Below are 70,280 nucleotides of genomic sequence, written 5' to 3'. Positions count from 1 at the left end.
GATCGATCCAATCCTTACCATCCCATCCTAGCTCTCTAAGATCCATTTTAATATTGTCCACCCACCTACGCCTTGGTCTTCCCAGTGGTCTCTTTCCTTCTAGCTTTCCCGCAAATATCCTATACGCATTCTTCTTCTCCTCCGCCATTCGTGCTACATGCCATGTCCACCTCATCATCCTTGACTTCATCATTCTAATTATACTTGGAAAAGAGTACAAGTTATGATGCTCCTCATTAAATTAAATTAAATTTCAAATTGCTTTTAATTGATAAAGTGGATATATTTGCACTATAAACGTGTATTATAAAGGGATATTTATTCTGGCAAAATATAATTTCTCCCTTTAGCTAAAATTGAATAAAATCCTTTGTATAATATTTGATGCAAGGATTTTATTTATACAACTTCTTTATTAAAATCGTCACAACACAACTATATCAACGCCAGTGCCTAGCTTTGGCTCTGCTACATGTTTCGGCTATTGTAGCAGAGCCAAAGCTAGGCACTGACATTGATATAGTTGTGTTGTGACGGTTTTAGTAAAGAAGTTGTATATTATAACACAATAGGATACATAAAATGAAAAGAAGGTTTTATTTATTCTTAGCTACCCGGTCCAGAAAACCGAAATTAACGGCCGTGGGGATTCGTTGCACTGACCATGCGACACCCTCTATACGCTAAAGTTGGCACTAAGATCGCCGACAAGCGGCGGTCGCTCGGTTGGTATAGTTCGCTTGCGGACTAAAGCAACAGAGTTTTTTGTATAATATTTGACACTCTGAACCTATAGTTATCAGTCTAGCCTTTTTCTACCGTCTAAATTGTTTGCAGAGGAAGTCCATACTTCATGTAAAGTGTAACTACTACAACTATATTCATCACATGTTTGAAAACAACACGAGATTATCGAAAGTTGTTACGTATCAAATTTGACACTGAAGTTTACCCGAAGAAAATTTTTCGAGGATTTTTTTTATCATCGCTGATCCTGGGCTTCCGAGAGAACTACGGACAGTTTAAACAGAATTAGAAACCTGACAGAAGTAAAAGAGAAAAAGGGCAAGGAATGAGACATCAGGAGAATGGATGAATGAATGATCTCATGGATTTCGGGACAGGCAGACAAAGACATGAACAAACACATATGTAAGTCTCATAATGTTTTATTCCAAGTAGATTATGATGATGATGAGGAGGAGGAGGAGGAGGAGGATGATAAGAGCTTAAATGTGGCCGTTTTCAATACCATATGATCCCAACTCAACTTTATTCTTTCGGACAGTGTAGACGTGAGATTCGGTTTCTCACGGCGGTGACCATGAAGGTCGAAGATGTAACACCTTGCATTCGGGTATGTTTGCCGACGTTTTAGAGGAATGTCCTTGTTTAAATTTTCTTCGCCCGAAACGTCAACAAACATTGCCAGTACACATGGCTTCACATCCCAAAAGACAGCATATTTAATAAAGAGAACACTAAAATGAAAATGCCTATATATCTTATGTGTTAAATCAGTGTTCTTCAGTTTAAATTGTAGCTGAATGTCTCAGGACACGCTAAATCATACAAAGGTTGTGTTGATATGTATGTATATACGAGTATGTTTGTTTTATTCCTCGTGTTTCATTTTGCTTTTCATTAATAAACCAGTAAATGTTTATAGTATGTCTTATAGTTTATAGACAAGAAGAGGCAAGGTAAGAACACTTCAGGAGTAAGCAATAAGAGCAGTAAGCGTGACAGACAAAATACTAAAATTTTAAATGATTATCCTTAAAATCTAAATAGCTATTTAATAAACAGAATGANGTTATGCCCAGTTTACACTTAGAAATACAGGAGTACCTTCTTACCGGTTTCTTGGCCGGTGTGCAGGAACATTCTGAAGTGAATTGCTCTTAGTTACTATAGGATTCTGACGATGGTGCATAACACACTGATATATTGGGTTTTTGGACTTTATCCATCGTCCTGGTTTTAAAGATAACTAATAAAAACACGACGTTTCAGAAACTGGATCTCTTTCCGTCCTCAGGTGAAGGAGAACACCTATTCTGTTGGGTCCGTTAGAAAGAGCTAGCCTCAATCACTGGTCCAGTTTTTATTAGTTATCTTTAAAACCAGGACGATGGATAAAGTCCAAAAACCCAATATATCACTGTGTTATGCACCATCGTCAGAATCCTATAGTAACTAAGAGCAATTCACTTCAGAATGTTCCTGCACACCGGCCAAGAAACCGGTAAGAAGGTACTCCTGTATTTCTAAGTGTAAACTGGGCATAACATCTGTGGGAAGGCCGATTCTTGTGCCTTTACTGGCAGTACGCTCCTTCTGATATTCCTTTATCACACAGATGTTGTAACATCTTGCTTTATTTAAATCTATTTCATATGCTGACTGCTACATTAAATCTTATTCTTCTTCTTAAATCAATACCGACGGTTCGCAATTTCTCAGAAGAGATAATTTGTTTTCTTTGCAATGATAAGCAAACGAGAAGAAAACATAATGACCTCTAACTGTTTCTACGCTGGTTTGTACTCTGTATATTTTTTGGTAAACACAATTTCTCTTGATGAATAGCCACATATATTTGTGTTATAATGTTCAGGAATGGAGACGTATATCTAAGGAAAGTTACGTTGTGCGTAATTTGAAAAGATTAAATGCACACATACTTTCTCTTGTGAATTTGGCCCAGACTATAAAATTATAAAATTACTAGAACTTGAACTATAGCGCAAGAGGGCCACATACTGTGAGAACCAGCATTACTCCCCAACCAAAGCAATCTGTTTGATTAATTCAGATATTTAATCGACGTTTTTAATGTGAATTTTTAAAATCTAGTTCTCTAGTAGATCTTAATTATACCTATAGGCCTATTTCATGTCATGCACAATGACTTTATGACAATAAAATAAAGAAGAAAGACAAAGAACTACAATAAATTGTTGCATTTACGACGGTATTTATATTATACATATAGAAACAAAAAATAAACTTATTAGGCCTATGTTAAATTGAGGTTAGGCCTATATTGAGAAAATTATTTTTTAACATAATGTTAAATTTAATTCAAAGAAGGGCTTCTCTGACGACTACAGAAAGCCTTCAGGTTCAACAGCGAAAAATTTATTAACTATTTCAATAACTCTTGGCTGTTTAGAAAATAATTTATTTAACTGAGCTATGTGTGAACAGATCTATAAAACATGTATTTATACATAATACAGTGGACCCCTGTTTTACGCCGGCGTATATCGAATCGGCGTAAATGAAAGACGAATTATAATACATATATTTCAATGCGATGCATTCCATGTATACAAAAATTGAGAACCTCTTTCATAAAATAATACAAAATATTTATATATTTTAAACATAAATGTTATATGAGTGGATTGATATCACATTTAGTCTGTAAGAAAATATAAATATGTTGACCTTACTGACGAGAGGAATATCCTGACTGTAGATCGCCAGGATCGATTGGATACTTTCTGCCGTCTCTGGATCAATTGGACGCTTTTCAGGCTTATTTTTACAATAATGATAATTGGTTGTTTGCCTATCTTTACACCTCCTCTCGTGCAGATCATTGTAGTAAGGCTAAAGCACTGCTCAGCTCCGTTCCGTCAGGATCAATGTCGCCTAACCTCTGCCAGGATTTCTTAAAGGTCGTGGGTTTATATGGGGTCTTCTTGTTCTTCCTGCTGCTCTTTCTGAGTCAGTTGCGCAGCAAAATCTTCCATTTCTTTATATGTAAGACGCCGAGAGTGGTTGTCCAAGAATTCTGTTGGAGAAAAAGGAAGAAAATTACTAGAAATTGTTCAGGGCATTTAGAAATCCCTTGTAAACCAACGTATAATTGACAACTCCTGTTTCTCCGTTTATCCAAATTTGTCATCTCCCAAACTAATCGAATTTAAGTTAAATCTGTATCTAATATCAACACCGAAAGTTACAAATCGACTTCCCTTCTGGCTATATTTTCTCAATATAGGTCGAACCTCCATTTAACATAGGCCTAATAAGTTTATTTTTTTTTTGTTTCTATATGTATAATATAAATACTGTCTTAAATGCAACAATTTATTGTAGTTCTTTGTCTTTCTTCTTTATTTTCTTGTCATAAAGTCATTGTGCATAACATGAAATAGGCCTATAGGTATAATTAAGATCTACAACTTTTATCAGATACATTTTATATGTGGATTATTAGAAAGATACACGGAAATATAATTTATGGCTCATTCCAGTGCGATAACTGTAGCATGATTAGCGTTGTAACAATAGAGTTGTATCTTCAGTAAAAAAACATCAAGGCTAATGAGACGTACCAGTTCGCAAAGAGGGCATCTGGAAAACATAGAACACTTATACAAATATGTACGATGCATGTAACCCCCCCCCCTTCAATTTAAACACACTTGTTTGTATATGGATTCCCTTTAAGGGCGTTGCATTAATCTGTCTACCTTTCACCCAGAAGAGACATGAGTTTGCACCATCAGGTGTATTTCGCCGCTCTGTGCAGTAATGGTCATCACACTGCGACATATTTGTTAATGATTTTCCTGACAAGCAAATAGATCACATCTCTCAGAATACCTGTTCAGAATTGATCGTGTCTATGAAGTTGCATATTTACACGTCATTTGCCAGTAAATTGAACGCTGAAAAGTGAACTGTAACTTCAACCATGTGACGAGTCAGAGGTAAAGCCCGAAGCAAAGATCTAGGCAGTTCAGTATATCACGCTGTAATCGTTTAAACCTAGGGATATATCAAGTTTATATTGTAATCGCTTCATTAATGTGGGCCGAGGCAGCGCAGTCGGTATAGCTACTGCCTACGGGCTGGACAACCGAGGGGTCGGAGTTCGAGTCACGGTAAGGTAAGAATTTTCTCTTCTCCATATCGTGCAGACCGGCTCTGGGGTCCACTCAGCATCCTATCCAATGGGTACCGGGGGCTCTTTCCTCGAGGTAAAGCGGAAGGGGCGTGAAGCTGACCACTCACCTCCAGCTAATGCCGAGGTCAAGAAAATGTGGATGTATACATCAACTTCCCCATACGCCTTCATGATGTAGTGCCAAATTACGTAGTTAAGCACAAGGACAGCTTTTAATCGCTTCGTTAATAATAGTTTAATTTATTTTTAAGAATTATTAATATTCTTTGTTAATTATTAGCGCCGCTCATTACAAATTGTATATTTCACACAGTATAAATTATAATTTAAAATAGAAATATAATTAATATTTGTTGAATATTGTCATATTTGGGGGAGTACGCTTGACGAATGACGTGTTCTAGATCGTATGATTGAATTTATTGGCACTTCGGTTACAGCCTCTCTTAATCACAATTAATACAGCGCTATCGCTGATTTACACACTTTACAGTTCGCCGCTGAACACGCACTAGGATTCTCAGTTTCCACAAGTCGCCTCCTGGCATCAGATCTCAACACAGAAACTAGCATTTCAAATCAGTACGAAGTCTCCACATGTCGACTTCTAATTCTTCAACTACGTACTTCCCGTGGCTATCTCCTACAGAAAATTGAACTGAATATAGAGTCAGAGTCAGAGTCACTTTACGACTGGCGGTTTACCACCAATCGGTTCGTCTTGGCGCCCAGCCCCTTGAGACTCACGGCCAGAATTTCTTTTTCTCAATTGAGCATTTGCGGTCGTAGTCCTTATGTAACATCCTCTCTGACGTGAGGATGGGTCTGTCGTTTACAATTGCTGCTGGCCCTCGCCAGCGCATTTATTCCCAGGCCCGAGTCCAGCAGGGCTCATGGCCACATTTTACTGTCTCAGATTCGAGACCCCCCCCAACCTGGAGGCCAGGTCCCCCATATCTATATCCCCCTGGAACAGGGTTCACTTTCCGTCGCTTTTTATGACTTGCAGGGCTACGGTAGAGGTAATTCGAACCCTCCTCCACACCCTGGAGGGTGAGTCTGCTATGCGTTGAACCATAAATGCGAGACGGACCTAATATAAAACACCGCCCCGAACAGTGCCTCCAATTTTTGCGTTCGTATTCGTTGCCGCGCAGGCTTGAACTGGTCGAGCCTAGTCGAGTCTTATAGCACGACCGATGGTCAGTTAGCCAGTCTGTCTTGGAATAAAGCACCAATCTGAGGCTTCCGACCAGATTTCTATTGCTGTCAGAGAGTTGCTGGTCTGTGGACGTGGGGCCCTGTCTCTGACCAGATGACGGGTTGTCGTTTAAACTGCTGCTGGCCCTGGTCAGCACAATCATTCTTGGGTCCGAGTCCCGTGGGACTCGCCACCATATTTTACTGTCTCAGATTCGAGACTTCCCTTTTTGTCGCCTCCTACGACTCGCAGGGCTACGGTGGAGGTATTCGAACCCACCTCCTCATAGGATTAATAATATCCATTACTGTTTTTAAGTTATAGGCCCTGCGTGTGATATATTACTTGCGTCTCAATTTTCTTGTTTGATCACAATGAACATAGCAGACTTTTGAAGAAGTTGTTATGTGTGTACTTCACTCAAGTAAACCGCTTTACCAAATGTACATTTTTGTTTCCCTCAAAACATTATCCTTGATATTAATTTACCGAAGATAATCCTAACAAGTATTTTTAACTGAATTCAAAGTGAAAGTTATATTACGACCGACGGCCTGTCGGGCAGTCTCTCATGGAATAAAGCATATATTTGGGGGTTAAGATCATTTTTTTAATGCCAGACTGTGGCAGACTTGTTAATGTGGGGCGCTCTCTCTGACGAGAAGACGGGTCTGTCTTTTAGCAGAGTCAAAGTCAGCAGTAATAAATCTGTTATCAGTATGTGCAATTTACAATTTACATGTTATTAAATGTATGTATATACAACGTATGCCGGTCACAGTAGCCGCTCGGTCTAAGATTAGAACTGTCTTCACCCGTTGGGACGCTGGGATCGTGAGTTCCAGTCCCACTAAAGGCATGGATGTTTGGTGTGTGTATGCGTTTATTCTCTGTCTATGTTGTCCTGCGTTTAGGTAGTGGCCTTGAGACGAGCTTATCACTCGTCCAGGGAGTCCTGCCGTCTATGAAAACTGATTACGAAATTGAATAAGAGGCCAGGGCCCTGAATGGGCTGAAGAGCCACTGGAAAAAATATACAACACATACAAGGCCTCTGTCAGTACAACAGATCATGCCCTATCATTACTAGCTCCTGCTCTAACAGCAGTCTAGTCATTTGAATGGCCGTATGCTTGACTGCCGCCAAGTTTAAGCCACTTATATTTCTGAACTAAATTCAAAAAGTCAAAGTGACATTGCGACTGACGTCCAGTCAGTCAGTAAGTCTTGGTGTCGAGCCCAATCTGGAACTCATGACCAGATATTTATTTCTGTTTGACACTTACGGTCTTGTCTGTCTTTTGTATATGCTGCTGGCCCTTGCCAGTGCAGTCTTCCTCGGGTCCGAGTTTCTTGGGACTCGCGACCATATTTTACTGTTTCAGTTTGAGAATTACCTTTTCGTCGCCTCTTACGACTCGCAGGGTCACGGTGGAAGCATTCGACCTCGCCTCCATACGGGATACTGCTGGTGTTCAAAGTGAACTAAATTCCCATTCCCATATTCTCCTATATACTCTCGGCACGGACCTCTCACAGAAAACATAGCTTCCTCTATTGTTACTTGATGCCTCTTTTGGGTTTACCACGTAGTCGCTACTTTGCCAGTCCATTGGCGCCCTTACTGCTGCCTAGCAATAAAAAACATTCTTCCTATTGTTGCGTGCGCGTATTTCTGGCGTGGCCTAGAGATGGACGTCCTTATATTGTTGCGTGCACGTCTGTCGTGGGGTGTTTACCGAGCCGTTGCCTAATAATGGTTTGAGTAAATCCTTCAGAATATAATTAAAAATTGTTGGATATTCGTAGGAGTAATATGGCCATTTCCGCTTAGTCCAATTTACAAATATAATAAGCAAGACGAAAGGAGTATAATTAATATATGCTTGTCACCAGAAATATATTGGGTTTATAAGAATTTTTTACGTCGTGGAGCTGCTACAAAACCTTTGATATGCAGATGTTAAGAACACACGTTTCAAGCTTGGAACGCCACAACATATGTTGAATTAATGAGCTATTCATGAAGTGATGGAAATTTGATAGCCAATTGTAATAAAGCAAGTAACTGACCGGACTGTATAAACATTAAAAACCACATAAATTTTAAAATTTTAAGCCAAAAAGAGGTCAACTTTTATGAACAAAGGCAGTCTGAGTCTTCCAAGAGTCAGAACGCTTGTCTTCCAATAATCAATCTATTTCAAGAGTTATAACAGACGGACGTAATCACTTCACCTCTGTAAAATAAATCTATTTCAAGCTGTTAGAGGAGACGGACATAAGTATATCTCCGTAAATCAGCCTGTTTAAAGTTCTTAAAAGCAAGGACATAAGAACTTAAGCCCTGTAGAGCAGTCGGGTATAAGTTTTCAAGGCAGACAGAAGGGAATGCTGTCTTAAGATTTCAGAGTTTAAAAATGCAATCGCTGCTTTTAAATGAATCCTGTCTTAAGATTTCAAAGCGTAAAAATGTCAACTGTGCTTCTAAAAAATTGAAATTGTGTATGATGGTTTGTAAATATGTGCCAGCAGAAGTATACTAATAAGTAATGACTGTGTAATCATAAAAGGAGTTGAATAAGCACCATAATTTTCCCTTTTCCTGTATAAGCAAGACCCGATACATCTTGAGAAAAATGATCTGTTCGTACCACCGTAACTGGAGCTAGTGATTCAACAGGACTCCGAAGAATCAGCAAGTTTTGACGGAGTTCACAAAGCGTGGCGGACTTCACAAGAGGAAAGGGATTAGCACGCATTAGAAGTGGAATGTGGTGCATTGGTAGAATGAAGATAGGCAGTAATACGCAAGTAATAGGTAAAATTTGCTCTGGTGACAATTTCTCAATTTCTGGATTGTCATGAAGTAATGATAGATCATGATCTAAAATGTGACTTTCAAATATTAACAGCAAAGTGTCAACTACGGGCGCTGTGTAAAGTTGCGTAAGATATTTGTATGGATATAGTGTGACGTTCCCTTGTTTATATTTCGGTATTCCGGGCTGTGACTCTGTACAGTTCTGCAGGCAGATACCGTCCGGAAGAACAGTCAATCTTCATCTTCAGGGTTGAGATCTGTAAGCTAAGCGTCTAAGTTTTTCAGAGCTGCAAACCTATTTGAGATTTCAACGCGATACTGCTCTTTACTCTCTACCTCGTTTAATTTCTTGAGATTGAACCTTTCCATATGAAATCTGTGCATTACCATATTTACGCATGTATAGGCCGCACATTTTTTGCCAAAAATTCAAGAGGAAAACTGGGGTGTGGCTTATATTCGAAATATTCGAAATCACACTTCATTTAAAAAAGATTATATTCATAATTAGTAATACAGGGTGTTCTACTCCTGAAATAATATTCCAAGAAAATTATTTTTTCTATAATTTCTGTCTGAAAATTGTGCTGCGGCCTGTACACGCACGCGGCCTATACATGCGTAAATACGGTATTTGCTTACTCACTCCCAGTCTCTCACCAACTTTTGCGACCACCAGACAGTGGTCAGTATCACAATCTGTTGCTCTGAACGACTGGACATCGAGTGCACTTGAATACCTCTCTTTTCTATAAAAATGTGGTCATTCTGAATGCGAGTTTTTCCATCAGGAGATGTCCAAGTAAATTTACGATGTGGAAACATTGTCCGTTTGTAAATGATTTTTGGATGTGGCAAAATTTACTACTCTAACTTCATTATCATTACTAATTTCGTGCGAACTCTCATTCCCAATTGTTGGTTTGAAAATGTGTTCCTTCCCTACTTGGGCATTGAAATCTCCCAACAAAATTTCATGTGGTATTTGGGGAATTTATTGAATATACGTTCTAGTTCCTCATATAATCCGTCCCTCACATTATCAATTGTATCCTCTGATTGGGCATGAACATTCAGAACAATGATATTACACCAGCGGCCTCTTGGTGTTATGAATGACATCCTGTCACTAACATTCTCTACCCTCTTCACTTCTGATATGATTTCCTTACTTACTTACTTACTTACTTACTCATGGAGCTGAGCCCTTTTGGAGGAGCTGCGAATTCTGCAGCCACTCAAGAATTTCCCAGCATTTTATGGAACCCGCAGGATCATCACCGTGTTCACAAGAGCCCTCCACTGGTCCCTATCCTGAGCCAGATTTATCCAATCCATACCATCCCGTCCTATCTCTCTAAGATCCATTCTAATATTGTCCACCCACCTACACCTTGGCCTTCCCTGTGGTCTCTTTCCTTCTGGCTTTCCCACCAATATCCTATACGCATTCCTCGTCTCCCCCATTCGTGCTACATGACCTGCCCACCTCATCCTCCTTGATTTGATCATTCTAATAATACTTTGAGAAGAGTACAAGTTATGAAGCTCCTCATTATGCAGTTTTCTCCAACCTCCTGTGATTTCATCTCTCTTTGGTCCAAATATTCTCCTTAACACCATGTTTTCAAACACCCTCAGTCTATGTTCCTCCCTTAATGTCAGAGACCAAGTTTCACACCCGTACAGAACCACAGGCACAATTATAGTTTTGTATATTCTAATTTTTATGTTTTTGGACAAGAGACGAGAAGACAAGAGGTTCTGAACTGAATGGTAGCAAGCATTACCTGAGTTGAATTGCCTCTTAATTTTCTCCTGAATCAGGATTATGATTCCCTTATGTACAAAAAAAAACCATACGTAATTCATAATTATCATTCCTCTTCCCATACAAAAATGTATATTCGTCTGGTGGTCCCATATGCGCTCCTGAATTCCCTCTATATCTAACTTATAATTTGCTGTTTCTTTTGCAACTGTGATGAGCAAATTTCTATATAGAGTCTTTCTACATTTCACGTACAAAATCTCATGTCCATCTTTCTAAGCTTAGGTCGTTTATCCAAAGAATCTGTGTAGGCCCTAGGCCCTTTGTGACGTTTCGTAACAAGCTTATTTTTTTACGGCGAAAATTTGTTAGCCCCACTCCCATCCCCCAAGCTGGAGGCCCGCCCCTTTTCGGCTGTTCGTGACTGCTTATTAAATATATAGCTACTGATTAATATGCACTTTAATGACTATAGATTCAGGAAGAAAAGAGCCGCCTCTGGATCTGATCCTCTACATACCAAACACACGTATCAGGAGCCTCTGAAGAGTATGCCCAATTGCAGTTTCACTCACAGTGTCTGTTAACGCCTTTTGCTGTCTGGTACGTACACACGTACAGTTTAATTTGATTTTAACCCTGGCAGTTTTGGAGTCTTTTTAAATTGAGCTTTATTCCAGATAAATAGCCTTCAATGCTGACGTTTATACATCTACTCCCCGCACCTCAAACCTACATAGTGTTTCCGGTAGTTATTAGCATGGGTTAAGAAAATAATTCAGGAAAACGTATATACGGGTGACTGAGTATCCCAGCATCTTCGTCGCTTGTTAAATTAGAAATAATACAATATATATAGGAAAGACTGCATCTCGGCGTATAGTGTATATTCTGCATAAATGTAATTTATTATAGTAAAGTAACAAAGTGTGTATGCTGTCCATAGTGTATAACTGCCCTTATCCGGACGCTGTGTGATTGCGGGTGAACTCATGCTGAATTGTGGTGCAACAAATGTGACGCCTACTTAGAAAGACCAACCCTCCTCACGTCGAAGAGGAGACCCAATTTCCAAACGCATAAGAGGTATTCGAACAGAGACAAATTTGGTCATGAGTCCTAACGGGACTCGAAACCATGAATGACCGCTGGCGAGGGCCAGCAGCAAATTACTGCACTGCACTTCACAGCGGCATATCGCAATTTAAAATTAATTTTATTTTAGAGGATCATTTGCTGAAATACATAATATTATTCTGCCTAGCGAAGCCTCACAGTACGCTTGGTCGTAAAGCAGTCCAAATCTCTCGAGATCTTAAATGTCTGTGATAGTTTAGAAGGTTAGAATGAGGTAGCATGTTCTGGAATCTGTGGTGAGATTTTAAACCTCAGTATATTCATAGCATATATAAATGTGTCGGAATGAAATTAAAGAAATAGTAGACACACTGCACTACACTGCAATGAATCTTGTAGTGCTTGTGTTTATTGTTTACCACGACGCTTAGGTATATACACACCCGTTATATTCTCACATTCTCATAAAATTTGCCTAATTAAATGCAATATACACAGTGCCAGTCACGGTAGCCGAGCAGTCTAATGCATGCACTGTCTTCGCTCGCTCGGAAGCCGGGACCGTGGGTTCGAATCCCACTCGGGGCGTGGATGTTTGGTGTTTGTGTGTGTATATGTGCGTTTTTATATGTTTGTGTACAGGTAGAGGCCTTGCGACGAGCTGATCACCCACCCAAGGAGTCCTACCGAATGTGTAAGATCTAGAAAAACCGAAGTGAAACGGAGAGTTTCATTGAGGTAGACCAAGGCCCAAATTGGGGCTGTAGCGCCAAAGGGGGAACTATATACAGTTTGTGTGCATATCATGAAGGTACTGGTACTCAAAGAGTGAATATAGGGACGATGTATTTTACTTTGGAGGAGTAAAATCAATGTACAGTGACAACGTAAAAATCAAGTAAAAAGAGCAAATTGGTTTTTGTTTACCATCTATTACTGCCTATTTTTAGGAACAGATTGTATAAGTGTTGTTCGCTTTTTGTGTTTTATGGCAGGAAGATTACCGTACGACGTACCGTTGTGCATATTTTGGTTTGGTGACATGCGTAAGATTCATTCACAGTTTTATGTTTGCTTACCAAGACCATCAGTTCCTATAGCTGTGATGTATAAGAGGCATTTAACTCAAAATCGGTACATATAAACAGCTATACAAAATTAATTGTAGTATCATAGACTAGTATGCTTGCAGAAAGATTGCCAAATTGTTACTTCATGTTTCCCGCGTAATAATATCGGATGTAAGAAGTGAAGTTAGTTTTAGCTGTATCATCGATATCTTATTTACGTAATGGTAATTGTCTTTTTAGTAATGCGGTGATATTTGATTTTAAAAGTTTGTCGCAAAACACCCCGAGATTAGAAAAGACGCTTAGAGGCAAGTAACAATCATCACATCCACAAGAAGATTCATTCTGCGGATGAATACAAGACATATCTCTTCGAGTTGTTAAATATCGAATTCATGATTGGTTGAGGTGAGGTCGTGTCGGTCGTGTCAGTGAGACGAGAGTAATGGAAGTGTTTGATCGTCGTGCAGGCATAGATAGAAAGAACATTTTGGAAAAATGTTCAACGATTTTCATATTATAATCATGATCGTCACGTAAAAGTCTTGAGTGATAGGAAAATGTCTTCCTACCGCAGTAGTGTGTTGTTGTCGTTAACACTACTTATTTATCTGCACAGAGGAACTGTCCATGGTGAGTGAGATACATTTGGAGTGAATGTCTTCGGTAAAAGGTTACTTTAGTAGTGACAAAGCAAAGTAATGATGTTCGGCTTGTGAGATTATTTGGATTCTACCAATTAAAGTCATTTTATGTAGAAACAAGGTTATAGGATAGAGCAGTGCTGGCCATGACTGCGGTTGTTTATCCAGTTGAATAATTTATAAATTTTTATTTAAGGTGTAAAATAAATGTTGATATTATAGTGTATGCTCCACTGTGCATCATTTGCTGCATTTTCTTCTTGTAGCAGCATATGGTCAAGTTACAGCATACTGTAAGAATGAAGGAAGACCATCTGTCATTCAGCTTCTTGTAAATTCCCATAGGTTGTTTCTAGTAGTTTTTTGCCACCGTATTTTTTACTATTAACATTTTTGTTTCTTATGGGCTGCGATGCGGAATTTATACCCTATGCAATGAAGGAAAAGTGTTGTACAACATAACTGAAACAGTTCGAATTTTTATACCATGACTTCCAAGGTTTTTAATTGGTTTCACACACATGACATTTTTAGGCATGTCTGCAATGGTTGTACCATCCCATATTCTTCAGACTTTGGTAACCGTTTCTGTAGCTGTAGTCTTATGGTGATTATCGTGTTACTGCCACAAAATTCTTAGGTTAGGTTTGTCTGTGTGTAATGCAGTTGTACCATGCATTTGATATGTTAGATCTGTTATGAGCAGAAACAGGATCATGTTCCATCCTGAAATTGCACCTGATTTGTAACACTTCTGGGCTGATAGAGGAAGAATTGTGATTATGATGTCATTATTACTTTTATACTTATAAAACTAACTATGATACAGTCACAATTTTAGCTAGTGCTACATCCATTCTTGTTATAATAAGTCTTGTGTACCAGTCATGCTTTATTGGATCTAATTTTCAGTTCTTTTACATAGTGGGAATAAAATGTTATCATTATATGAATCTTCTGTTTCTTTTGTAATTTGAGTTAACTATGGTCATGGCTTCAAAATATGTTTGTCCAGTTCCTGCAGGAAGTTAATGGAAATGGTGTTGAATGTAAGAAAATTTGTATGAATCATAGCATGAGCCTATAGATAAATCTGTATTGTTAAATGGCTGTAGATTTAAGTTTAATTTCTGGAATCCTGCCAGGTAATGTTTCAAGGGTAAAAGCTGTCCCTATGCTTAACTAAGTAAGCACTATGACATGAAGGCGTATTGGGGAGTGGATGTGTAGATCCACATTTTGTTGACCTAAGTACTAGTTTGAGGTGAGTGCTCAGCTTCACTTCCTGGCCGCTTTACTTCCAGGGTAAGAACCCCCCCTGTACCCATTGGAAATGAGGCTGGGTGGGCCCCAGAGCCGGCCTTGGTGATGTAGAGAAAAGAAAATTCTTGACCCTACCGGGACTCGAACTCCAACCCCTCAGTTGTCCAGCCCATATCCAGTCCTTATACCTACTACGCTGATGTAGAGAAAAGAAAATTCTTGACCCTACCGGGACTCGAACTCCAACCCCTCAGTTGTCCAGCCCATATCCAGTCCTTATACCTACTACGCTGATGTAGAGAAAAGAAAATTCTTGACCCTACCGGGACTCGAACTCCAACCCCTCAGTTGTCCAGCCCATATCCAGTCCTTATACCTACTACGCTGATGTAGAGAAAAGAAAATTCTTGACCCTACCGGGACTCGAACTCCAACCCCTCAGTTGTCCAGCCCATATCCAGTCCTTATACCTACTACGCTGATGTAGAGAAAAGAAAATTCTTGACCCTACCGGGACTCGAACTCCAACCCCTCAGTTGTCCAGCCCATATCCAGTCCTTATACCTACTACGCTGATGTAGAGAAAAGAAAATTCTTGACCCTACCGGGACTCGAACTCCAACCCCTCAGTTGTCCAGCCCATATCCAGTCCTTATACCTACTACGCTGATGTAGAGAAAAGAAAATTCTTGACCCTACCGGGACTCGAACTCCAACCCCTCAGTTGTCCAGCCCATATCCAGTCCTTATACCTACTACGCTATCCCGGCTTGAACAATTGTTTAATTTGTATGGATAATAGATATTCTGTTTGTGAAATTGTTATGCACCTCTCTTGAAAATTTAAGAATTCGTATTCAAGACTATGCTGTCCTTTTTTATTTTACTTGGAGGAGAAAGCTCTAGATCGCATCAAGTGGAGGAACTGTTTTGGAAGAGACTGTGGACCTGTCATCTTGACAGATTACAGATGAATGAATGAATGAATGAATGGAGGTTAATAGTGAACTTGTAAATAGGCTCACTTGCTCTTCACAAGTAAAAAGAAAAATGATTTATCATCAGATGCATAAAGCTGCTGAAATATACAAATAAGACAATGACATTTATTGAGATGGATTTGTCCATTGAACATTTAAAGTTGTTCAAATACTGTAATACATTTAATTTGTAAATATTGGGTATTATCAAGTATTCATAGACTTTGTTTCATCTTAGTTTGTGATTGGTAAGCACATCTATGAAACTGACCGCATGTATGAAACAGGCAATGACTTTGAGAAAATTCCACCTCTTGATATTTCATGTAGCTTTCAGTTATTTTATGGCTCTAAATTTTACGGTAAGTCAGAAATTACATGTGAAATATTCATGTCTTCTTTTGTGACTGGCCCCACTGCTGAATGTGCCCGCTACCATAGATGTAAGAGGTTCTGAAATTCATTGAAGTGCTTCGGCATGGTATGGTGACAGTATTTTTCTGCAGCTGTACGTTTGGAATAACACTGTTATAAATGGCGAAGCGTCACTGATGTAGAACAGTTAGGCAGCCACTCACATATACTCCTGAAGGAACAAATTTCATCTCTGGAGGCACAGCAATATGTAGCTCAGTGAATGTTGACCAAAGTTTCAAAGTAACACATTTCATCAACCTATGGGTTTAAAGAGTGAGTGAAGCAAGAAACCAGTATGAAGCAATTGGGAACTTGCTTGGCTTCCTTTCCACCCCTAGAGGTAAAGTTGTTCCTGTGCTTAAGAAATTAAGCACTATGCCATGAAGGTGTATGGGGAAGTGGATGTACAGATCCACATTTTCTTGAGCTCGGCACTAGTTGGAGGTGAGTGGTCACCTTCATGCCCCGGCCGCTTTACCCCCGGGAGAAGAGCCCCTAGTACCCATTGGATAAGAGGTTGAGTAGACCCCAGAGCCAGGCTGGATGACTTGGAGAAGAGAAAATTCTTGACCCTGCTGGTACTCGAACTCTGACCTCTCGATCATCCAGCCCATAGCCAGTTGCCATACCAACTACACTATCCGAGACCCTAGAGGTAGAGGCCATATATAAAAGGTAAAAGGTAAAGCTATCCCTGTAACAGGCCACGAAGGCCCATAGGGTTGTGAGACGTTGAGGCTTCCACATATTTTGTATACCATCGGCTCACAGATGGCAGTAAGGTTGTCAGGCTTGAAGAAGCCTGCACACTAATTCACTACAGCAGGTGGGTGACTATGGATGGAGTGGCAGACTGGTTGTAGGTTATCCATGGTTTTCTCCCATCGGAATCATACGTACACCACAGACTTAATTTCCGAGAAATCTATAAAAGATGAGTGCCACAACAAACTTGCAGAACAGCATAGGTGTAACTTTTTGGACATCATAGTTTACTTCTGAAATGCTATTATGAGGATCGTGACTCCTTTTTGAGTCACATTTGCGCTGGTGATGAGACATGTTCTGCCACTGTGAGCCAGAGTGCAGACATCAGATGATGAAATGTTGACACTTGATATCCTGTCATGAAGAAGTTCAAGTCACAAATTGACAGTGGGAAGAGTTGTACCCACATATTCTGGGATCCTTGAGCATTATCAGGAAAGGGGTGTGGTGATAAACAGGTCATGTTAAAGCGAATGCTGGATGACAAGCTGAAGCTGACGATTTGTTGCATATATATGAGGCACGCGGTAGCATAGTTGGTTGAGGTACTACGCTACAAGCCGAAAGGTCGCAGGTTTGAGTCCTGATGAGGTGGATTTTTTTCCCCCCCAGTTTACCTAATCCTTCCAGTTGCACTATGGCCCTGGGGTCGTCTCAGCCTCTGACAGAAATGAGTACCAAGAATATTCCTGGTACTTATTTATGTTAGTGGCTGAGTCGACTCCAGGACCATAGTGCAGCTGGAAGGATTAGGTCAATTGAAAAAAATCCACTGACCTCATGGGGGCTTGAACCCTTGACCTTCCGGCTTGTAGCATAGTGCCCCAACCAACTACGCTACTGTGTGCCCCCAATCTGTAACATGTGGATATGGAAATTATGAACAAATTTCTTGTTTTCTCTGTACTGAGAACTTTGGTCAGTACTGAATGAGCTTTAGCTTATCCACAGAACCTTGGTTCCATTTATAGTATTTAATAGAGCATGGATGTGGAGGTGAAAATATTTGGGAAGTAATTTGCATGAAATAAAATAAGACTGCTTTTCCATGGGAGAGTCCTCTGTCAGGGTTAGGTCTCAGAGATCCATTTATCATTACTCTTTGTCTGCTGCAGTGTGTGCTTCAGTGATAGCATAGATAGACTACATTCATCAGCTGTCATTATGAGTAAAAGGCTGTTGCATGAATCGTTTGAAACTAGGCGATAATGTACAGTGCAGTCATCAGAGCCACCCTAATGTCATTTGGCCACTCAGGTGGGGAGAGAAGATGCTCCTGATGTTAACTTGAGCTAACTGGTAGCTGAATTTACAAACCATGAGTGAGGTTATGTGTTAAGTGCTTTCCAGCTACTGCTTTTGTGTGGTTTAAATATTAGAAGTTTCTGGCAGTTAGTGCTAACATTTATGAAAGCTGATCTCTTATGTAAGCATTTTTGAGACAAATATTTAATCCTAGCATTGATTTCATCCATTATCTCTTTCAGAAGTGTCGCTTTGATTTCATTCTTTTTTTGTCCATTAGTGACCCGGTCTATCTTAATTTACTTACAATCATATGAATGGCAGTGGATCTGTATTTGAAACTGCAGCTACCTGAAATTTATACTGGAATATTTTCCATCTTTCCCTTACACAACCACTTCTCATATAGCTGTCATACATGAACATACTTTATTCCACTGCATAACCCATGTGTGGCACTTCAACATAAGATGTAGTGTGATTAATTGAATGTTTAGTACAATAGCTTGGGCTCTGAATTAAGATTGGCTAGCACATAATGCTTACTTCAGAGGACCTGTTCGGTGGATTTATTTGGGGCAGTTTTGAAAAGAATTTATAATTGTGTATATAGGTTTATGGTTTGTTCATCCCATTAGCATGGAATTACAACAGTGTTTTGAAACACACTTGCCACAATTGTAAACTTGGCAGAAGTAATAATTTGATTTTTTGTTTTTCATTTGCTTAATCATTGAAGAATTTGCCAAAAAAGTAAATGCAACTTAACTGTATTGGTGTCAGGTATGAACTGAAAGGCTGGCTGAGTAATTATGCCCTATATCATGTCTGTACAGTTCACAGGTCACATACAGAAAATCATACCATCTCATCACTTTCATTTCCCAGCATGATACTTTCCAAAGCTGTATTCAAATGACCACAAAGTGTTATGGGAAAATTTGCATGAATCTGGATATATGTTATTCTTAAACTGAAGTCAGAGGTTAAGGTCAGTGTGCTAATGTATCCAAAAATATTGTAACATACCAAATGAAAGCCCCATTTGGGAGCTTTTATTTAGTACAAGAATGAGCTTTCCATCATAATGAGGACCAGAGTTTAAGCATTTCAATGAATGAAAACAAGGGAAAATTTACGGAAAACTTGAAATTTCAACATGCTGTATATTTGCAATTATTGAACACAGGAAGGTAAATATTAGGCAGATTGTTCACGTTTTGAAGCTAGTCAGTGTGTAGTTTCTCTGTTGCGTGGTAACATTATAATTCCAAGTTGTTATTATCTGGTTGAGTTTACAATTTGTCCCACAACCCTATTTGCATATTTGATTAGATAAGGACTAGTACACAGCCTTTTTTATATTTTTTCAAGTGAGCAGCTACTGAAGAGGTATTACATTCACTACAGACCTTTTGTTTGCAGTGTTCGTTCATTTTTATGCATTATAGATTTGTCAGGAATAGTGGTCTGCCTGCTAGTGACTTTTTTCCTTTTTTTGCATACTTCCCTTATTTTGTAAAAAGAAATAAGCTTATGAGATCACCTTGCTTTCTGTGTGTGTGTGTGTGTGTATCACCCCATCAGCTTTCGAATGCCTGAGCCACTCTTTATGAAACTTGGTATATATACTGGCACATGAGCCCGTCTCAACATCATACTTCATACATCCCTCCCATAAGTAATACTAACATTACAGCCTCTAAAATTGCTTAGGCAAAACCTTCATATTGCTTGAACACCTGTACCAGTCTTCATCAAACTTGGTATGTGTACTATGCCACATGAAGCCACTTCATTGCGTGCTTCTTAAATCTGCCCCCCCCCCTCCCCATTGTTAATACCAACATTACAGCTGCTGACATTGCTGATCCAAAACCTAAATATTTGCTTCAACACCTGTACCAGTTTTCATTAAATTTGATATGTATATCATGCCACTTGGAACCACCTCAATGGCATACTTCATAAATCCCTCCCATCAGTAGAACTAATATTGCAGCCTCTGAAATTGTTGAGATAAATATCTTAATATTATTTGAATACCAGAACTCATCATGAAACTTGGTATGTATATCATGCCACTTGAGGTCATCTCAGCTGTATACTCCATAAATCTGTCTCATCAGTAATACCAACATTGTAGCCTCTCTCACAAAGCCTCTCATATCCTACAGCCATCCCTGCTTTCCTGTGGTGCACCCTGTTCTCACTGATGAGGCTCTGGCAACATCTTCATTTTAAATTGTTTTATTGCTTTCAGGTTCAATAAGAATAGAGTTTATATTATTGTTTTGTCATCTTATTTACCTGTACATAATAAAGTATTTTCACCACTTATCGTATCAAGTATAAAATATGTACCAATAGGAAAGTAGCTGATTAATTCTTCTTGGAACTTCGTGTTTTAAGAGAATATATCTGCATGTGTGCAAATTTTCCCAAATTTGTTATCTTTTGTGGCATAAGATTTGATGGTAGCAGATTATTTACTTGTATTGCCTGTAACCTAAAAGATCTAGTGTCTGATGCATTTCACTTATTTGTTTTCACCAGTATGTAAGATGTCATAAGTTACAATTAACAACTTTTTTCCAAAATTGCACTTGTAATAATATTTGGGCAATTACAATATCATTTTACCAGAAAATTGTATGTGTGTCGTGTATGAGAATGGGTCACAGAGGCAGCTTATGCAAGGAAATTCAAAGTCCTAGAGCCACGCTTTATAGGTTGTTTAGAAGATAATTTGGAGTAGGAAATGTAAATAAAGAGTTGTCTGATTCACCACCATTTCAGAGTTACGATATTTCATATATTTATGACCCATATTACTTCCGATGACAAAGCACTGACAACTGCAAAATGAGATGATGGTTTTTGTGATGTGAAAATGCCATAGCTGAATGAGGTAAATACTGGCCTCAGTATCCAGGTTGTAGGCAACCCAGCAGACTTGTTGGCAGTGATACACTGCAGTCTGAGGGAAACGTGCATATGTTGGCCATGACAAATGAATTGTGCTGAATGAATATATGTTTGATGCTGTATGAGGAGCAGTATACCTTCAGCAAGGGCTACATCCAGATGATTATCTTAGCCTGCAATTTTGTCAGTGGCTTCTATGCAAAATTGTAGATGAACCTGACTTTTTGTGCTGTTTATTGTAGAGTGATGAAACAGCATTTTTAAGGGTTGGAGTAGACAGTCTCCACAGCCTATGTGAATGGGCACTGGAGGATTCTCATGCTATTTGATATTCTTCATTTCATCAAAGATTTGGCATCAGCTTTTGGGCTGGAATCATAGATGATGAACCATATGTGATAGTGAATTGTGTCATTGTAATCCAGTATGCTGATTTCCTTGAAAGAACCCTTTCCCTTTTATTGAAAGATTGGATAGCATAGTCAGTATAGCGACAGGTTATAGACTGAACAACTGAGGGGTCGGAGTTCAAATCCTGGTAGCGTCAAGAATTTTCTCTTTTCCACATCATCCACACCAGCTGTGGGGCCTACCCAACATCCTGTCCAGTGGGTACCGGGGCCTCTTTCCCTGGGGGTAAAATGGCCGGGATGTGAAATTGATCACTCACCTTGATCTAGTGGCAAGGTCAAGAATGGTGGAGCTATATCTCCACTCCCCCCTATGTCTTAATGTCATAGTGCTTAAGTAATTATGGGACACCTTTACCTGACATATGTAGAACTGTGTTCAAGCCTCCACAGCACTATCAGACACTTGTGTAAAATATAATGTAAAATTCGAGCTGAAAAGAGCTTATAATTTTATAGAATCTTTGCTCTTCAATGATTTACATTAGAAGTAAGGATGATGTTGGGTGTAAATAATTGAATGTGTACATGAACGGACAGTTATTGAATTTTTTGTAGAAAGTGATAAATGGAACTTGAGAAGGGTGATGAAATGAATAAACATTTATTCATATTTTCTGGCCCCTATTATCTCCCAGCAATCTCATAAATTTCTACCATTCCGCCTAGTTTCAGAACTTTGTTGTTTTAGGAGAATGGAATATTGCAAACACTATGTTAATGAATACATCCAAATTGCATATTTTTTTAAGATGCTATTGTAAGATTATCTGTGCCTCAACACTATAGTAATTACCTGCATAGCTGAGGATAGGAAAAAATAATCAATCATATTTTAGATTTTGGGAGACCTTTAATTTCTGTGTTTATTTCATGTTGTATGAACGGGGACCCCAAAAAAAACGGAAACGACCTGTTGCACGCGCATGCTTTGTAGTTACAAGTTGTGCTGCTAGGTGGTGTTAGCTGGGGGTCTCCCACGACTGTTAGTGAGCTGGCGTCAGTCTGAGTTAAGTGGTTTGTCTGTGGTGCTCTGTTGTGTGCGTTCCTGTTTCAACCCTTTGGTGATTAGTGAGATGGCCGACCAGAAGGAACAAAGAGTGTGCGTGAAATTTTGCTTTCTGTTAGGGAAAACTGCACTTCACTCTTCAAGTCGCGGCAAACATTCACGCGGTTTTCTCTTTGGTCATCTCCGAGCAAGCGAGGAACAAATTTTGCAGACACCCGTCTCATGTGCAAACCTTCGGTTAAAGTTTGCTGGACCGTGCTCCATGAGATGTTCGTTTCCTCAGAAAGTTGGTCAATGGTCTTTCGACGATCTTCATCAATTTCACACACACTCTTTGTTCCTTCTGGTCGGCCATCTCACTAATCACCAAAGGGTTGAAATAGGAACGCACACAACAGAGCACCACAGACAAACCACTTAACTCAGACTGACGCCAGCTCACTAACAGTTGCGGGAGACCCCCAGCTAACACCACCTAGCACCACAACTCGTAACTACAAAGCATGCACGCGCAACAGGTCGTTTCCGGTTCTTTTTGGGTCCCCCCTCATATATTTGTGTAGCATCAGTTGTTATGTAGTGTAGATTAAATCTCAGGATGGAATTTGACTGAGTAGTGTAGTGTAGCAGTAACTGCTGTGGAGGTGTACAACCTGGTCAGAATCTCAGCTGAGGTTCTGGCTGCTCTGACAGTCTTTCCAGGCAAATTCTGCCTCTCAAAATGGGCAATGACTGCCTCCTTCCAAATGCCATAGCTACTAACCGTTAATGATTATCTTCCCAGCTCATCCATTGACACATAGTCTTGGCATGTGATACAGTGTCATCAAAGAAAATAAGAACGAATCATTTAAGATGTGATAGCATTTCCAGTTACAGTTCTGAATGCCTTGTTCTTCTCTTTTCATTAGGTCTTTAGAACATGTAATGTAATGGTGTTAATTGTTTTGCTTGTTAACAGATGTTTGTGTTTATTGTTTTAGGGTTACTATGCCACTGCGATATTTGTGCCGACAGAAATTTTACTTGTGTCACAGACGGGTATTGCTTCACATCTACCTCTTTGCAAAAAGACACTGGAGTTATTACACGTGCATACAGGTGTGTGATTGTTATTTTGCATTTGTTGCATTTTATGAGAGTTGTTTTATTTTGTGAGAATATGATAAATATTGAATAGATGACACAGTGGTAATTGATTCTAGTACTAATATCAAAATCATGTACTTTTGTTTTTCTTGTGGAAATTGTTGCACATGTATATGAGTGTAGTGTAAGTTTCCATATTCATGTATAGTAAGTTTATAAGTTCCAGATGAAGCTGAGTACGTAATATGTACAGAGAGACTACTGTAAATTGTTTTATAACGATGGATCCAAGAAATATCCAATGATAAATACAGTTATATTCGTTCATTTAATGTTTAGATATTGAGTTGGGGTATTTTAGTCTTAAGATGTGTTAATAAGTTACTCATGGTTTACAGTTAGACAGTTATTTAACTGTAAACAAATGACATCTGACATGTATGGATAATTTGTCACGTGCAGCAGGAAAAGATTGTTGAGGTGAGTTATTTGAATATATTATAAGAATACAGTATGCAGTTTAAATTTTGTACTTTTCTTGTACCAGGGATGATGCTTAAAATTGCTTCTAATATGAATTTCTGCATGTACTTAAACTACAATATTACCATTTTGTTTTTATTCAGAATATAGGTACCTGTGCAGTCACATATGATCTTGGCTTACAAAAATTCCTTAGCAATTTTGTGTGTTATACTAAATGGGTGATATGACTGTCTATTCTCTTGCAGGCAAGAGAGTACTGGATGTAGCAGGAGGATGGATCCTGTACATTGTGTTATGTCCAGTTGCCAGGTTCTGGGGTTTAGCCAGTCTCAGGAGGTTAGCCATGTGTGGGGGTTCCTTATAGGTCCCACCTGGTCTTACGACCAACCAGCATCCATTTCCATTCACATTAACTCTTGTGTCATTTTTCATGTTTTCCTTATTTGAAACTATGAATCTGTTTTTAACTTATCCTTTATTACAGCATTTCCTGCTGTATTACTTTTGCCAATTTCCTGAATTAGTCCTTTGACCCTGACCTTTCCTGAATTACTTTTCAAGATTGTGTCTCTGCTTTACATCACCTGGAACTGGAGATTGTAGAAATTATTACCTAGCTTGTTTATTGTGTGTTGGTTCTTGAAAGGAAATTGCTCGATAGGAAATTGATCGACTATGTATGGTATGTATATAATAAAGACAGTGGGACTGGGATGTTATGCTATATATTGAATAATTTTCAAATTACATTTAAAATATTTTGGCATTTCACAAGTGTGTTCTCATAGAAGAAAGTTGTTTATGTTCAAATGTTTGAGATATGCAATAGTAGCTGCTACATTCCCAGAAAATATCATGCTTTCAGTACATCCGCTACTACTATTTTACTTATATTGTATACAGGAAATCTAATGTGCTAAGGATTACCAGTGACATTGAACAGCAGAACAGACAGTTTTGTAAAGCCAGGACATTGGCATTTTAGAAAGAAGTGTATTGATTGAACAAGAATATGACATATTTTGTAGTGTAGTGTTGTTTAATATTCATAATGTAAAAGTTGTGTATTTATGTATATATATATATATATATATATAGATTGGACAGTATAGTGACTAGGTTATAGGCTGTATGATCAGAGAATTGGGGTTAAATTCGTGGCAGGCTAAGTGTTTTTTCTCTTCTCCACTGCATCCAGACTGGCTCTGAGACACACCCACCCTCCTTTACTTAGGGGAAAAGCAGTCAGGGTATGAAGCTTGTCACACACCTTCCTCTGAAGGGAAGGTTAAGATAAAGAAACCAGGATGTGAAACTCATCTCTCACCTCCATCTACAACCAAGGTTAACAATACGTCAAGCTGTATCTTACTCTGCTGTGTTTATGGCATGGAGCTATATCTCTACCTCCCATACATCTTTATGACATGGTTCTTACTTAATTAATCACGGAGATGACTTGTACTTTTTCTCAGTCTTAATCAAAATGCATTAATGTGAGAAGTCACTTGTGTTAATGTTAATATACCATGCTTCTCAGGTTTGAATTCATTCCTGAAGGGGTAAACTGTTACAGCTATTTTTGCAGTGTTTCTGAATTTGTGTCATAGAAGAGATTTGACTGAACTTTTTTTTTAAAATAACAAAATTAAGGCCATGCTCTAAATTTGTTAAGGTAGTGGTCAGTCCATTTTCATTGACATCTTCATGTAAGACAATTGTGGAGTTTTCTACATGCTTTACCATTCCCCACCTTTGACAAATGTGAAGAATATTAAGTCCACAAGAAGGTTCAGAGAAAACCGTGGGCCATAAACCCTGAATACTCTAAAATAAATATTTTTTTCTGCCAAATACATATATTTGATAACTCCTGTTATTCATTTATGCTTATTTATTTTTATTGTGACTTTTGTAGCTTAATTGGCATTAAATTATATGTTTGTCACCCTTTGGAATAGTTCACTTGTTATATCATTTTTGGTATTCCAATTCATTTACAGAATGAAGAACTCTGATAAGACAAATGGTGTGGAATTTATAAAATTCTTTAAACATTTAACAGACAGTAGTTTTATGTAGTGGATTTATATATTGAAGATTTGTCAGCAAACTTGTTGGTTACTGCATGTCCCATCTTCTAGTTTAAAGTTTGATGAATTTGTTTTCAGTTTAATTTTATGTGTCATCAGTAGTGTGAGACTAGATAAATACTGCAGACCAATTGCATATATTTAGGCACTTAAAAATCATTTAAACTTACATGATTGCTTGAGGACTGCTTAAAGAAACTGTTGAAGTGTGAATAATGGTTTAACTTTCCAGAAAGTATACGCTCAAGAACATGATTTTATTTTACAGTTATTCTTGGCTTGCTTCCCTTTCTGAAGTAGAGAAAGTAGGTTTAGGAAAACACCATGTTGCATGTGAATCCCCTTTTTTTCAACTTTTGAACCTGTATTGAGTGCTGAGGCATTAAAAACCATCCTAACCTCTTTTTTTTTAATGTCCTGCTATGTGGGTGATAAATAAAATTTTGGGGTGGGAGTGACATTTTTGCCACTTGATATATTGTTATGAAATTTTATATGGTAAGAGGTCTTCAGATAATGTGCAACTTTTTCTTGTTAAGGTAGAATGTAAAACAAAATGTTAACTGAATGAAATCTTTATTTAGTTTTCAGTTTGTTGCTGATAACTAATGAACCGTTGGAGCTGGACATTTGAACTTTGATACTGAAATAGATCATAAACATTCTTGCAAATTCTGTATGAAACATTGTTTATAAACAAATGACAGCTGTGAACAGTGCAAAGGTTCAAAATTTTGAGATTATGACTGGCAAATGTAATGTTGACATAAGTAGTAAGGTATTCTCATGGTAATTTAATTTAATTTAATTTGTTGATACTTCAAGTAATCCATACAGGTGATAACAAGTCACCACAGATATATAAGTAGGCCATTATTAAAAATGTAGCAATTATAACACACAACCTTGTCAAGAAATAAAACTATGTAATCAAGGACACTTTGTATCAATCACAATATTTCATATAACACTGAAACATAGTAAAACAAAAATAATATACAATAAAAATATATTGTGAATAAAAGGGCAGTATATTTAGGGGTCTAAAAGGTCCCTGACTAGATATTTTAGGATTCACATTCGTAATATTTCTTATAATTCTTTTTCGTACTATAAAAACAGTTTTACTATTAGTTGTGTTTCCCCAAAAGGCAACACCATACGTGATAATAGAATGAATATAAGCAAAATATACAATTTTTAAGTCTTCTATAGTTAAAAACAATTTAAGAGATCTAATAACAAAACAAGCAGAATTTAATTTAGTAATCACCTTATTTATATGCTCTTGCCAAGATAATGTCGAGTCAAGAGTCACGCCTAAAAAATCTGTGTAGTGATTGGGTCCTATGGATACTGAATATAAGTAACGAAAAAACTTACCTTTATTTAAAATTGACCCTAAAGTTATATGTGAGTTGTCCAACCAATTATCCATCATAGTACTGAAATATAAATTAAAAGCATTTGCTATATATTGGTTATTGTTAACCATTTTTCCATCCTTAATTAATGGCGGAGGGTCATGAATATTATTATTTATACCAGTTATATTTATAATAGTGATAATTTGTTACATACTTAAAATTCCAGTCAGTTATAATTAAATGTGATGTGACCAGGATTTGGTCAAATGACCATCTGTACAGAGAGTAGCTAAATTACATTATTTTCTAGGATTATAAAGACCGCCTCTGTGGTCTGGTGGTCAGAGTTCCTGGCTACAGATCCAGAGGTACCGGGTTGGATTCTCGGCGCTACCTAATTTTTCTGAGAAGTAGTGGATCTGGAACGGGGTCCTCTCAGCCTTGTGAGGATAATTGAGAAGCTATTTTCAAGGAAATAGCGGCTCCAGTGTAGAAAACCGAAATTAACCACCTTGGGGATTCATTGCGCTGACCACATGACACCCTCTATCCGCTAAAATTGGCACTAGTTAGTTATTTAGAGAGGGTGGGTTTCCCCATGCACCGCGACCAGTTTGATCTATTGTGCTTCCCTCTGTGATATTCTACCAGTCTCTATACCCTACCGATAAATGGTGCTTACCATCAGTCCCACCGAGCAAGCGAGTTTGGCCACTTGCTTAGCAGTATCTATAATGCTTCCCCCATCTGTCAGAGGCCTTAGAGACTATTATTGGGCGGGAAACGTCCTGGAATTTGGCTCAGTGATCCCCTTTCGGGATATGAGGTTCTTTTACATGCCGTAAAGTTACGACACGGGTCACACAGCTTAAAGTCCCTCCTGGAGGGCTTGTTCCCTGAATTTTTCTGCCCTTAAAAATTCGACGACCTCCTCCGGGTATTTGAACCCGCATACCACGAGTCATGAGGTGGGAATGTTACCTCTAGACTACGGAGGCCGCTAAATTGACACTAACTTCGCCGACAAGCAGTGGTTGCTCGGTCGGTATAGTTCGATTGCAGACTACAGATCACAGAGTTTTTGTTTTATAGGGTTATAAATTTACATTACCTAAATAAGACATTAGCGACGCATAATGTGTAGGACTGGAATCCTCATTGGGAAAGCAGGCTATGAATTCTGCCATGAGCTGCGTATATTGAGCCATAAATAAGAACTATATATTTTTTGAATAGTTGTTTCACTCTCATTAATAGAAGTTAAAGGATGCACTGTATGATATGGTTATGATTATGCTGAACACATGTAATCATTGAGTATTTTGTAGGAATCATTCAGTTCATGCAAAATTTGTTCACGTTTATTCTTGACCACAGCTTCACAAGCAGTGGTAAACTTATTTTCTGTATTCTTATTAAAAGGCTAGAAATATGAGAAATGTATAATGTGCATCTTCTGGAAGGCCCAGTTTGAGCATAATATTGTTATGTGTCAGCCTTCTAATGTCTGTCACATTGTGCTTCCAGAAAATGTAGATATTTCTGTCAATAAAATAGTGACTCCTTGTTCTATAAAAAATGTAGGAAACAGAAAAGTAGAACCATTTGTGAAAAAAAAAATAATAATTAATTAACAGTTTATTTTGATTGTTTAACTGTGTTCAGCTAATATCAGATTACAGCAGATCCCCCATTTAATGTTCCTTCACTTTTCCTCATTTAACGTTCAGTTTCAATGATCACATGTTAATAATTTAAATGTTAAGTTAGCTCCATTTAAGATTGCCCTCATTTTATTCTTCAGGTCCAGTGCTGCTAAAATAGACCTTAAAAGGGGGTTCTCTGTATAACATAATTTTCTGTGTCTACTCTTTAAATTGTGTCTTTAAGTTCATGACATGGTTTAGTGCATTCTTATGCTCTTATTTCTTCATTCACAGAGCAAATAGAATGTTAAGGTAACTTGTCCCTTCTCAGACACTTTCCATGTACCTCATGTTATTGAAAGCAATGTTTCTCTGCACTTCAACCTTCATAGGTAGTTTAAAATTATATTGTCAGCAGGTGTTACTGTATCTTGAATGTTACAAGTGAATTATGTGCAATGCAGTTGGGATACTGAATATAATTTGACATCTCTTTTAGGCTGTATGCTTATAATCTGGAACTATTGGTGTTATTTATGTTATGTTATTTATTTTTTATTAATAGAAGTGTATGTTATGTTGTTTATTTATTATTAATAGAAGTGTATCTTAAATACACAGTGATTATGAATTGACTTCTACATAACTATGTTCTGCAAATCAGTCCATTTCTCTGACAGTTGATTTATGTATCATTTATGTAAATCACAATTAGCTATATTTCTCATGTGCTTTAAATCCAATCTTGTATTAGTATTTGAGAATAAGTAACATTTAAATTAAAAACTCTGTCTGCATGTATTTGATGACATTTTCAAAGAGAACTTATAATTTAAGTTTTTTAAAATTTGTTTATACAAGTTTTCAGCAACATCATTATTTTATTGGTGACACAAAACTGATTCACTTATGTAGCACTTTTATGTTTTTGAGAGCAGTACATGTATTTTCTGTGTGTTGGGTTTTGTGAAGGTGTCTAAACAAGAAGAACTTTTTCCCGAGGGAGTTTCCTATTGAGTGCTCAGTGTACAGCCGTCAGACGCCTGAGATGCAAGTTGAATGCTGCAACAATTCAGATTGGTGCAACTCCTCTTTGGTCCCATCTCTGGCCACCCCCATCACCACTACCACCACCACCACCACCACTACCACCATTCACACATCCCTGATGCCAGGTAAGGTGGGCTTCATCCCTTTGCGTTGCCCGCCCATCAGCTCCCTCATCATGTGACGATAGCTTGCTGCAACCTATTAATGTATTAATCTCATGCTCTCTTACAGTGTGTCGTATGGCTAGGTGTGATAAGTTTCGTATGGACATGATGCTGTGGAAGTACAACTTACTCTTTACTAACTGAGTGCAGTTTTCTTGTGATTTGTGTGAATTTGTATCCTTAACATAGTAGACATAGTGAACAGCTCAATAGCAGGTGTAGTGGTTTTGTTTTCTCACATTTCTATTTGGAGTTAGGGAATAGATGGAAATGGTAGCTTGAAAATATGTCATGAAATGTGTGATGTTCAGAGAGTTGTTGCTTCCATGTCTGTTGTAGAGCGTTTCTGGGCAGAACACAAATGACACGCAACACAACAGCCTTGATGGGCAGTAGTCTCTTTGATAAGGTAGTTTATTTAGTATTGTAGATTAACCAGAACCTGTGATTCCTTGTACAGTACTTCCCCTACCTGTTATAATATGAGACCAGAATAATTAAGCATCATTTTATGCAGAGAATTGTGTTTTGTCTAGATTTGAAACTAAATAAGATGAATGGCTGGGCTGGACTGGCTACTCCCCTAAGACCCTGGCTGACTGATGCAATTTATGTTTGTGGCATGTTCTTAATATTTTTTTTTTACATTTTTTTGGAACTCACACTTTTTTTTTCCTAATCCATGTTTGTGTCTTCTGTGTGTTGTGTTTAAAAACAGGTGCCTGGAGAAAGCATTAGTCTATCCACCTGAGAACCCCATCTTGTGTCATTACGCCAATACCCTTAATGACACTTTTGTAATAGGATGTTGCAAGGATCGCGACATGTGTAATAAAGATTTGAAACCATCTCTACATGTTAAAAATAAAACAGGTAGGTCTTAGGGCTGGCCTAGGTCTGCAATGGTCACAGCATCCAAGCTAGTCGGTGGAAGTGCATGCACTTTGCACAGTTCCATCACTCCTTATATGTGTTGCTTAACATAGATTCTCCTTTGGTCCCAACCTACATGTAATTACAAGAACACTGTTCTTACTGTCTACTTCTGGATTGTGTTTCTTTTCTTTATTTCCAGGTACATTGAAGCATGCGCTTATCCATTGCACCTTAAATTTGCTTCTGTTTCTGTTAAATTTTCTCCTCTGATGATGTTTTTTGTTTCCAGATGTGTGTGGAGCATGTAGTGAAACACACATTTTAGGACCTGATTATCCTCTTTTTTTCCAGCTATACTTCTGTTGTAATTTTTAAAAGATGGAGCATATTGCTTTATGTTTATATTTATTTTCCAGCATAACCACTGTATCTTGGGTAGGGCTGCATGCTACAAACTTACTTTCCCCTGACATAGTGTGTAACTGCGTTTTTCACAGTTCACTGAGGTTGACTGGATACAAAAACGGTCTGTAAGAGAGTATTTTTGTAACTCCGTCTTACTAAATTTTCAGCCAGAGGTTGTGTTCTTTCATATAGGACCTTTAAGTTCTCTGACTAAAAAAATGGTTCTGATGTATGCAGGAATTTTTAAATACTTCTGTGTGAAAAGAAAGTATGCTAATTTGAGAGTTAATTTTTAAATGTCTGAATTAATAATGATGTTAAATTCTATGCATTTATCCTCTCCTTACCTGACAAAAGAGCATAGAAATTTCCATACTCTGTAACCAGCTGAGTGCCAAATAAGAAATGAAGCCCAACACTTAAAGACCAAGGAAATGGTAATATGATTCCTTGTAAAGACCGAATCATATTCCAGTAACAAGAAATTATACTGAACTGAGGTAGTCAAAAGTAAACTAGATTTGTTAAAGAAAATTTATCTTTTATATCTTGTAAAACGGTAATTTTAAAAGAGGGGCCAATAAATTGATAAGGATTAGAATTTAGGTTTTAGGCATTGTTATATTTATTGCATAAGAAGTGCTCTATAGGTTTGTTACATTAGTCAGAAATATTTCTCTTTTGAAAAACTACATTACATAACTCCCACCATTCAAGTACATGTTTATGATTATTGACCACTGTGATGTGTACTAACCATGTTGCATATAGCAGACCCTCTAACATTTTTCTTTTTGGTAAGGATTTCAACACTGTAGCCAGAGGTTTGTTCATAGATTTAAAAGATTTTCATTCTGTTTCTTTTTCATTAATTTGAAAACATACATTCCCATGGTGACAGTGTACATAGCCTATTAAAGTGGTATTTGAAAACATTATTGCTTGAATAATCTAAATTTTAAAACTGGAAGGTGGAGTACTGCATTAATTGCGGACAACATTTTAGTGGTGTGGCCATTCATCAGTCAGATTTCCAGAGAAGATGTTCATTAAGTTAAATGCTACTGTTGACTGTCAGGCTGCACAGAGACTTGAGACAGTATGTTTGTAGACTGTGGTATTCTTATCAGTCTCTTGACCTAAGTGTGGGACATAACATATTTGCAGAATAAAAGTGGTTGTGAAGAAATTCTGTACAAACTCTTGAGTGTCAATACAAATTAAGTCTTATAAAATGAAATCTCCAGTAACTTATATAACTCTGATAACACAATAATGTGAGATCAGGATTGATGCATTTGCCCAGTTTGATGTTCGTGGCTCACTTGTTTGATGCAAATTGTAACTTAACTCCTGCCAGGCATGTACAAGAACAGGTCTTCATATTCTGCTGAAATAGTACTTTACAAAAGACTTTATAATGGTAACTCTTCAGTCCTTTCCAGTTCATAATTCACCATCACAGAGCATACATCAGTTTTGATCAATGTAAGGATTGGTTCATATTTTGGCACCAGAAATGAATTCTGCGTCACACCAAAAGTTGTTTGTGGAACCTAACCAGCTAGTGACCGTGACTTTCATATCTTCTTATGTGTCTGAAACATGTTAACGCTACCACCTGTATGTGTGTCACTAATTTGTATATTACAGAAATATTAGTAGAATGTCCATTGAAATGTTTATGTATGTATAATTAGAGGAGATATATTCACAATGTTCCCCCTTGTATAAGCACTGAGGTTAGATAACAATACATCATGGAAGGGATTGTTTGAAAACTTCAAGCTGAAGAATTCTGAGTATGTAGAGTACTTGGCTTCTGCTTCGGTGTGTCCTTACTGTAAAACATCAATGCAATTAAACTGTAAATAATATTGTGTGTTCTTTGAAACACTCTTTTGTTTCCCTTTCTAGTAAATCTATGAACATAGTGTTGCAAATTTGTTACTGTAACACTCAGTTTTGTAAAAACTTCCGACAGATAGAAACTGAATTCATGAGGCATACATTTGAGAAAAATTTGATTAAATTAAAATTCAGAACAGTGTTACACTACACATTTGACCACTTACCCACATTATTGCCAAGGTACACGTTTTTTATAACAGCAAATTTTCTATAGAAGCTTGATGCTTGAGAATGCTGAAAGTATAAAATACATATACGTGGGGCAATCCAAAAGTTTCCGAAATTTGAATTTGCATGCGAATGGTTATGAGTACATCGAAATACCGCTAGGTGTCTCCTCACACATCCTTCTTGAATCAGTGTGGCAAGCGGCGTCGAGTTGAGTGGTTGGGTTTATTGTTGGTGAACATATTTCCATTGTTGTGTTTCCGTGAGTTTGCGGTTTTGCGATGGCTGACCTGAGAGAGCAGCGTGTCTGTATAAAGTTTTGTTTCAAACTTGGGAAAACTGCTGCAGAAACGCACCAAATGTTGAAGCAAGCTTTTGGTGAAAACAGTTTAGGCCAGACACAAACTTACAACTGGTATAAGCGTTTTAAAAATGGCCAAACATTGACTGATGATGACAATCGTTCGGGACGGCCATTAACGGGCAAAACACCAGAAAATGTCGCAAAAGATAGGGATCTGGTTCTGCAAGATCATCAACTGATCATCGAAGACCTCTCTAACACCTTGGGACTAAGTTATGGTACATGTCAACAAATTTTGTCAGAGGAACTGAACATGAGGAGGATTGCAATGAAGTTTGTGCCCCAACTGCTGCAAAATGAACAGAAGCAGCATCGCTTGGAAATCTGCAGGGAACTACAGCAACAGCTTCAAGAGGATCCAAACTTTCGAAGGTTGCCACTGGTGACAAAAGTGGGGTTTATGGCTACGACCCTGAAAGCAAGCAGCTATCGTTGCAATGGAAGAGTCCTTCTTCACCTCGGCCAAAAAAAGCTCGACAAGTCAAGAGCAACATTAAGTCCATGTTCTGTTTTTTTATATTGACGGGATTGTTCATAAGGAGTTCGTCCCTCCTGGTCAGACAGTCAATAAAGAGTTATATCGCGATGTTCTAAGGCGTTTGAGGGAGGACATGAGGAGAAAACGTCCAGAGAAGTGGCAAACAAACGACTGGGTACTCCTCCATGACAACGCATGACCGCATATGGCTTACATTGTGCAGGAATTTTTGGCTAAAAACAAAATGGCAGTTGTTCCCCACCCACCGTACTCGCCAGACTTAGCTCCATGCGACTTCTTTCTCTTCCCCAAGATGAAAATCAAGTTGAAGGGGCGAAGATTTGATACAGTTGAGGAAATTCAAGCGGAAACGCAGACAGTACTAAACACCCTAACAAAGAAAGACTTCCAGGATGCATTTGAAAAGTGGCAGAAACGCTGGGATCGGTGTATGCGCTCCCAAGGGGACTACTTTGAAGGTGATGGTACAGAATAAGATCTAGGTAAGATGCAGTAGTTTTTATTAATATATTTCAGGAACTTTTGGATTGCACCACATATTAATAAGTTATACAAACACATGTCTCTTTTAAAAAATATGAAAAGGTAATTTATACAAAAGATCTATACCTGGTAAGTGAATTTAAGATCCCATGACCACAAAATGCTGTGAAACTCAGAACCAACTGGATGTGTGAAATTGTTACAGTGAAGCTGAAAATTAAATTTTTGTCCATCAGCATAACTGTTTTAAGTTCTCTTTGCATGTAATGATTGAACATTCACATCCCATTTGAAAAGGGCAAGCAAATATGATGATAATGATATTCGAAAGTGATATTTCAATGTAGGTTTTATGTATGGTTGAAAACATATTCAGTTAAGAGTTCGGACTTTCTGTATTGACTCTAACTCAATCATGAATACAACTGTATAGAAAAAAAGTGATTGGTTAAAGATTTGAGACAGTTGTTGATCCATTATGCTGCAGTTGTGTTGGCTGCTATCTTTTGCCTGAGGTGTAGTTAATATACACTGGGAGTTGGCTATGCTCCTGCCTTCAGGTGATGGAATGTTAGTGAACTGACATACTTTTTGTTTTGTTTTCACTACTAATTTGAATGGTTGGTTGAAACCCAGAACCTTCTGCATATAAAGTTTGTAAACATCAGTGCTGCCCCTGATGATTAGCATACAAATTTAGTATTCAGAGGGTGCTGGGTTCAATCCAAATTGTTGCCTGTAATATTGAAAGTAAGTGCAATTAAAAGCATGTGTCACTATAATGGCAGTAGCATTCCTTCACTATGTTACATTTGCAACGTTGAGTTAAGTGATGATACTTAAAATCCAACAAAAGTTGTAGGTTTAGATCTCTCAGGATTTTGGTTCAGGTCACATGCCTGTCTTTTAAAATTTCAACCCTTATATTCATATGTCAGTACTGTGCCAAGCTGCTTGCTCAGAACACGCTGTGAAATTGTACGCATGTGGTTGGATTCTCTGCCCTGGTTTGCACTAAATTACATAATTGCTAGGTGAAGTTTTGACTACCTATCTAGTTATGATTGTGGTCTTGTGACTTGTGATACCATGTAATCTTGCAATACCAGCATTTTGGAGGAACTTGCTGCCTCCATACACAGGACAGAAGAGAAGACAGTGACAGTAGTTACACTGAAATGTTGGTATCCATTCATACGATTATGAGCACATGTTGATTCTTGGGTAGGCAGCCCGGACTCTTTGGATTGTCATTGTTTCCTTATCACTTCTAGGTTAATTCTAAACATATCAGAAACAAATGTCATTTTTTATTATCGTTATTCATAAGATTCATTAATATCTGCAAAATTACTAAATATTAACTTCATTTGTAACAATAACAGAACTTGTGTTTAATCAGATATACAGACTTTCCTCTTAGAATGAAATTAGTAGAGAAAAATTAAGGTTATAATTACAAACATCAGAATAAATAGTGATGTTGCGAAAGGTATATAAACGAAATTTGTACAAAAATAGTTGTAATTTAAATCCTTATGGTACACTAATTTGACAAAGATAATTTTTTCTCTGTACAAATATTTGTATACCCTCTGGAAAATATTTGGTTCCTATGGCATTATCTTAATGTACTCTTCATTACATATCTAACAGTAGACTTTCATCTTTCATCTATATTAACATATGTACAAATAAGTGTTATAGTGTAGTATGGTGTTGTGTAACATAATACTAATTTGTTCCTGCTGAACCTACTCTCTACTGCATATCAGCACTGCCGAGAATTGACTCATCAGACAAGTTATCTTCTAAGCAAATTGGAATTGCATTTGGTAGAACCAAGTTGATTCCTCTGAAACCAGCTACCCTGAAATTATGATGTTAAGTACACAGCAACTGATTCCTTTCCATTTCTCTCATGTTCACACTTTTTGATAGTCATCCCAACATCTGTCATATTCTCCGTAAACAGAAAATTGTGGGTAAAGACAAGGGTCTGCTCATATGACACTGTTTTTGTTCAGGTGTTTTGATAAGAGCGTTGTCTTTCCGCCTGGATTCCCCTTATGGTGTCTCAACACCACCAACATAGATGTAGAGAAAGGGTATGTGGTTGGATGCTGTGATGATCGTGACTTTTGTAACCGTGACTTGCACCCAACATTTGCAGCACCAACACAACCACCACAATCTTCAGGTGAGGCAGAGGAAGCTGGTTGCTGTTGGGAGCTTGTGTGACTCGTCCATGCCGCTTTTGAGTCTTGTGTCTGACAGTGGAACGATGTTCGTCAGATGCTTGATGAGCAGTGCTTAACTTGGAGAAAATATATGGTCACAGAATAAGTGTGACCCTAAAAGTGACACTGCTTGTCAGTCCATTAGTTCCCTTTGTGGTTTCTTTAGCTACATTCTTATGCTATATGAGATGTGGGTGTACCTAGTGGTCAGATTTATTTTGCCTAAATTGCCAGTGATAGCAATATCCATTCCACCTTAGCATTCACACGCCCATATATACAATATTATTATTCCCATATGAAAGGTGGATTTAGGGTAAAATCCTACATTTATTAATAATTTTTTGGAACATTATTCGATATAAAGCATTTGAATTGATTCAAGGTTGATCATTTTATGGTATACATAACACGGTTTTAGTTTTGAGAACTGTGTAATAGAGTGAGAATATTTCATTCATCTCCTTCCAACTTTGAAGATGTATAGTAAAAGTGAATTAATTATGAACATGATAGATCTCTTATTATGAATTTTACACTTCATCATATTATCTTCTGGCTGTCACACTGTATCAAAATGCTGATGAGACCCTTAGTGCCTCTTACTTCAGTGGCTTCCCACTGTGTCAGCTCAGGTTCAATCCAATGTCAGGTCATGTGGGATTTGTGTTGACAGAGTGGCACTGGGGCAGGTTTTCTCCAAGTACTTTGGTTCCCTCTGCTAGTACTCATTCTACAAACTATTGCATATTAATCAAACACACTATCATCAGTGCTGTATAGGCTCATTACTGACAGTGTTGTTAAAGTAAAGTAAATGTTTCCCTGTAACAGGCCGTGGACGCCCATAGGGTTTTGAGATGTTGAGGTTCCCACATTTTCTAGATAATCGGCTCATAAATGGCGGTAAGGTTGTCAGCCCTACGCGCTGACCACCCTTTACCCCAAAGAATATTCCTGGTACTCATTTCTGTTAGAGGCTGAGTCAACCCCGGGGCTATAGTGCAGCTGGAAGGATTAGGTCAGTTAAAAAAAACCAATGACCCCTTCGGGACTTGAACCCGTGACCTTCTGGCTTGTAACATAGTCCCTCAACCAACTAAGCTACCGCATGCCCCTACTGACAGTGTTGTTAATTAACGTATGTCCTCCTTGGGAAAAAATCAACAAGGTAGATAGAAGATCATCATGAATGGATCCCCCATCTCATAACTTTGCAGTTGTCTTGGTAACCTACAGGTACATAAAAAGGAGCTACAAACTTGGAACAGTGTATGTAGTAGAATGTATCCATTTATTAGGTCATTTTGATGTAATCATAGTTTCAGGTAAAGATCTGACATATTTCATTACAGATGATTTCAGGATTTTACAGTTCTCCAGTGTTAATGTTGAGCCAGTTTTTTGGTAGATATTGACTGCATTGGCAGTGTTTGAGAGATCTTTATTGTCTCTATGTGCAAAACAAAGTGGCTGCTGCTAATGCTAGATAGTTTAAATCTGTTGGGTAGTCTCTTTGCCTTGGAGATGGAGAGAGTAATAATATCTTAAACATTAGAAGTACGTGGTGCCATTACAGAAAATCAGGATTGACAATAGTATTTGTGTACATGCATGCACATGCACACACACACACTCACACTCACACACACTTAGTGCAAAAATTTTCAAGAAGTTAATCAGTAGTAATAACAGGTGTGTTTCCAAAGTATTGAATCTCATTTGAGGGATTTGAGGATTGATTTTGCACTGATTGTAACTAGCAGTTTCTGATTGGTAGGTAGTGTGGCCATCAGCTGCTAGTCTGTGGTGATGATGTGAATCCATTGGGAGATAACACGGATACCATAAAGAAAAACGCAGGCAATTTAATTGACACTAGTAAGGAGGTTGGTCTAGAAGTAAACGCTGGGAGAACTAAGTATGTGTTGCTGTCTCATCACCAGAGTGCAGGGAAGTAGCTAACAGATCCTTTGAAAGTGTGGCACAGTTTAGACGTTTGGGAATGACAAAACATAGTTTGATTGAAGAGGAAATTAAGAGGACATTGAATTCGGGTAATGCTTCCTACCATTCAGTCCAGAACCTCTTGTCTTCTTGTCTGCTCTCAAAAAACATAAAGATTAGAATATAAAAAACTATGATTTTGCCTGAGGTTTTGTATGGATGTGAAACTTTGTCTCTCACATTAAGGGAGAAACATAGACTGGGGATGTTTGAGAAGAAGGTGCTGATAATAATATTCGAACCCAAGAAGGATGAAATGACAGGAGGTTTGAGAAGACTGCAAAATGAGGAGCTTCATAACTTATACTCTTCACCATGTGTAGCGCACACTGGAAAGAAGAGGAATGAATATAGGATATTGGTGGGAAAGCCAGAAAGAGAGGAACCACTAAGAGGACCAAGATGTGGCTGGGTGGATAATATTAAAATGGATCTTAGAGAGACAGGAAAGAATGATGTGGACTGGATTGCTCTGAGTCAGTATGGGAACTAATGGAAGGCTCTTGTGAACATGGTACTGAATTGTCAGGTTCCATAAAATTTTGGGAAATTCTTGAGTACCTGCGTGACTGGTGGCTTCTTAAGAAGGGCCCAGCTTCATGGAGTTATTTAGGTAGTGTGTCAGTTTTATTTGGCCTGCATTGGTTTAAGCAGATCTGAGCCTTGGAATTTAAGAATTGTTCCAATGAACGAGTCAGAGTCAGTATAGAGTTACGGTATTGCAAAGTGGAAAAGTATCCTATTGTAAATTCTTTCAGTTGTACATTATTCATAAATTATGTTATAGAAATGCTGCTGATAACTGAAATTGAGTTTGGAACTTGTTGACAATGTAACCAGTATGCTGTTCATGGTTTGATATATTTAGGACCAAAAGTCTTCACACCTCTAAATTTCTGCCTTCAACATTGCATGGTAGTTTGATGTATGTTCTGATCTTAATGTGGATGCAAATGTATAAAGATATTGAAACAAATGGTGATAAATTTCAAATTGTCTTAACAATGTTTGGGCCTAATCGCAACCTTTTGAAAAAATGTTAGATACCTGCAGACGTACATAAGTGTAATTTTTAAAGAACTAGCGTTTATTTTCTTGTTCTGCAAAAGATTCACTAGTATGTGCTTGTGGGCATAAGGAGCTGGGTAAATTAGGAGTGAGAGAAGTACTTGAGGACAGGCATGTGCCATTCTTTGTAAAAGTTGCAATGGGTGGTGGTGGTCGGTTGTTAGATGATGATTGCTTGAAGTGGGTTTAAAATTGCTTGGTAGTACTAAATAGTATAATACTGTCACACGGTTTTACATTTAATCTGGATATATTTTAGTTGATCTGCATTCAAGTACTATTTAAGGAATGCATAAAGAGTATAAATTGCATGGTCGATCATTGATGGGAAAGCAAGAGCATTTAATGTACAATATAAATCAGATTTGGAAAATATGTAACATATTTTGGCAGTTATGATTTGAGAATCCTATGTAGGAAATAGAACATGCTTCAACTTTTTTCTTATTGACATCACAGTTTTCCTCAGTATCTTTAGGTGAATGCTGTAGTAATTCTTAAACCATGACTGCATCCCCTTAGACTTTCACTACTTGCCATTCATGCATATCTTCCCATATTATTTGACACTATCTAACAACTGTGTTTGAAAGTGTGTCATCATAAATAACTGAACAAGAGAACCACTCAAGTCAGGTTGAAATCTCATCTATAATTCTGCACATTTGTAGTACCTGTGAAGTAATAACTTCGCACAAAATTTCGACTGCTGATACATGCTGCAAATATCAGAAGAATTTAATGAAACGTATATGCATAGCGTAATAATTCATATGCATTTTGTCTCTTGGTTAATTATTTTGAGAACAGGCTTAACCAAAGAAATGTATGGGGGCATCAAATATTCTGTTTCATTTTTCTCTACGTCATTTGTCTGAAACAGTTTCAGACACTCGGTTCCCAGTATTTTGTGTAATTCATGAATATGGATCATCTCATATTCATATAAAACACTCTTTAGTATCATATTCTTGTGATTGATTATTTACATAACTATGTAATATACCCTATTTTACTTGTATCTTGATAATTTTATGTATTTTGAAAAATTCCAGTACTTTGCTTGTGGCAAAGGACATGAAATTACCATTATGACTACTATTGCAATTATCTCTCTGGAGGTACGTCCTCCTTGAGAAGCCAGCTCTCCCAGAAGTACCTTTTGGTATTCTTACCTGTAGTTAACTGTGAATTCATAAGCAGAATCCATGGAGAGAATTTCCATTATTTTTTATGGTAAGCAGTCTACCAGAGCTTTTACTGACTGACCATTTTAAGCACTGCTGTCAAGGCTCTTAATACTCATAGAATGGTGGGGATTAGTAAAGAGAAGTGCATTTGGGATACTAATTAGCATGGGAGGAAATATCTTACAGAAAAGGAACTCGTGTAATTATTTCCCTGTCAGCCAACATATTTTATTGATTCACCAATAGAGTATCAGCATTCATGAGAAGTGTCAGCATTTCATGTTACACAGTTGTTCCTGAATTGTGTATGTATGTTTATTCTGTAAAGTGTAGAAGATTAATGGTGATATATTTCTAATAGATCATACCATTCAGAGACTTGTACTTGTGGAGCTACTGGGTCTCATGTCAGCAGTCAGATTTGTTCCACTGTAGAGCTGGTTTTGAGGTCTGTCATTCAATGTAATAATTGTCAAGTTTTGTTTCAAAACAACACAAAAGAATATAATGTTCCACATGTGTGTGGCCAATACTTCCTCCTGAAATAGTAATCCACAATATGGAAATTTTGTTTATTCTTTGCTTTTTCATTTTTTATTTCTGCATTTAAATGCCATATCCTGCCGCCAGATATTTCGAGGTTATGTTACCTTACCACACTTTCCATTGTTTTTGTACAATATTGTAATAATAATTGTTCTGCCTTGTATAGTACTTAACAGATTTTTGCATTTTTGGCTAAGGCATGGGTTATGGTCATTGCTATCTCTTCATGGTTTCGTTTATTGCATTGTTGGTTGGTTAATGTTGCTTGCATTAAAGTGTCCTGCATGACTGAGCATTAATATATATTTTTCAATAATTTGTCTTGTATGGTAAGGTGTTTTTACTTTACTAGTTAAATGTATTTTAATATACACTTTCTAATGCAACTTCATTTTATGTGCTCACCCGCTCTTGTACATGTTTTTTTAATCAAAGCCTTACAGAATGTTTGTTCAATCATCAGAGAGAAGGTGACTATTAAATACCCCATAAGATGGATATTCAGGTGCATGTTCAGATCTGTACCTTTCTAGAATATTCATTGTGTCTAATATACAGGTGTCCCTATCAGATCTCCATTTCAGATCATTACTATGAGAAAACTAACAATTAAAGGGATACAATTTGCATCCTCAGGAAGAGAAGCTCAAAGAATGTATCTGTGTAACAGATTGTATAGTTTAGTAAACTTTGCCATGTGACCCACTGGTAATATGAAGAATGTCAGTCTGTTCTCAGTTTCTGTGCATGTTTTATTCAGCATGCAGTGTGGCATGTGGCAATCACATGATGGTTGCAGGTTCATAATGTTGAAGGTCAGGTCCTTGGGTGGAATACATGCAGTCCTTCACACATCCCTGTAAAGAGAAATCCAGTAGAGTGACGTCCAGTGAATGTGGTGACCAGGGGATTATGTTGCATCCAGTTAAATAATCCATGAAGATATCATTCAAGGGTTCTTAAACTTGGAAATTACACTGTTGGGGGAGGGGGGACATCCTATTGATAGGCGATCAGTTGGCCTATGTGAAGAACAACCAGTAATTCTCCATTAAGCCATACCAAACCTTGGCTATCATGGACCGGCTCAGTAGCTTTGAGGATTATCAGAGCCCCATATATGTGTGTTTTACTAATTGGCTCTTACCATAAGGTGAAATGTAGCCTCTTTAGAAAATAAGATGCTTGGAAGGAAACCAGGATTCATATCGATGTGACACCATGTAACAGCAGGAGAGTTCCGTTGGCGTGACTTGTCTGACTTCATCTCCTGGACACTGCATTTTATATGCAAACAGATGCAGCCGTTTGTACTGAACTGTGTGAAACATCGTATGAGGTGCCTACAGTTCCCTGGATGCTTGGCAAATTTATTAAATTTGGCCTTCTCTGAATCAAATGATATATTTGTTTGACCTTATCAGAAACACTCACATGCTCCTGTAGGCTGTTTGTGTACCCTCACTGTTGCAAGGCACTTGTTGAACAGGACCTGGATGGTGTTCTTCTCTGCCATATAACTGCTGTACACTCACCAGTAGTGTCTTTGTACTATAATAAAATGCTTAATTTCTGCATAAGACTAAATACTGTATGCTTCTTGCTGGGGAGACAAAGTTTTCTTTATAGCCACCACAGTGTTGCACAGCAGCCAGAGTGGCAACTTCTAAGTTACATAATGAAGTTTTTTGAAATGTTCTTCCTAGGACCACAAATTTTTGTCTTCTAGCTGTTACAGTTGGCCTCCAGTGGTGGTCTGAAATGGGAGAGGTATGACAGGGACTGTGTCTTTCAGCATGTGGTGGGAAAAAGGAAATGATATAAACTCAAATCAGTTGCAATATCCATATCATTTGAAGCTGAGAAATGAGTTGTTGAGTGCACACATGTATGGATTTCTCTCTTGCTAGCATGAACGTTAAACTGACACATATGTTGGACAATTTGCATCTTGTTTTTTGTTAAAAATTCAGATACTGGCTCTGCTTCTGTTGTCAGGTAAGTGTGTGAAAGTATTCCCTTGCATTTCTAACTGAAAGTGAAATGACAGAAAATGTCCAACATATGTGTTAATTTAATAAGTACCTTTATTGTGAAACTTTGTGGTCAAGACAAAATAATAAATATGACGACAGTGACAACAAAAACAGTGGTGGCAATAACAATAACAGCAGCAGCAACAAAAGCGGTTCTTAAACAAGAAGTTCTGGAGAGAACTAATCACCTGTTTTCCTTTGATATGACATGGACTGCATAGAAAATGACACCTCCGACAATTCTTCATTGCTGCAGGAGCATGTTTACTGAGTTGTTACCTACCAGTGATAAGGGGATACACAGACAGACCAACAGACACACACATCCAACAGTTCTGTTGTTGCCTGTATTCATTGCCACAGGTATGTGTTTACTGAGCCATTGCCTAGCAATGGAAGGAGGGATACCTTTTAGCAGGCCTTTGCTGAGCAACAATAAGTGGGATGCAGGTACAGAGACTCAGACTCATGAGAGGGATTTATGAAGTACACTGTTGAGATGGGCTCAAGTGCCATGATATACAAGGTTCTGTAAGAAAGTTCCTGGAATAGTAGGTCAAAAAAGATATGCTAGCTTAACTTATTAAATTTTTGTCAAAACAATCTCCTTGGGAATGTATACAATGATCCCATCGTTTTTTCCACACCTGAGAAGCACCGTGGAAGTAATTTTCCTTCATGCTGTCGAGTACCGCTTGTGATTCCCTTTGGATGTCAGACACTGTTTCAGAACGTCCCTTTAGTTTCATTTTCAGTTTGGAAAACAAAACAAAATCACAGGATGTTAAGTCTGGCAAGTATGGAGGATGGGGAAAGTTCTGGTCTTTTTCATTGCACTTTTTCTCTCAAGTGTCTCAGAACATCACAGTAAAAGTCAAGAGTTTACAGTAGTGTTAGAAGGAACGAGTTCATGGTGAACAATCCCTTTCATATTGAAAAAAGCAATGAGCATGCTCTTTGTTGAACTCCAGACCTGCTGCGGTTTCCCCCCCCCCCTCTTGAGTGTGGGCTCTTCCACTGCGATGTTTGTTGCTTTGTTTCTGGGTCATAACCGTAAATCCAACTTCCAGCCCCATTATGATCCTTGTAAAAGTGGGGTCCTCATTAACCTTCTCTGTAGCTTGAGACACATGTTTACATGCCTCTACTTTGGTCATTTGTCAAGATTCTGGAAGTAAACTTTGCAGCAGTGCAGCACATGTTCAAATTTTCTGTTAAGATCTCCAGGGAAATTCCATAACTAAACTCAGTGGTGTCTGCGAGCTCATGGATTGTTTGGCGACGGTCTTCATGGATGAGTTCTCAGATGTTTTCAACATTTTCCATCGTTTTGCTGGTGCTGTGTCTCCCTGAATGTTTGTTGTCTTCAGCTGACACTTGACAAGCCTTGAAACATGAATGCCATTCAAAAACCACTGTCCGGCTTAAAGAATGTTATCCAAAAGCCTCACGAAGCATTTCAAGGGTTTTGGTAGTGGATTTACCGAGCTTCACGCAAAACTTGATACAGACACGTTCCTCAATTTTGCCATCCATTGCAGACAAAACAAAACAAAACAAAACAAAGTCGAAAAGCACTTTTGTAAAACAATGTGTGTTCACAGTGCAGTGTCATGTGGCAGACTGATGCAGTAGGCTTGCAGAAGTGTGACTTTGGCCTCCCCTCTCATCTTCTTTCTTCAAGGCAGTTACCACAGTATCAGTCTAGGAACTTTCCAATAGCAAGTTCCATAAAGACTAGTTCAGGCATTCAGAAGCTAATGAAGGGGGATTCACAGACAGCATGGTAAAAGTAAAAAAGTAAAGTTATCCCTGTAACAGGCCTTAAAGGCCCATAGGGTTGTAAGATGTTGAGGGTCCCACATTATCTAGGTAGTCTGCTCAAAGATGGCGGTAAGGTTGTCAGCCTTATGCGCCAGCTGCCCTTTACTCCGCAGGAAAATTATTTAACTAATTCCTGGTATTCATTTCTGCTAGAGGCTGAGTGAACCCCAGGGTCATAGTGCGGCTGGAAGGATTAGGTCAATTGAAAAAATTCAATGACCTCGTCGGGACTTGAACCCGCGACCTTCCAGCTTGTAGCATAGCCCCTCAACCAACTACGCTACTGTGGATAACATAAATCTGCTTTAATTTTTTCAAAATAAGGAAGGTAGTCTAGTAATAAAAACTGCAATTACTCTCTAACCATCTGAATGTTGGGTCAGAGATGAAGGCCTCAGTGTAAAGACTGAATATATGAGATGTGCTACCTAATCAGGGCTATCACATTTCTCATAGAGTGGTATTGAATGGGTATGGAGCAGTGATGGGAGGATTTAATAGTTGAAAAGTGAAGAAACTTCAGAAATGAAACCTTCTCCAGTGCCACTTTGTTCTACATGAATCTCACATGAAGTTGTTTCAGATTGAACCCAAGGCTTCACAGTGAGAAGCCAGAATCTAATCATCCTGTCATTTAATGTTATGTAGGCCTGGTTACTGACAGTGTTGCTAAGCAAACCAAATGTCAGGTTTGTGTTTCTGTTTGCAGATTATGTCTCGTATTTTTTTGCCTGCTGACAGTATCCCACAGGACCAGATACACACCTAATCACTTATTGTCAAGGTTCAGAAACAAGATTTCATAGATATTCTCAGGTGTTCTGATTTCAGTGGATAATGAATGTTGTTTACGCTCAGGGATATTTTTTTCAGTAGTAGCTGTGCATTAGCTCTCTATCAGTGTATCACATTTTGCAAGATGACTTGTCTGCTATTGGCTGTGCTACTGTTGCAGTTAACTTTGTATTGTTAATATCCTTCTGCTTGCAGTCAGCCAGGTGAGTGGTCTGCATGAAATAAAATATTTTAATGTTTCTGGAACTTGGACATTTTGAATATGTTAATAAGAATATATTGCATGTTATTTGTGTATGTTTGTGGGTTGTAGATACCTAAGTCTTGACTATAGAAGCAGTTAACATAATTTTAAAAAATGTTATGTTTTATGTGATATTCCATGTGCTGCTAATGTTAATTAAATAGATGTACTACTAACAAATTTTTCTAGTCCATACTAGAAGGAAATTGGTTCAGAAACAAGTTCTGTTTTGTTACCAGAACACAGGACATGATCATAATATAAGGAAAGCTAATAACTCCTTTTAATTGTGGCAAAGCTCAGATAAATGGGAATTACAGCAACAAATCAAAACTATATTCATGATAAGTTTAAGAACAAATTTTGATGCTGTACAGTCTGCCATATTGACAACATCATAAAATAAACCATACATACAGAGAAGGTTGAATTTGTGAAAATGCTTGCTGCCATTCATTTCAGGCAGCCATCTCCTGTATCCTGTTTAAAAACATGTTTATTTAGACTGTTTAAGAACAGAGTGCCAAGCAGCATATGTAAATGTAAGAAAGAGGCAGTAACAGAAGGCTGGAGAAAATGACTTAATGAAGATTTCTCATAATTTGTACTCTTCACTCGTCTCCTAATGGACTGAGTATTTAGCACACATTGGTGAACAGGAATGTATGCAGAATTTTGGTTAAAAAATCTGAGGGGGAAGAAACAGTCTGGAGACCTCAGTGTGTTCTAAAGTTAATACTAGAACTGATTATAGAGAAAGAGGTGAAGCTGGGGTAACTGATCAGTGTAATTACCTGCTAAGGGCTCACTGGCTGAAGTTTGATTCTCAGCAGGAATAGAGATATATCTCTTTCCCGCCACATCCAGGCTGTCCCTGGTGTGCACCCATCTTCCCATCCAGTGGCCATGGTGTGAACCTGACTAATCACTTTGATGATAAAGTTAAGAATATGTGGAACTCTGCCTCTACTCCCCATACAGTTTCATGGAATTTTACTTAATTAAGCACAGGGAAAACTATGTCTGGTTAAATAGGGTCTGAAAATGGTCACTAGATTCATCTAGAAGAAAAAGAACTCTTCGAGGAAGGTTGAATATGTTGGGTTTTTCACTAGAAGTTGTGAATAGAAATGTTATTTACTGAAATACACATAGGTTGGCAGTTTTTAGGGGGTAATTGAAAAGAAATATGTTAATTGTATTTGAGCAATTATGTTATTTTGCAGGATTTGAGGTTCTCACAGTGGAAGTTATGACAAGTTCTGTCTTCTGGGATATAGCTTCATGTAAACTATTGAAAGTTAACAGATGTTTTGTAGGAATATATTACCTCCATCTTCAGGGTTGAAGAACATGCTAAACAAGAAACCAGCTCTGCTTTGCTGCATGCTTCATCGTGGTTTCTTGCTTGACTTACTCTTCAGTGCTGAAGATGGAGGCAACCTGTTCTTCCAAAACATCAGTTGGCTTTCAGTGGACTACACAGTGTTACATCCCAGAGATGGATTCTTCTTGGAGTTATTCTGTTAGCAGCTACAATTTTATTATTCATCCTGTGAAAATATTGGGAAGTAACTTTGCCCAGATATATTGCTTTCATAGTTAAGAATTAATGATTTTAAGTTTATAGTTTGTGCTAGTTTATTTGTGTTTTGTCATACATACTTATGATACAGTTCATTGTATTATAATGTCAGGCAGATGATTGTGGATACTTGAGAACTGTTTCACTAATTGAGACTTGACTTGTTGAAGAGAATCCACAGGGCCAAGGAACCGTCTCATTGGGCACATGGGAGCTAGCGTTGGTTATTGCTAGCCCTATTGTCATAGTGTGCATCATCGTAACAGTGGCCTATAGCCTGTGGCAGCAGCATTCCCGGCGCAAACACCAACTACCCTATCGGTCTGAGGATTCAATTGAAGCACCAGATCATCCCATATTGGGTGGTGTGTCATTACGGGACATGATTGAAATGACCACAAGTGGTTCTGGTTCAGGTAAGAGTTTTTCACTTTAGTTTTCACAGGTTCAGTCTTATTACATTTTGGTCAGGCTTTGTGCGTATGATGCGGACAACCACTTAACACTGAACTTAATTGTGTCTAGTGTTATAATAAATTTCAACTTAATTTATTCTTATCCAGATTGGTATGTTGTTGTAGCTTTCATCAAGACAACACATTTTTCTAGTGATGTGATATGAAGTAATATTAAAATTGAAATATAAACATGGTAGGCACTTGTGATGTAAAATTACTAAGTCTACTAGCAGAACCTGAAGGTTCAACACTATTAGTACCGAAGTCCATCATATACAATATCATGAGCCAGTTCCATCCACCTTCCACCCACACACACCATTGCCCTAGGATCCCTTTTAATGTTATCCTCCTCTCTGCTCCTTATCTTCTACATAACCACTTCTAGAGAGGTTAGCTCACCAAAATTCTGTTTGAATTTCTTGTCTATGCATTTTGAACTGTCTGCTATGTATAAGTCATGAAGTTTCTTATATGGTACTGGTGGTGATCTAAATAGTTCACTTTATTTTAGGTCCATGTATATTCCTGAGCACTTAATGTTCACTCTCCAGTATATTTTTCTTCAAAACTGCTTTATGGATATGGATTGAGTTTTCTATGGAGATGTTTACTAATAGTTATGGGTCGAATTTAATTTTGGAAGTTAACTTGTTAGGTCTCACTTATATTTCGCATGAAGTACAAACTGCACTTTACCAGATTCCTCAAAAATGACTCTGAACAGAGAAATTGGAAGTTACACAAAATATAGGTCTCTTTAGGACTGACATCTTCTAGATGAACTGTCATTCAGTATGGTGTGTAACAGAATATAAAGGAAAATAATTTCTGACTTTGTGCAGTCCAACAGTAGATTTATATGTGCAATAAATGAACATCAAGGCTAAGGAGGTGTACAGAATAGAAAAGAACATATCTTATATAATGATATCAGGTAACTTTCTGTCAATATTTTGAGTGAACTGCTGTACTGAAAAGCATATCAAAAAAAGTATATCAAAAAGGAGTCTACTTTACTGGCATAAAAGTGTTCAACAATCTGCCACAAAGTATTAAAAACTTGGGCAATGATACTAAAAAGTTTAAATCAGAGTTAAAGAATTATCTACATGCTCATTCCTTCTACTCTTTAGATGAATACTTCAATGTAAATAGAGAATGATGTAAAATTAAGTTATATTAATTTTTCAGCTAAAATTGCCTGTACTTATGTATGTAACCTTTTGACTTTTTCTGTATCCAAAGGTACTAACCTGCTTAGGATTTATAGAATGTAAATAAATTCAATTCAGATTCAATGAAAAACTGCAGAAATCTGTTACTAAATGCTTTTCCAGTATCTTTTAATAAATTTTAATTTAATCCATCTTCTCCTGTACCTTCTCCCCCCACTTAACTTTTTAAGTTTATATGGAGTTCATCTGAAGTTGCTAGTTTTGCATGATTAATTTTTGAGTGCAAACACTCTGTCCGTTGTGTCTGTAAATCATGAAAATAATTTGTGTGTGGCCCTTTTCATGTAGAACTTACTTGGAATTTATGTGCATAATGTTTGTTTGTTGTTGTTTTTGTTTTTATGACACCGCAGCCCCAGTGGGACTAGGCCTACCTCCATGAACTTCTCCGTTCACTTCGGTTTTTCTAGATTCGGTACACATTCGGTAAGACTCCTTGGGCGGGTGATCAGCTCATTGCAAGGCATCTACCTGTACACAAACACAGAAAAACGCACACACACAAACATCCATGCTCTGAGTGGGATTTGAACCCACGATCCCGGTTTCCAAGCAAGCGAAGACAGTACATGCCTTAGACCGCTCGGCTACCATGACCGGCCCTGATGATGGTGTATAACACTCAGAATTAGTGGGTTTTTATATTTTCCCCAGTTTTTTTCTACTGAAGGGGGCTTTTGCAGAGAAGTCTTTGGGGATGACACCCTGAGGCTTGACTCTCATGAGGAAAGTTATGAGGTTGAGAGTTTTGGCTAGCTGAATTATGTGCATAAACCCTGCAATAATTAGACTTTTCATGTGTGTTTCTGTAGCTTATTCAGTAAAGTGATGGCCAGGGTTCAGTTTTTAGCAAGGGCAGGAATATTTTTGTCCACCGCAACATCCAGGCAGTCTCAGAGCCCCATCTCTCTCTGTCTCCCTGGATGTGAAAATGGTGCAGTACTGACTATTCTCCTTCATCTCTTGTTGGTGTGGAAAATATTCACATCTTCATCTTCACATCCAGAGCTTTAACTTTATCCTCCTTGTATATCTTCACAGCTTGGTGTTTAGGCACAGGGACTTACCCTTATGTACTTTTTTCTTTAATGCTAGTGGGGTGGGACTAAGTCCCTTGTACTGTGGCCACTTCTGGCCTATTGTATCAGCCACAGATGATAGGTGAGGGTGATTGTGGAGCAATTGGTGGAATGAAGATTGGCAGGGGAAACCGAAGTACTCGGAGAAAACCTGCCCCAGCGCCACTTTGTCCACCACAAATCCCACTTGACCAGACCCGGGATCGAACCCGGACTGCCACGGTGGGAAGCCAGTGACTAACCACTTGAGCTATGGCGCGGCCCCTTATGTACTTCACAAGGAAATTAACATGATTTCATAAATATAAGATTTGTTACAGAGCAATAGTGTAACAAGTATGTGTTTTATTTTCCATCACAGGCTTGCCTCTGTTGGTACAACGAAGTATTGCAAGACAGATACAACTTGTTGAAATTATTGGCAAAGGGAGGTTTGGAGAAGTGTGGCGAGGGAGATGGAGAGGAGAGAATGTGGCAGTGAAAATATTTTCATCTCGAGAAGAACGTTCCTGGTTTCGAGAGGCAGAAATTTACCAAACAGTAATGCTGCGTCATGACAACATTCTTGGATTTATTGCAGCTGATAATAAAGGTGATTGTAATATATTCCGGAAATCATAATAAGTTTTCTAGTTTGTGTTCAGTAGTTATATTGTCAAAGTTTTATGTGCCTTTGCTGTCTTTGTCTTCAGGAAAAAGTCTGTCTTCATGGGCCTCACTGATATTTGCATTGTACAGCCACCTTTCACGAATTGTGCTGGCCATTACACATAGAGCACCAAGGAGGTGGTATGGAGTCTGCTGGATACAAATGGTTGAGACATCCTTTATGTTCATGCCTCATCCATTCGCATGTAACAAATTCCACTCGGTACCCAAGATATGTACACTCCCATTGAATCTTTTGACTCTCTTGGATGAGAATGGTAGAAGCATCCTGTTTGTTCAAATGTTAAAGGAACAGAGAAGATGGCTCATCCACTCGGATCCAACAGATTCCAAACCACCACCTGAGACATCTACACCCCTACATGAATTTTAATCTTTTTGCTATTTTAAGATCTCTTCCTTTGAGCCACATTCCTGTTGTTCAGTGATAAACACATGAATGATGGAAGTATGCCTTGACAGCACAGCTTCTCGGGGTAGTCACTTTGCCCTGAAGAAAGAGACAGCAGGGACTTATATTGGCAATATTGCTGTCATTCACATCGAGAAACCACCCAAAAATAGGACCAGCACCAGCACTAGCATCAGATCACCATGAAAGACTGTTGTCACTGATTCTTTTGTCTCTATGTGAATATTTTTACTAATTATTATTGGTACAACCAATGAATTCACTTCCTCTTGTTTGGGTTTGAAGTAGTAAATATTTTGATCTTCATGTGATTATACGTAGGTAAGTCAATAAGGAAGTTACAAATGGATATAGAACTTAAACAAATAAGAGTACTGATTTGAAAAATGGTTTTATTTCTCAACATAATCTCCCTGTACATTGAGGCAATTGTCCCATCGTTTCACAAGCCCCAGAAAACCAGCAGCATAAAATTGTTTGGACTGTTGTCAGAACCAGGCGGTGACTTCCCTTTCTACAGCTTCATCGGGAAAATGTTCAGCCGAAAGATGATGTTTAAGAGGGCCAAACAATGTACAGGGAGATTATGTTGAGAAATAAAAGCATTTTTCAAATCAGTTCTCTTGTTTAAGTTCTATATCCATTTGTAACTTACTTATTGACTTACCCTTGTATGTCTCATAGTTTGCCTTTAGTATATGACGTAACAAAAAGCAAAGATAAAATAAACACTATGGCCACAATAATGCTCTAATTGTACTTCATCAGTTTTAGGAAAACAGTCCATCATACAGGAATGTTAGTGTACATCTCATTAAGGTCTACAGCGATACTTGAAATGTTTTTCAACTTACAAAATATTCAGTGAACTACAAAGAAAAATGTTTTCTGACTTTGTGGATTTCATCTGTAGGGACTGTGATTGACGTCACAGTAATAAGTTCCATTTGTAATAAATGAACATCATGACAGAAAGTGTGGAAATTATCCATATGCAATTGGAATATGCAATTTCAGTCTTGTTAGAGGAACTTTTAGGAGTGGATAATGTGGTAGGGTAGATTGAATGATGTTACACAGGCCATGATCCCAGTGAGTAGAAAGGAGTGCTGCTAAGTATGTCATGTTAACCTTTAACGTACAGACTTTTAAATTGCCAACAGCCCTGTAGGGCCGGAATTTAAATCACCCTAATTAATTATCAATGCAAACTTTCAGAAAAAACGCATATTTTCCGTTCTATGCAACAAAGAAATATGAACTAAAAAGAACCTGAAAGACAATAAAATTTTCTACATATACATAAAAGAGCAAGTTTTACAAATGAAAATTAACTGTGATTATTTTGTCATGAAATGCAAAATATAATCTTTATTATATATGTTATGAAATTCCAAAGGACTTACCCATTGTTTTTTCTTCAACCTTGAATCATGGTGATATTGTAAATATAATCACACTATATACAATAATATTTTGTTCAGACTGTACGCGAGTTTGAACTGCATCACTTCACAGTTTACAATAACTCACACTTTGACACGCGTGTGCCACTTCTCAAAGCAGTCCACCACAAAAAGCGCAACGTCACACTTTTTACAGCAGTAGAGCATGCTTCTGCACTTCTTATTTTGAGAACAAATATGACATCTTTGTTTTCCTTTGGTTGGCCAGTGTTGTGAATGTTTCACCTCCAGTCAACTCAGTTGGGCCCCAGATGAACTTGGCCTCCTCCGAGAAACGCCACTGACTGTGATATTCGCCTCATGCGATTGAAGAATCAAATTCTGCACCAGTATTTTGCAGAACTTTTTGTTTGTCATTTTTCCACCACGTGACTTGTGTAATAGATATGCATTTAAAATAGTCATGTCTAGAAGATGGACAAACAATTTCTTTGTCCATTTCCATGCCCTCCTAGCAATGCCACAACTGTTTACCATCCTGTCAGATTTATCAACAAAGCCCATGTGTGCATTGTAGTCTTCAATTACATGGGGTTTGACAGCATGGCCAGATTCATCTCGTAAGTTGCCTTTCAATGGAGGAGGCTGCAAATTCGTCAGAAAATACACATCATGCTTGTCTTTCCAACGAACAACACTTAGATGCCCCTTGACTCTTGTAACAATATCCCCTTTTTTCAATTTCATTGACTTGGGCCGAATTTCTTGTGGCATTCCACGCCTATCATTGCGAACAGTGTCACACTAATTTATTTTCCTGTCTAAAAGTTTGTCAAATAATGCAGGAGAACTGAAATAATTGTCCATGTAAATTTTGTGACCCAAGCCTTCTACTCTTCGAATTAGCTGGAGAACCATGCCATGTGTCGATGTAATTTCTTCTGTCGCAGGTTGCCTTTGTTTGCCCAAATAAACTGTCACGTCATAAGTATACCCAAAAAAACCGCAAAGCTTGCAAATTTTTATGCCAAATCTTTTGCGTTTCTTTGGAATATACTGACGAAGAATCACTCTTCCTTTGAACAACACTATGACTTCATCAACAGCAAGATGTTCTGCTGGATTGTAAAGTTCACAAAATTTGTTGTTGAGATTGTCAAAAATTTTTTTAATTTTCCAGATCCTATCATACTCTGGGTCATCTCGATTTGGAGGAGCTTCATTATTTTCGAAATGCAGGAATCTCAAAATATGGAAGAAACAGTCTCATACCATGGTGTTACGTTAGAATGGAGTGTTGTATTGCTCATCTCTTGGCCAATAATCTTTTAGGGTGTCCCATTGATCGTGGCCCATTTGAATAATTATTGCCAAAAAGTTATATATCTCTTCAATTGTAACATCAGGTGGTTGAACAGAAGGGCCTGGAGCATCTTGGCATGCCATAAATTGTTGGAAATATCTATTGGTTTCTTATAACAAGATATGGAATATTTGTTGGAAAAACAGAATGAAAATGGGAAAAGGAGAGGACTGTGCATTTATATTGGGAGCAGCTGATCTGTTGATTCCACTCGGAGGACCAGTGAAGTCTAGTACCTTTGGCGAATCCCCGGGCCTTCTATCACGAAACCTAATTTCCATTTCCTCTGCCTCGTCTGATGATGATGATGATGATGACAGCATATTTGCTCAAGGTTCAATGAACTCATTGATATCTTCTAACTCTTCGCCAGATTCCTCTTCCATCAATATTTCCTCCAGTTCTTCTGCATCGAGAAGTTTGGAATATCGGGCATGTTTTTGAGGTTCCATCTTGGGGGAGGAGGGGTTTCCAGCAAAATCAAATAAATTATGTTGATTGACAAAGACTCGCAATATAGTGATGCAAAGTAACTGTAATAGTATGGTACGATAGGCCAGAAGTGGCAGCAGTACAAGGGACTTAGTCCCAGCCCACTAGCAATAAAAAATAATAACTGTAATAGTAGAGTCAGTGGGTTTATACCTCTTCCGAGACACAAAATAAAAATAATATACAAAGAAATATATGACAGTCTGACACCAACTTTTTAAGTGATAAAGCTATATGACACAATCCAACACTGACTTCCTAACTGATAATTCGCCACTGAAAACCAATCCTTGAATATATCACACTTCCTTGAAAGCTCTGGAAGCACCAACGAATATTTCCTCTTCAGTTCTCAGAACAAAGCTGGGGCATATTTGGCTGACTAGATCATAAAGTCATATATAAACGTAAACAGTTTCAAAACCAGGACTGAGATAAACGATTTCATTGTTCAGAGCTAACAAATGAACCTCTGACATGACCTTGTGTGGGTTTGTTTTTGTTTCAAACCCAAGATCAAACTGTCAGCACTCCCAAAGAGGGCACGTGTCCTGGGTCATATATATAAGACATTCGGCCAATGCGGGTTGCTGTTTGAGGCATATATGTATGACATTCGTCTGTCAAAGTAGCGTTTCCACATCACTGTTGTACTTTATTTTAATTTTGTTTATAATTTTAAGTGTAGGAATGCAGAACATGAAGAGAGTTGTAATACACTGATTTGAAAAGGTTGTAAAGTTAGTCTTGCAATGGAAATACTAGTCTCTCTTGGTCACTGAACTTCCTCTTGCAGTATTGGTGTGTAGCATAATCTGCACTTTCATATTAAGACATTATTGTAGTGGGTGAAATTTGAATTTTCATACCACTTCCATCTTGATGGAGTGAAAATGTGTGCATGCAGTATCACAACAAGTCCTTGACTGGTGTTGACGTGAGTAGCTGGTAACACAGGAAGAAGCTAGGTGTTGATGTTAGTTTAAAAGGCGCTAGCAGTGTTGCCTTCAAACAGTGGATCTTTGACACAACAGATGTAACTGGAACTTGATGTTTCCATCCAACGATGTTCCTCCTACAGTTGATGTTCATAAGTAATTCACATTAGTAGAGCATAATGGAAGTCTGTTTAGAGCCCAGGACAGGACTCCAGTGCCATAGCTGCTGTAGGGTGGTTTGAAATGAAGGGGTGCTATAGCACTACAGTATTCAGCCATTTGGAACATTGCAGTAATCTCCACATACCTGATAAGGTTAATAAAATTGTGTGGCATGATTGTGACATCCATGAAATCATTTCTACTTACGAAATGAATAATTGGAGTGTTGTTACTTTATCAGAACTCTGTTTGAAACCATTTATTGTGTAACATCAGAATTCAGAATTCTGGTAGACAGGTTCATCAAACATTTGCTTTTCTGACTCCTTTCCCTTCTTATTCTGATCCCAGCAATAATAAGTGGTATGCTGAACTGTGGAAACATCAAATCAATTTACATGTCATGCTTTCACATAACTCTAAATGTTGACAGTTTTGTTTTGATTATTTCAGATAATGGTACGTGGACACAACTGTGGCTGATTACGGACTACCATGAGAATGGGTCTCTCTTTGATTATCTGAATAGGAGCACCGTTGACACTACAGGCATGATCCGTATGACACTATCAATTGCCACAGGTCTGGCACATCTCCACATGGAGATTGTAGGCACACAAGGTAAGCCACAAATAAGTTCATATATATCACACACACACACACACACACACACAGAGTGGCAGAGAGAGAGAGAGAGCTAGGAACCTTGTGTCAAACCCTAGGAACTTAGTGCAGTCCAGCCCACATTACTACAACCAGTCTTCATAAGATCTAATTAATAATTGTATTTCCTCCTGCCTATGTTAATCCAAGTAATCCAGCAGACATGTATACATAGCTAACACAGATGGTGATAAACAGTTGAATGAATGAATGAATGAATGAATGAATGAATGTATGTATGTATAAGGGGTGGGCCTTCTTGGCCCTTGCACCATGACCACAGTGATTTATTGTGCCTCCCCTTCTGATTATCCCCTCAGCAATCCCGTGCTTTGAATGAAGCGCAGGATTTTGTACGTGGGGATGTCGAAATAGTCACTTGGTTCCATAAAGTATTGACCCAAGTGACATAATCTTAAATAAGCTAAGGCCTCACATTCACACAGGATATGTGTGGCTGTTTCATTTTCTTCTTGACACCTCTCACAAGTTGGACTGTTACTTAGTCCCAGTTTGAAGAGGTGTCGTTTAAGGTGACAGTTATCCTGTAAGTAGTCCTACCACCCATCATAGGTGGTTCCTGTTTAACTTCAACAGTTCCTTCGCTCTTTTAGTGGAGGGTCCTAATATGAGTCCCTTTGTTTGCCTGAGTCCAATCAAGGATCCCCAGTATTTCTTGTGATTCATATTTGTCCAGTCCCTGATTGCCTTTCTGGCAACTCTTGTATAGATGCCACAGGCTGGTTCAGGTCCTATGAATGGATGTTCAGCTCCAATCTTGGCCAATTGGTCTTCTATTTCATTTCCAGCAATACCATCAAGCCCCGGCATCCATATCAGTTGTACCCTGTTATGTTTGGTGAGTTCCACGAGAGTTTGGTGGCAATCCCAGACCAATTTTGAGTTGATCTGGTGTTTGTCAAGCGCTTTAACCTTTAACGGCCGAATGTCACATATACATGTCGCAGGCCGTAACCGAAGTTGGCCAAATGACCTGTGTTCACGTTGCAGGACACATGCTCTCTTTGGGAGTGCTGGCAGTTTGACCTTGGGTTGGAAACCAAAACAAACCTACGTGAGGTCATGTCAGTGGTTCATTCCTTAGCTCTGAACAAAGAAATTATTTATCACGGTACTGGTTTCGATACTATTTACGTTTAGATATGACTGTTTATGACCTGCTCAGCCAAATATAGCCCAGCTTTGTTTCGAGAACTGATGAGGAAATATTTATCGGTGCTTGCATAAGAGCGCTTGCAAAGCCTTCAAGGAAGTCTGACGCATTCAAGGATTGGTTTTCAGTGGCGAATTATCAGTCAGGGAGTCAGTGTCGGATTGTCTAATATTTCGTTGTATATAATTTTTTTTGTGTCTTGGAAGAGGTATAAACCCACTGAGCCAGTATTACTTTGTGAGTAAAGGCATCTTCGCCACTCCGACTTTCAGTATGTGTCGGACTGGCACTCTTTTCGAGTATTATTATACTTACTTTGCATCACTATTTTGCGAATATTACCAACAGGTGAGAGTGTCGCTTTGTCAATCAACATAATTTATTCGATTTTGCTAGAAACCCCCCTCCCCCAAGACGATTCTTCAGTCGCACAACCCAAATATCATGGTCAGTGGCGTTTCTCGGGGGAGGGCCAAATTTATCAGGGGGCCCAACTGAGTCGACTGGAGGTGAAACATTCACAACACTGGCCAACCAAAGGGAAACTAAGACGTATTTGTTCTCAGAATAAGAAGCGCAGAAGCACGTAAAGTGTCATATTGCGCTGTGTGGGTTCGGCTGCTTCGACAAGTAGTACACGCGCATCGAGTGTGAGTTATTGTAAACTGTGAAGTGATGCAGTTCAAACTCGCATACAGTCTGAACAAAATATTATTGTACGAGTATATAGTGTGATTATATTTACAATGTCACCATGATTTAAGGCTGAAGAATAAACAACGGGTAAGTCCTTTGGAATTTCATGACATATATAATAAAGATTATATTTTGCAATTCATGACAAAATAATCACAGTTAGTTTTCATTTGTAAAAATTGCTCTTCTGTGTACACGTAGAAAAATGTATTGTCTTTCAGGTTGTTTTTAGTTTTTATTTCTATGTTGCATAGAACGGAAAATACGGATTTTTTTCTGACGGTTTGGAAATTTAATTAATCAGGGTGATTTAAATACTGGCCGCAGGGGGCTCCCGGCAATTTAAAAGTCCGTATGTTAAAGGTTAAGTGCAGCTTGGCTGTCAGATAGAATGTAGATGTTCCTGTTTCTGTAGTTCCTATCTAGATTCTCCATAATGCGTGTACATGCCTTAATCAGATATACTTCTGCCTGGAATAATGTCATGTACTGCCCAAGGCTGAAACTAAGTTTCCACCTCATGCCATAGCAGAACACGCCAGCTCCAGTGCCATTATTTATCTTGGAACCATCTGTATACCAGATCAATCCCCCTTCTCTATCGGGTTGAAACCCGTCTTCCCATTCACTCCTGTCAAGAAATCTGACTGTGAAGGGTTTTTCGTATACATGTCTCAGTATCATTTTGTCCAACCCCATTTGTAATATGTTTTTTTTTATGTCCTGAGTTACGTATGCATGTCCAAAACTATCCGATTTAGGTTTCCATTGATCACTGCACTGGAGATGGTAGATTCCTGCCCTGGCCTCTGCCTCTGACTGTATATGCAGTGGGGGGAGTCCAAGAAGTGTCTCCAGTGCAGCTGTTGGAGATGTTTGAATTGCTCCTGTGATACCCAAGCAAGCCAACCTTTGCAGTTTTCCTAAGTTCTGCTTTGCTTGTCTTGAGTTTAACTCTGGGCCACGATACTGTGGCGCCATATGTAATTATGGGTCTTACAACCACAGTGTATATCCAATGCATGACGTGTGGCTGCAGTCCCCAAGTTTTACCAAACATGCTTCTGCATGTCCAAAAAGCCTTATAGGCTTTATTGATGACCTTGTCCAGCTGCTTTTTCCATGTCAGTCCCTTATCTAATACTAGACCAAGGTACTTGACATCGCTGGAGAGCTGGATCGTCTTATTGAAGAGGGTTGGTTCCTTAAGGCCCTTTATATTTCTCTTCCTGGTAAATGGTATAATTACCATCTTATTAGGATTGATTGAAAGGCTTGTTCTTTCACACCATCGTTGGGTCATGTACAGAGCTGTTTGAAGACGCTCTGATACTGTCGAAAGGAATTTTCTGTTTATGAGGATTGCTATATCATCAGCATATCCTACTGTATAATACCCATCATCATTTAGTCCCCAGAGGAGATCGTCAACGACCAGGCTCCACAGCAGAGGCAAGAGCATGCCCCCCTGCAGGCACCCCCTAGACGCGGATGCCCTCAGAGTCTCTCCAGATAGTGTTGCAGCTATGGTTGTGCTTTGCAGCATAGCACTGATCCACCTGCATATTGCAGGCTCTATGCCATGCTTTCCAGTGACCTGTTTGATTATATCAAATGAGGTTCTATCAAAAGCTCCCTCTATGTTAAGGAATGCTCCTAAGGCAAGATCCTTGTGTTCAATCGCACTTTCTATGCATGTTACGACATTATGTAATGTGCTTTCGGTAAATGTACCTGTTTGGTAGGCATGCTGGTTTCGGTGTAGGGGATATGTCCTCAACACCCCGTCCCTGATATGCCTATCCACTATTTTCTCCATCGTTTTGAAAAGGAAAGACGACAGGCTGATAAGGCAATAAGTCTTAGCCTCGATGTTATCTAGTTTCCCGGGCTTTGGGGTAAATGTCGCCTTAACTTGCCTCCAGGCCATGGGAATAAAACCATATGCCATGCAGGCTATATATATGTGGCATAGGTGTGGAACTAAGAGATCTGCCCCTTGCTGCGAAAGTGCCGGTACAATTCCATCTGTTCCCGCTGACTTAAATTGTCTAAAGGTATTCGGTGCCCATCTGATTTTCTACCCTGTTCGTCTTGCTTTGGTAAGTGCCCTGGTTTTGGTGACCCTGTCCATCATCCAAATTATCAGTCAATTTTGAATCAGGAAAGTGAACCCTGAATAATTCATTCAGTGTCTCCCTTCCTGTTTGAGTATACTGCCTGTTAGGCAGCTTAATCATCCTGACCTTGTTGTTCGCCTGTTTTGCCATGATTCTCATGAGTATGGCACCACCTGGTTCATCATTGATCTCCTGACAGTGCCTCCTCCATGAGGATCGCTTGGCTTTCCTTATTTCTTGTGTAGACAGGTAAGGGCTTCCTTGTTGGTGTCCCACTGTAGCTGTATTAAACAGCCTTCTCATTTTGGTTCTAAGCCCACTCAGCTGTTTATTCCACCAAGGCGCTCTCCTTGGTTCGCACGTGGTCCTACCCAGACAATTACTATTAAAAGACGAGATAATAGCCTGTTGCAACTGGTCAACAGGCCAATCAACATCCTTTATTGTGCATATATTTTGCGAGATGGTCTCCAGATTTACCTTTAGGTTGTGTTAGTAAGACTCCCAGTTGGTTCTCTTAGGATTCCTGTAAGTAACTTGATCTACTGAGATAGACAGTTAGTATTAAAATGATTTTAGAGAAATAAGTTGTGAAGGTATGGATTGGATTCAGTTGTCTAAGGGTCACAGTCCTGAAGTACGCTTTACTGAACACAGGTCTTTGGACCTTAGAGTTCCATAGAAGAGCCTGTGCTGTGGAGTTAGTTGTAACATACAATTTGTTTTGTTGATTCCGTTTCCCTATATTTTTACATTGTTATTTTTGTCCACAGGAAAACCTGCCATAGCTCATAGAGACCTCAAGTCAAAAAATATTTTAGTAAAATCAAATACTACATGTGCCATTGGGGATTTGGGTCTAGCTGTGAGGCATGATGTGGCAACAGACACGGTAGATATTCCGCTTAACAATCGTGTTGGCACAAAGCGGTACATGGCTCCAGAGGTAAGCTTACTCATGTGTGACTCTGCCAATGAAACCCGAGTTTCCATTCATCCCCCCATTCTCATCTATATAGAATCTAGCTTTGAACTGAAGAGTTAGAAGTAATAATTGCAGATGATTTTGTGTATATTCAGAAGCAGAGTTGTGAATGCCTTGGGAATTTTAAAATGAATAAAAAAAAAAGATATTGGTAATAAATTTACAGGAATATAAATACACTCAACTCTCGATTATCCGGGGGCAGATAAACCGGTTTGCGGCTTAACCAGGGCTTTTTTGAGGGGTGAAAGAATGAAATGATCTGTGGGAAGTTTCAAGGACAGATACACCACCCCAATTAGGCTCTTTGTATCGATCTTCAAGTGTGTTAGCAAAATGTCAGGGTGTAAAAGGAAGCGTGTTGTGTTAAATATTCAACAGAAACTTGAAATTATCAATCAGTTGGGAAAAAGAGGTGTAATTAAACAATTAGCAATGCAATACAGTATTGGAGAACAAACTGTTCGTGATTTGAAAAAACAAAAGAATCAATTAATTTCCTTTGCTTCGTCTTCTAATTCAAGCGGAATGAAGAAGAGAAAAACCATGAAAAAATCAACATATGATGATCTCGACAAAGCAATGCTGATCTGGTTTAATCAACTAAGGGCACAGGGAACAACAATAACAGGAGCAGTTTGTGCTAAACAAGCACATATGCCATATGCGAGATTTCAACAGCGTGGGATACAGTAAAGCCATCTGTATCGAAAAATTTATGGAAGAAACTGATGCCTTTCGTCACTAATGAAGATGATGAAATCCATGGATTCACTGGATTCAGTGAAAATGAGATAGCCATAGAATTGACAAAATTGGCTAACCAAGTTCATGGTGGTGAAGAAGTAAACGTGGAAAATATAAGAGAGTGGTTTGTCTGTGACTCATGTGAGCTTGGCTTCGAAATGTTAAGCAGTGACGAAATCGTAAGTTCAGTGCGGATGCAGCCAGAAGAGCGGGAAGATAGTGAGAATGAGGAAGAGATGGACAGTGCTGTTAGTAAGAAAATATCACATGGTGCTGCTCCTAATTATTTGGATTCCTTACTAGACTATCTTGAGAATGAAGAGAACAGTTTATTAAATGACAAGCTAATATTATGTAGGCTTCATACAGATATCCGTAAAAAGGAAAATGCTGCGAAAAAGAAAACGACAATATTAAATTTTTTTAAGTGCTAAGTGTGAATATTCGTAAAAAGTGTTGAATGTTGTTGAACACTGTGATTGAAATAACTAATTCATACTTCAGTGTTATGTAAAAAAAGTATTAAATAGGCCATGAGATGACATAAAAATTAGGTTGAATAAATTTAAATACAGGTAGGCCTATAGTATTATAAAGGTACAGTATTACAGTACTACTTTTAATAAAATTTGTCTTACCTGGTTTTCCGATTAATCGTGATTTCCATCCCCACCATTATCCCAGATAATCGCGAGTTGAGTGTATAGTGAATAATTTGTAAATTTTTTCCTTCACTGATTAGGAAATAATCATGCTGGACATTGTTATTCATATTTTTTTATTACCTTAAAAGCATTTATAAGACTCATAGCCTTCTGTCAGAAGTTTCTGTGTATTACTGTTATCTCTTATACTCTCAGAGCATATTCTACTGTTGTATGCTTCATTTCTTCATTGTATTTTGTTATGCAGGTGCTTGAGGAGCTTATCAACATCAACCACTTTGATTCATTTAAAAGGGCAGATGTATATGCTCTTGGCCTCATATTTTGGGAGATTGCAAGGAGGTGTAATGTTGGTGGTATCTATGATGATTACCAGTTGCCATTCTATGACATGGTCCAATCTGACCCAACCATTGAAGAAATGAGGAAAGTGGTGTGTCTGGACCGACAAAGGCCGTCTATTCCTAACCGTTGGCAGTCAAATGAGGTATATCACTTCATGTTATGAAGAGAAAATGATCTCAGAATTTTAGATTTGTATTATTGTCTCAGCATTGGTTATAAGTCATACACATTGGTTGATTCATGTGTTTAATATCTTCCTTCTAAACTTGTAGTGATAATTTTTTTTAATCATGATTAACTTAACAGTTTTAGATGTAGTTCACTGTTGCCTCTGTGCTGCAAATGGCTGAGTGAAGTTGTGAGAACTCCAAAAGCCAAGTTCTGAATGCTGAGTGAGAACTTAGTTGCCACCCAGAGTAGTGTGAGATAACAAATATAAGAATGAAGGCTATTATAGGCTGATACAAAAATACTATACAAGAGAGACTAAAGAACAGTATAAGGAAATGAGAAGAACAGAAAAGATGGTACTTAGATAAAAAAGGAGATTCCATGAAGAACAAATGACAGGAGCTGAAAACCCTCATACACAAAAGGAAAGTAGACGATTTTATCAGCTAGTTATATAATATATATCAGGACTGCACCATAGCTCGAGTAGTAAGTCGCTGGCTTCCCACCATGGCAGCCCGGGTTCGATCCCAGGTCTGGTCAAGTGGGATTTGTGGTGGACAAAGTGGCACTGGCGCAGGTTTTCTACAAGTACTTCGGTTTCCCCTGCCAATCTTCATTCCACCAATTGCTCCACAATCACCCTCACCTATCATCTGGGGCTGGTACAATAGGCCAGAAGTGGCCGCAGTACAAGGGACTTAGTCCCACCCCACTAGCAATAAAAAATATATATATAATATATAAAGTACATAACAAACTAGATGTAGTGAAAATGATCAAAGTAGGGTGGTTGAGATGGCTGGGATACCTATCTAGAGTGCAGGAACAGAACCTTTGCAGGAAGTTGACTACATAAACCAGAGGGTACTCAATGAGTAGGGCAGATATGTTATCAGATGCCTGGGCATTGTACCCTCAATCACTCTGGAAAGTACTCTTTGCATATTTTATGTCCCATAACTTTCATACCAAGCAGGTTCATATGTCTGTAACATTCTAGCTGGTTCAGATCTCAGGTGGGATGTTGGGTATCTTGACTAAGGTTGTTTGTAGTTTTCCTCACCCTTCAGGCAGATGCCAGGCTAGTACCACAAATGAATTGATGACTGTTTTGTTGCAAATCCTTTCCACTTCATTAATCATCAGTCACCATACCATTTGACAACACTGTGTAGTCTGTATGCTGAAGATTTCACAAAATACCATCACACAACTTCCAGACATGATTTTTTGTGTAAAAATCTGCATAAATTATGCAGATAAATATGGTACTCTTCCTGTCTCCATCACAACCGCTGTGTAGTAGACCTGACCAGCAGTTTCATTTGTTATTGGGCCATCACCTGTAACTTAACACTTCTGGATTCAGAGTTAATGTCTGGAACATGGTCAGCTGGTCATCAAGTCCTGATTTGACTTCAAAACAGAATATCAGGGTTAATGATGTTGACAGCAGCACACATACAGTGTTGCAGCTCTGCGTTATCATGAACCATTAATAAGTGAACTTGTTATGTACTGTTGTTCTATACCAGTTGTGTGTTGCATTATTGTAGTGGGATTTGTTCACATTCCAGTTGGCCAAGCATTGTTTTTTTTTCAGTACCATTACCATTATCTCTGAGATAAAATATGGCTGCCAACCCTGTAGTACTTCGTGATTTAAAAATTCCCATTTCAAGACAGTAAACTATTCCCATCAAGGTAAAATCTCGCTGCCAACACATAGTACTGGGAGATTTAAAACTCCCTGTTCGTGGATGATCAGATCAGGAGATCTGAGGCACATGGTCTCAGTGATCCTCAATCTATCAAATGGTTAGGCAGTGTTATAATCCCATGCAATGATAATCAGAATAGGGTAAAGTCGCATCTTGTTGGAAGCAGTACATCTGTGACATTTTTTAATCTGAAAGATTACTATATGGAACTTCAAAAGAAAAACAAGTTGGAAAATAGTTTATTTCTTACAAATTGTTGAAGTCTGTCCTTGGTGATGCAGAGTGGATATTATGTTTATGCTGAAATAAGATCACTTTCACAGAAATAGATTATCACTGTGACATTGTCTTCTGACATCTGTTGCAGGCGCTTCATGTGATGTCGAAAGTCATGAAAGAGTGCTGGTATCAGAATGCGGCAGCTCGTCTCACAGCACTTCGCATTAAGAAGACCCTTGCAAACCTTGGTGCAGCTGAAGATTTGAAAATATAAAAAGTCTGGTATGGAGCACATCAGGTTACTTCCATGCAGGCACCAATCTCAGTTGTTTACAGTTGTGCTGCAGTTCAAGTTATTGGAGACGAAATATTGTTGTGAATTAATTATGAGGAACTGCTTTCACTAGTCACGTCCTTTCATTTCACATAATTATTGCAAGGTTTTTCCTTTCTTAAAATGGACACAGTAAGGTGCTTCATGTTAGTTCCAAAACGATATTCAGAATGTTACTAAATCACATTTTGTGAGAAGGAATATGGTGACAAGCAACATGATCCTGACTAGAAGAACAAGGAAATAATTTTCATGTGGTAATTGTCCTGGGAACCAGTGACCCAGACATGATTCAGTTAGTTGTCCATGTTGAGTAGATCCAGTATGCAAAGTGCTGCTTGCCACCATTGTATTGTTTTTGACATTCTGTTGAAAGCCTGACCTGCATTAAAATGTATTTGCAGAAAAATTGGGATAGGCAGCAGAAAATTTGAAGAAAGGAATGGATGAAAGACAGGAATGTTTGTTGAGTGGATGGCTGTGTGGATGAATGTTAAATGCTGAAGAAAAATCACTGCCCAGTTGTGTTCCCCCTGTAATAGCACAGGCCCTGTATTTACTTTGTTTATTGCTTTGACTCTAAAGCAACTTCAGCTGGTCAGCTACATATAGTGTGAAGTTTCAGCAGTTACATCTGTTCAAGAAACAGTCACATTTGTAACTTTAATTTGACGTCATAGAATTTTAAGAACTCTTAATATGAGGATAAGATTTTCTCTATTATAACACTTCGTAGTTTGGTAGCAATCCACCATTGTTTTGTAGGAACATTGGGCCTCCATCTTCGGGATCAAATTGTAAGCCAAGCAGGAAGCCAGCAGTAAACAAATGGCAATGATCATGAATCTGAATTTTAACTTCTTATCTGATCTGAAATGCATTAACAGTACATGGGTCATTAAGTAATTTTTGTGTGTAAGCAGCATGCTTGAAGGGTTTATGGAAACTTGAAACATAAGATCCTTGCATCCTTTATCTCAGCTGCAGGGAGAACTGAGTGGTCATCAGCATTTTCAACAAATCATCTATATTCAATATGTATTGTTTGATCAATATTAAATCCAGCAATAGTTAAGAAGTCCCTACCTGATGAACAGAATCATGTATGTGAAACATAAGGCTAAGATATGTTTCTCTTCTTATTTGTATGGAACTGATAGACTCATTGATTGATTATTGATTTTAAATTCATTTATCTGTTGAGGCACTATGCTGCAAGCCAGAAGGTGACGGGAGTCCAAATGGGGGGGGATTTTTTTTTTTTTTCAGTTTACCTAATCCTTCCAGCTGCACTATGGCCCTGGGGTCAACTCAGCATGTAACAGAAATGAGTACCAGGAATCTTCCTGGGGGGTAAAAGGTGGCCAGCATGTAAGGCTGACAACCTTACCACCATCTGTGAGCCAGTTGTCTAGAGAAAATGTGGGAGCCTTGACATCTCACAACCCTATGGGCCTTCACAACCTGTTACAGGGATAGCTTTACCTTTTGCATTGGTGTTTTTGGCCACACATCAAAGAAGCAACTTAAAAGCAGTCTTGAGGTAAACTGCTACTAGGCCATTTAGCCTATCCCAATTCAGAATTAACTCTGTGAGAATATTGCACAGTACTTCCCTCCTAACTGAATCATAGGCTTTGTACAAGTTTATGAGCAGCTAATGTACTATATCATTGTACTCCCATATTGTATGAACTTTAGTTGCACAAAAGTAAATGTAGAATGACTAGAGTTGCAGTAGCTCAGTAAAATGACCAGCTGCATGCAAGATAGTGTATGGCTTTGATGCTGAGAGTCAGTCCCTTCAGAAAGTCATGCTCCCTGTTCAGGATACTCCAGAGCTGAGAAATGGTGGAGTGTACGCCAAACTCCTGTGGTCCCTCCTTCATACCCTGCTTATTGGGGTAGACTCTAAAATACACTCACCACTTGCCTTATTCATAATAATTGGGCAAGTACATTTCACAAGCCCTGGTTGTAATTTATAATCATCCTAAAAATAACATTGTCTCATCTTCATATATGGTTTAATCCACTATGTAAATAGGAAGCACAGAAAAATGGAAAGTTGTTTTCAGTGCAAGACATGTTATGGTCTCCATTCTTACTTAGAACCTCATAAAGAGTACTTGTAATGCTATCATATATGATTACTTGCATCATGTCTTGTGAAGTTGTGTAACAAAGCAGTATGATCAGGCTCAGTCTTCCATTACTGAACCATGTTTCTTTACATACAGTTTCTCCTTCATGAAATCCCAAAGAAAAAATTACATAGATTAAATTAATGTCTGGGCTGTGGGGTGGCCAGATTTGTCCACAGTTCTGGTGACACAAAAGAAAAGAGAGGTTACTCATGGACCAGTGATTCCATGCAGGAAATCAAGGACCACATTAACCATAATGTGGTCTGGCCTCATCTTTCATAAACCACAGAGTCAGTCACTTGGCAGTCCAGTATCTTGATATTGGGACTAAAGTTGTTGCACAGCATGGCCAGGAAATGATTAATGTTTATTGCATCATTAAAATAAAATAGTCTTATTATTCCATGACTTGCTATGGCAACCCATTCAGTACTTCTTTGCCATAAGTATTTTTCTTGTGACATTGATGTAAATGTTCATTACCCCAGAATCTGAGATTTTGCTGCTTTGCAGTTATATCCAGATAGAATGTACTACGATGGAAAAAGCATGTGGTGAAGTGTAAAGCCATTTAATGTCTTACCAAAGCATTAAAATTCAGCCTCTCTTTGTTACATTTATTAAGCTTTTGCTTTACAGTAATCTATGAGAAAAGGCAGACCCTTCAAGCTCAGTATTTGGTATATTAAATGGTGTGATATTTTTGATTACACTGTAACTTTTGCTCTTGATTTGAGCCTTGATTCATGGCCAGTCTGTAAACTTTCCATATTATCTGGTCTACAACACTTGAAGTTATGCTTTTGCTCCATCCTCAAAACATCCTCTTTGAAGTGCTTGCTGTGTCTGCATGTTGTTTGTTACCTTGGAGCCCTCTTGGGTGTCAAAATATCCACAAAATTATCTCATTGTTAAAGTGATAATTATTGTCTCCACAAAAACTGCACAGTTGTCACCTTCTACTTTACAATAAGTATCCCATTGTTAGCCATCTTGCCAACTACGTTGCTACTGCGGTGTCAATAGCAACTCCATATTCTGCTTTCGCTGTAATTTACATGTATTGCTGCATTCAGTGGCAGAATTTGAAATATGTTCCTAACATTGTAATTTTTACAGATGCAATAAATGGGCAAACATCCCATATGCCACTATATATATATATAATTGAAGTTTACTCTATTCTGCTCACCCAGTTGACCATAAGAGTGGAGCATTATCAATTTAGCTTTGAGGTTATGGAACTTAAAGCACACATACTTTTCTCCACTTCAAAAGTAGATGATACTGTGTGTTTTATCTGCTTTTCTCTTTTTGTAGTATCTTGCCACAGTATCTTTGTGGTTATATATGATATAATTATTTATTTTCTACAATGTTCAGGGGATGAAATAAAACATTTG

General features: G+C 38.3%; 1 protein-coding gene across 4 annotated transcripts; it reads left to right on the top strand.

Annotated features, from left to right (window-relative positions):
* Positions 1-13,114: 13,114 nt before the first annotated feature.
* LOC111861802 (TGF-beta receptor type-1) lies at positions 13,115-67,839 on the top strand. 4 transcript variants are annotated; one of them, XM_023846664.2, is made up of 9 exons: positions 13,115-13,503; positions 23,518-23,635; positions 37,163-37,335; positions 48,841-49,086; positions 51,807-52,037; positions 57,341-57,508; positions 62,314-62,486; positions 64,185-64,424; positions 66,545-67,839. In XM_023846664.2, the coding sequence occupies exons 1-9, from the start codon at positions 13,431-13,433 to the stop codon at positions 66,668-66,670; spliced, it is 1,548 nt and encodes a 515-aa protein (XP_023702432.1). In that variant the 5' UTR covers positions 13,115-13,430; the 3' UTR covers positions 66,671-67,839. The 4 variants fall into 4 exon arrangements, with proteins under 4 accessions (XP_023702432.1, XP_023702431.1, XP_023702433.1 ...); XM_023846663.2 differs by lacking the exon at positions 37,163-37,335 and adding an exon at positions 30,188-30,390; XM_023846665.2 differs by lacking the exon at positions 37,163-37,335 and adding an exon at positions 31,148-31,302 and having other exon boundaries at positions 13,117-13,503.
* Positions 67,840-70,280: the final 2,441 nt, after the last annotated feature.

This window comes from Cryptotermes secundus, unplaced genomic scaffold, assembly GCF_002891405.2.
Source record: "Cryptotermes secundus unplaced genomic scaffold, Csec_1.0 scaffold598, whole genome shotgun sequence".
NCBI lineage: Eukaryota > Metazoa > Arthropoda > Insecta > Blattodea > Kalotermitidae > Cryptotermes > Cryptotermes secundus.
The sequence above is the reverse complement of the archived record's forward strand: the minus strand, read 5'-3'. Positions and strand labels throughout refer to the sequence as shown.

What these genes read in the sequence shown, in the direction of transcription:
- LOC111861802 (XM_023846663.2), top strand. Translation starts at nt 13,431, where the DNA reads ATGTCTTCCTACCGCAGTAGTGTGTTGTTGTCGTTAACACTACTTATT. An exon ending in GCACAGAGGAACTGTCCATG is followed by an intron (nt 13,504 to 23,517) that starts GTGAGTGAGATA and finishes TTATTGTTTTAG; the next exon opens with GGTTACTATGCCACTGCGAT. An exon ending in AGCGGTACATGGCTCCAGAG is followed by an intron (nt 62,487 to 64,184) that starts GTAAGCTTACTC and finishes TTTGTTATGCAG; the next exon opens with GTGCTTGAGGAGCTTATCAA.